This window comes from Ipomoea nil, unplaced genomic scaffold, assembly GCF_001879475.1.
Source record: "Ipomoea nil cultivar Tokyo-kokei standard unplaced genomic scaffold, Asagao_1.1 scaffold1043, whole genome shotgun sequence".
In the NCBI taxonomy this organism is placed as follows: Eukaryota; Viridiplantae; Streptophyta; class Magnoliopsida; order Solanales; family Convolvulaceae; genus Ipomoea; species Ipomoea nil.
In genome coordinates this window covers 10,114,265-10,185,834 of record NW_017617471.1, presented here as the reverse complement: position 1 = coordinate 10,185,834, position 71,570 = coordinate 10,114,265, and the positions used below count along the sequence as shown (strand labels likewise).

At 34.8% G+C, this 71,570-nt stretch overlaps 5 protein-coding genes across 18 annotated transcripts in view; 4 read left to right on the top strand and 1 right to left on the bottom strand.

The window, feature by feature from the left end:
- The window catches only part of LOC109182095 (probable serine/threonine-protein kinase At1g54610), a 5,951-nt gene extending 794 nt beyond the window's left edge, over positions 1-5,157 (top strand). For all 3 annotated transcript variants that reach the window (XM_019332144.1, XM_019332143.1, XM_019332142.1), the window contains exons 2-8: positions 1-263; positions 361-645; positions 762-1,079; positions 1,692-1,919; positions 2,674-2,774; positions 3,082-3,199; positions 4,505-5,157. The exon at positions 1-263 is cut by the window's left edge. In XM_019332144.1, coding sequence (XP_019187689.1) covers positions 1-263; positions 361-645; positions 762-1,079; positions 1,692-1,919; positions 2,674-2,774; positions 3,082-3,199; positions 4,505-4,798 — 1,607 coding nt within the window. In that variant the 3' untranslated portion in view covers positions 4,799-5,157. The remainder of the gene's footprint in view (positions 264-360; positions 646-761; positions 1,080-1,691; positions 1,920-2,673; positions 2,775-3,081; positions 3,200-4,504) is intronic.
- A 1,421-nt stretch (positions 5,158-6,578) lies between these two features.
- On the bottom strand, positions 6,579-14,998 carry LOC109181869 (DEAD-box ATP-dependent RNA helicase 42). Of its 11 annotated transcripts, none has more exons than XM_019331818.1 (5): positions 14,802-14,998; positions 10,877-14,467; positions 10,558-10,688; positions 7,545-7,644; positions 6,579-6,973 (listed from the first exon to the last, which is right to left on the bottom strand). In XM_019331818.1, exon 2 carries the CDS (start codon positions 14,394-14,396, stop codon positions 10,878-10,880), a length of 3,519 nt encoding a protein of 1,172 aa, XP_019187363.1. In that variant the 5' UTR covers positions 14,397-14,467; positions 14,802-14,998; the 3' UTR covers positions 6,579-6,973; positions 7,545-7,644; positions 10,558-10,688; position 10,877. The 11 variants fall into 11 exon arrangements, with proteins under 11 accessions (XP_019187363.1, XP_019187365.1, XP_019187366.1 ...); XM_019331820.1 differs by having other exon boundaries at positions 6,579-6,924; XM_019331815.1 differs by having other exon boundaries at positions 6,605-7,391.
- A 13,162-nt stretch (positions 14,999-28,160) lies between these two features.
- Positions 28,161-33,593, top strand: LOC109180969 (sodium/hydrogen exchanger 2-like). Of its 2 annotated transcripts, none has more exons than XM_019330699.1 (15): positions 28,161-28,346; positions 28,565-28,873; positions 29,891-30,009; positions 30,564-30,661; positions 30,777-30,836; positions 30,935-30,981; positions 31,075-31,269; positions 31,391-31,437; positions 31,557-31,623; positions 31,739-31,839; positions 31,939-32,040; positions 32,380-32,518; positions 32,596-32,658; positions 32,786-32,869; positions 32,972-33,593. In XM_019330699.1, exons 2-15 carry the CDS (start codon positions 28,703-28,705, stop codon positions 33,305-33,307), a joined length of 1,629 nt encoding a protein of 542 aa, XP_019186244.1. In that variant the 5' UTR covers positions 28,161-28,346; positions 28,565-28,702; the 3' UTR covers positions 33,308-33,593. The 2 variants fall into 2 exon arrangements, with proteins under 2 accessions (XP_019186244.1, XP_019186245.1); XM_019330700.1 differs by lacking the exon at positions 28,161-28,346 and adding an exon at positions 28,351-28,399.
- Positions 33,594-40,610: 7,017 nt separating this feature from the next.
- On the top strand, positions 40,611-41,790 carry LOC109180970 (sodium/hydrogen exchanger 2-like). Its single transcript, XM_019330701.1, has 4 exons — positions 40,611-40,741; positions 40,819-40,881; positions 40,979-41,062; positions 41,169-41,790. The coding sequence occupies exons 2-4, from the start codon at positions 40,843-40,845 to the stop codon at positions 41,502-41,504; spliced, it is 459 nt and encodes a 152-aa protein (XP_019186246.1). The 5' UTR covers positions 40,611-40,741; positions 40,819-40,842; the 3' UTR covers positions 41,505-41,790.
- Positions 41,791-63,954: 22,164 nt separating this feature from the next.
- On the top strand, positions 63,955-65,134 carry LOC109181061 (sodium/hydrogen exchanger 2-like). Its single transcript, XM_019330818.1, has 4 exons — positions 63,955-64,085; positions 64,163-64,225; positions 64,323-64,406; positions 64,513-65,134. Exons 2-4 carry the CDS (start codon positions 64,187-64,189, stop codon positions 64,846-64,848), a joined length of 459 nt encoding a protein of 152 aa, XP_019186363.1. The 5' UTR covers positions 63,955-64,085; positions 64,163-64,186; the 3' UTR covers positions 64,849-65,134.
- Positions 65,135-71,570: the final 6,436 nt, after the last annotated feature.

Below are 71,570 nucleotides of genomic sequence, written 5' to 3'. Positions count from 1 at the left end.
GGAAGTTGGATGCAGTAAATGATTCTGCTGAAGCTAAAGATGGTGGCGGTGGGACTAGAAAGGAGGAAAAGATAGAAGGTGAGGGAAGATCAAAGGGTGATAGGAGGCGGTCTAAGCCAAATCCAAGATTGAGTAATCCCCCTAAGCACAAACATGGTGAACAGGTTGCTGCTGGATGGCCATCCTGGCTTTCAGCTCATGTTGGGGAAGCAATTGAGGGTTGGCTTCCTAGACGGGCTGACACTTTTGAGAAAATTGATAAGGTACACTGTGATTGGGCTTTCTAATGTGTATATGCCTAATTTATTGTTTCTTTACTTTTTACTTCATTAATATGCTTGATATTTTTTGTGTTCTTAGATTGGTCAAGGAACGTATAGTAATGTATATAAAGCAAGGGACACTATAACAGGGAAGATTGTTGCTTTAAAGAAAGTGCGGTTTGACAATTTGGAACCAGAGAGTGTGAGATTCATGGCAAGAGAAATAATCATTTTGCGACGTCTAGATCATCCCAATGTTATCAAATTGGAAGGTTTGGTTACTTCAAGAATGTCATGTAGTTTATACCTAGTATTTGAGTACATGGAACATGATTTGGCTGGACTTGCTGCAAGTCCAGATATCAAGTTTTCTGAAGCCCAGGTTAGAGAGATGATCTGTAATTCTGTATTTTTTTTGATATACAAGTCATTGTCTTGGTTATATTGCTAAAATTTAGGAAGTGGTGGTGTTACTTTAATGTAGCTTATTTCTTGCAGGTGAAATGTTATATGCATCAGCTTGTGTCTGGTCTTGAGCATTGTCATAATCGTCATGTGCTCCATCGTGACATTAAGGGGTCGAATCTTTTACTTGACAACTCAGGGATACTCAGAATAGCTGATTTTGGATTGGCTACTATTTTTGATCCTAACCATAAACACCCTATGACTAGTAGAGTGGTCACACTTTGGTATAGACCACCTGAGCTTCTTTTGGGTGCAACTGATTATGGTGTGGGTATTGATTTATGGAGTGCAGGATGCATTTTGGCAGAATTATTAGCCGGAAAGCCTATTATGCCTGGTCGTACAGAAGTAATGCTCCAACTTTATCCATATCTTCACAATCTTTTGTCATTTGGTGTTAATAATTTTACTTATGGTTTTCTTGCTCATCCATGTTGATCTAATTTATTTTCCTTTCTTCTTTGAGCCTTCTTTATTTTGCTTAAAGAGTTGACAGTAATTATTTTTTCTTACCTTAGCTCTTTCAATATGTTTTTGTTCCTCAAGTTGTTTAACTATTTGAGGTTGTAAATGAGTATTGCCTTTTTGGAATCCTAAAGTGCCCCCATTATTTTTTTGATAAATCATTCTTTAATCAACATTTACACCCTCATCTTCCTTTCTCTTTATTTTTTGATAAATCAGTAATTGTTAATTTAAGAATCTGCATAGATCTTTACATGTCCCAAAAGAGAAAAACAAGAAAAATAATAATAATAAAATAAAGAGATTAAAGTCCCTCCTTGAAAGGTACAACCATGTCATGGATTTCTTATTCTTGTGCACTATTATTAAACAATTGAAGCCTTGAAGGTTATATACGCTCTTGTTTTGGATTGTATTAAATAAATCTGCATAGGTACAAAGCATGTTGCAGTCTTCTATTTGAGGTTACTGACTTTGATATTTTCCATCATTAAGGTGGAGCAACTACACAAGATATATAAATTATGTGGTTCACCATCTGATGAATATTGGAAAAAGTCTAAGTTACCAAATGCAACATTATTCAAGCCACGAGAGCCATACAAGCGATGCATTAGAGAGACATTTAAAGATTTTCCACCATCATCACTGCCACTGATCGATACACTGCTTGCAATTGACCCAGCAGAACGCAGGACTGCAACCGATGCGTTACGAAGTGAGGTAAGTCCTTTTACATTATAAAGTTACTATTTGCTGCATTACCCTGCCCTCTGTAATGCTTTCCCTCCCTGTCAATCTGCACATGAATCTCCAACCTATCTCCTCCTAACCAACATTAGCCACTCTCAAGTTAGAGACATTTTTTAACTTCTAGTTTTACATAAATTCTAAAGTTTTTAGACCTTTCCTGCAAATTTCCATTTGGTCTTCTTTATACCACAAGGGGAAGGGAGAGGGTGGAGGGGGTGGCTCCCTGCCACCTGCTTTAACCAGCATACAATTGCTGATCACAGATTTATGTACTTGTCACTGTGTGTTTGAGTCCAAATTTCCATGGGTGTATGTTTTCTCATTCTAGTCTTTCGACAAAATGTTGTTAAACATATGGTATGCATCTATGCTCAAATAGAAGTATAGAACTATGGAAATCAAGATTTTTCATACATGATTCATGAAAGTATTCAAATGAACACACTCTCTATTTTCCAACATGATGAATTCTAGGACTAACAGTCTGCTTTCTGAATTAGTGATAATGGCTAAGTAATGTCAAAAATTTCTCGCTGTTATCATTAGTATATTATAACTTCTGATTCCACTATTTTATTTGCTAGTCATGCTTTTACCATTATGAACTCTAGAAGATATATCACTTTTAAGTCAGACTGCAAATCCCCTATTCAAGTTGCAGTTCCCTTGTATTTCTTAAAAGTTGTTCAGGTTCTACAGATTACTGAATTCCTATGTTGTGCAGTTCTTTACAACAGAACCTTATGCTTGCGATCCGTCTAGTCTACCAAAATACCCTCCAACCAAAGAGATGGATGCAAAACGGCGTGATGATGAGGCTCGGAGGTGAGGAGTATATATTTCTGCCATTCTGCAATAAAATTTTGAGCTAATGTGACAGTAGACATTAAGGTTTCTACTAAAGTTGCAGAATTGATTTTATATTAAAACCACTGATCCCTAGCTAAATCAATGAACACTAGCGCCTGTCGAACTTTTCAAATTGGTTAAAGTTTGTAAGATCTGAATGTTTTTTGTTGTTCATAAAAAATAGCACCATGTATCCATTTTAGTGCCTCTTTTCTTTCTAAGGTGCATATGTACTGGTAATGAATTACAGATATTGTCATGTTTGCATTTTCTGCTTGTGTAGGCTAAGGGCAGCTAATAAAGCCCAGGGTGATGGTACTAAAAGAACACGTCACCGCGACCGTGCTGTTCGTGCAATTCCTGCACCAGATGCCAATGCTGAACTTCAAGCTAATATTGATGTATGTCTTTCTTCTATTTTCAAGAATTCTCTACATTTGATGGATAATTGGATATACATATTCTACTTTCACAGGTTTTGCATTATATACATGTCACTCTGTATGTTTATTTACCTTTGTTATCCATTCTATTGATGGATAATTAGTTATACGTATTCTAATTTCTTTATTAATTTGATATACATAATTTGTTACTCCTTTTGGATTATAACCATGTTGCAACTCCACCAGTGTAGTCTTGTTGAGAGTTAAAATTAAAATTTTAAAATGTATGTCACTGTGACACTCTTCCAAGTCAAAGTCCACCTCAAATAAAATGGAGAAAGTAACAATAAATGTTAAATTTCATTTCAAGAGTACAAATATATGAATTAAAGGAAAGTTTTCTCAAGGAAAAACAGTAATTACTCACTAAGAGTAGCCTTCTGATAAATTCAACTGTGAAGCACATGAAATTTATGACAGAGCACTACTTTTATTCGGTGTTTGAGGCAAGAAAGGGGCTAAATTTTTGGCAGACATCACCTTAGCATAATATTGGAAGCTTAATGGTATTTTCAGAACTAACTACAACATGGTTAAAGGAATAATGGAGTACAATTATGGGATCAGAAGATAGGTGAGATGGAAAATGCTCTAAGTTAAGGGTTAAAGGAATAATGGAGTACAATTATGTAGAATACATTTGAAAAAGAAAAGAAAAAGGAGTTTAATTATGGGATAGAAGGATAGGTGAGGATGGAAAATGCTTTAAATTAAGGGGTGAAGTTTTCTGATTTTTGTCATAAAATTGGTAGGTGTCCATAATTCTATCCTCTCAAGCAAATGATATGTGGGATACATTTGGAAACCTTATATTCTTGTTAAACACCTTGATGATTACTTTTCTCCACCATTATAATTGGTTAGTGGTTGTCTGATTGAGTGCTTATGGACGTATTTGTGATCATTGTGACACTTTTTTTTTTTTTTTTTTATTTAGAGAAATACTTGTGCATATATTTCAGGTGGAAGGAGACATTAATATTTGTTTATAATGAAATTGAAACTGTTGAGTTGGTAGTAGAGAATGATGAGAGAGTATTTTACCAATTTGGTAAAAAAGTGCAAAAGATGATTGGAAATGGAACTGAATGGCTTTAGTTTTTTCATTCACTCCAAATTGGACCACAATAAAGTAATACAAATTGTTTTCTTGTAGAAAGAACCACCCCTACCCCCACCCCCTTTTCTCTCCCTCACTCTCACATTGTCACTCTTGTGTATACTGCCTGAATTGTGTTTATAAATTACTGTTGTTTGCAGCGGCGACGCCTCATCACCCATGCAAACGCAAAGAGCAAGAGTGAGAAGTTCCCGCCACCCCATCAGGATGGAGGACTTGGTGTTCCTTTGGGAGCTTCACATCACATCGATCCTTCCCTTGTCCCTCCAGATGTGCCTTTCAGTTCCACCTCGTTCACATATTCAAAGGAACCCGTCCAGAATTGGTCAGGTCCTCTAGTAGAGCCTGCCACAGCTGGTGGTGGAAGGCGGAAGAAGCATACTGCAACTGATATGCGGGATGGGAAAAAAGCATCTGCAGGGAAAAGAAGATAAAATAGTGATTGATACCGCATTTTAAGAGAAGAACTCAGCTTTGCCCCGGTGTTGTTGTTTCCTCGGCTTAATCATGAAAACGAGGCTGGCCACAGCAGTATAGCACCAAATGCCTTGAAAAACTCCTCAGGAAATCACCAAGGGCATTTATGATGGTTATTATGATTATGATTATTATTTAATTTTTGTTCCTTTCACAAGTTGGAGAAATCAATCAATTAAATCTGTTTGGAGTTGTCTGGTCAATTTGTTTGGGAGTCATGCCTGCTTCCATATTTGATGTTTCAATAGCGTTGAAAAATCATATCCTCCTTGTGTGCCTTCAGTTACTTTAAATGTTTAGTAAGTTTTGATCCCAACCACGCTTTACACCTTTACTCAACTCCCTTCTCTTTTATTTCAAGACAACCAACCTTCCTATCTTTTTCGAGTAATACTACACTTTACTGTCACTCTTTTTAAATTACGAAATATTTTATTTTATTTTCTTGTCTTGAACAGCAATAGATATAAAAATATAAATATATAAAAATAAAAGCAGAGGGGGTAGGAGTGGTTCTTTGATTGTTTTTTTTTTTTTTTTTTTTTTTTTTTTTTTTTTTTTTTTTTTTACTTCCAAGCATTTTTTTGTATCTTATGGTTCAGCAGGGGCCCTCAAAATTCGGCCAGACCATTAACTGCCAATTTTGTGTTGTTAAAATTTTAAGTGTTTTAACAATTATATATAATTTTTAAATTTCATTTTAAAAGAATTTGCTCTAGCATGTATTTAATATTTCAGAAGGAATGATATTTTACTCGATTTGGGAATAACACTAAAATATTGTTTGCACATTTTATAAGAAACTCTAAAATATGGAGTGGTCTATAGATTAACTAATTAATCTTTAAATTTAAATTTAATTTTTACTAAATTGATTTAATTTTATGATCAAATTTTGAACAAAGTTAATAGTTAATACCATTTACAATAAAATTAAAAGTAATTCGATGATCAAATTTTGAACAAAATTAATAGTCAGATTAGAAGTCAATAATAAAGATCAAAAGTCAAAGGATCATTTATGATCCAATTAAAAGTCGATATTGATATATGCCAATAGTCATTGTACTATTCCTGAAATCAACTCACAAGAATATAAAGTCATATCTGAGCAATAAACTTTTGAAAGTCAACGCATGCCATTCAACGGTGTACCACTATTCCAATGTTAATGTGTGCAAAAGGACTAGCAGGCCCTCACCTTAATCCATAAATATTTTTGGATGAAAGCATGTGGTAGAAAGGTAGATACAGCCACCTCCAAGGAAGCTTTGAAGGTTTGTTTCTAAACTTTTAAGGAGATCAATTTGATGACTTGAAGATTAATTTTACATTTTTACATAAATGTTAAAATGTCTGAACTTCTAGGAGATAAACCAAATGAAAGACATTTCATCAATTCAAAGGTTATGAAGAAAGGAAATAACCATAATAACTACCCCATGCAACTATCATTTCTAGGATAAGATATATGTGCAAATAACCAGGTGAAATGAAGAAAATGGTCAAAAATCATATTCACTCAATGCTTGCAAAGGAGGTCAATCATGGCCTTAGAGAGAGATGTGACCTAAATAAACTAAGTCAATATTGTAGTGGAAGTAGTTTTCAAAGGGGGAACAGACTTCGCTGCTAACAAATAATGTAACAACTAACATGTGTGCAATGGAATCCCAATTCACCTCAATGATTTTCCTTTCCCTATAAGTTCAATATGCAAGCTTGAAGAATCAAATATGATATGTTAAATGACCTCACAAATCTCTAAATATATACTCATGGAAGTGCTTCAATGAAAGCAAAAACTTCCATAAATATTCATGCAATCATTAAAGAACCCTTCTCTTACGGGGGATATTGCAACTTCAAACAAATTGAGCTTACTTGAAACTAATCTGTTCAGTGGTTTCTGTAGTAGCTTCAAAACATCGCACAAAAACAGGTAAAACAAAAGCCATAACAGCTATATTTTCAAAATTGTTTTAACAGATGACAAACATAAACAAGCTTAAAACAAGTTCTTTCGCAAACAGCTTGAAAAATATTTCGCTTGTGTACACCTCCCCTAGGGTTGAGTAAGGACCTGTTCAAGTGTTCAACACACATTATGGCTCTTGCTTAAGATTAAAACCCTGTACATATAAATAATTCAAGTTTTAGTTTAAACACATAGGCATCTTTATCTTCATAAACAAATCTGGGTTGAATTTGGGGTTATTCTATCACTAAATCATAGGAATATCCATCTTGTCTATATGGAAAGTTGGAAACAAAACAAACCATAAAAGAAAATGTTCGTTAAAGAAACAAGGTGGATCAAAGTAGTGGTTTCCTCAATCAGAGATAATAATTGATGGCTGGATCAGGATCTTAATATCCTCTCTACTCAGTCTTCATTGCTGGAATATATGAACATAGGGATTAAAGCCTTAAAAGGACTGAAATAAAATTATGTAAATGATACGGCAAGAAATCAAACGGAGACTAGTGGACTTCTATACCAGTACTGAGAATTTCAGTCATGGTGTGAGCAAAAATCAAGCTCACTTTCTGCATTCAAAAGATCAGTAATATGGTGAACCAATTACAAAGTAAAAGTGAAGAACATTAACAAGATTAAACTCACCGCTGAAGTAAACATTATGGTTCTTGAAAGCTATATTCAATCTACTAGAGTAAATGTTTGATCAAAGAATTGCTTACCACAAGGATATTAAGACAACTCCGAATCTTCTTCACACCCTTCTCACCCTCTTACCAGTGACCAAAAAACCTGCCTTGCATCATTAGGCCATCAGGTTAACTGAAATAAAAGCAATTGCAAATTAAAAAGTACTCATCTCACAATAGACCATATGAATGAAATTTCTTGGAAAGTCCAGCAGAACCTAATAATAGACAAGTTTCATGGGAGAAAACAGGTCAAACTGAAATTCTAAGTATATTTGTATATCAATCTGTTATGATTCAGAAAATTAGGAGATTGATTAAATGATTCTAAAATATCTTTACTATTTGAATTGATTTATTTCCTTTATAGATATTGAATAATAGTGGTAAGGAGCCTTAATGATTCTCCTTTCCGTTTTAGGTTTTATTTAGTCTTTGTAACTCCTATATAGAGGGGATTTTCATTCTAATAAAAGGCAAGCAAGAAGTTAATATAAAATTAGAGGTGGGAAAACTCTCAAAACATTGTAAGTATCTTATTCTCCCAATTAAAGTCAAGTTTTGCCCTTCAGCCCTCGTTCCTTTAATTCATCTCTCAACATAGGCAACCCTTAGACAACCTACAAATCTCCAATAACCCTAATCGCCCTGTGACACGTGTGTTCGCCCAAGTACATAACATTTTGGTTCTGTTGCCGAGAATCGACATGGTCACATGGGTGATTTTAAAAAGCTCCAAGATGATATGAGGGATCTCCAATCCTCCATGCAAAAACAGGAGCACCTGCCCATAACAGTAAATGTGTTGTTTGAAACAGTAGCGAACCTTACAAAGATGATGGACACGTTCCTTGCAACACAAAACACCCACCAAACCACTACCACAAGTCCACAAGAGCCCTTGCAGCTTCTTATGGAGGCCTGGACTCTCATGTGGCTTCATTGTTGTGAACTTTTTTTTGACAGGTTCACGCACTTCAATCAAGAAAAAGTCACCAATGCAGCCTATTATATGTTTGGTGTTGCTCAACTATGGTACAAAAAGCGTCTCCAAGATGGCCACCAATTTTCGTGGATGCAATTCAAAGAGGCTTGCACTCTCCACCTTGGTCCACCTCGTAGCATCAATCCCCTTGTTGAGCTTGCAAATCTCAAACAAAGCGGCCGAGATCTAGAGGATTTCGTAGATGATTCCCAAACACTTCTAGCCTGCAGTGTTGTAAAAATCAGCCTAGGCGACTAGGCGCCCCTATGCCAAGGGGATTTAAGCCTTAGGCCGCCTTTAGTCGGCTTGCTGACTAGGCGGCCTCGACGCCCAACTCAAGGCCAACTTGGCAAGTGTTTTTTTCTTAAATTGATTTGTTTCGCTCAAAACAACATCGTTTTGTGTGAAACAAACCAATTTCCAAAATCCCCCAAATTGCTAAATCCCTAAATGGCTAAAAAAAAACTGCCAACATCGCAAATCTCCCTCGCCCTCTCCACAGCCACTTGGTTGTTTTAACTTTTAAGACTTCAGAGTGTTTTTAGCACTTGCTTGAAAAGGTGCAAAATGGCTTGTACACTTGTTTTTTCTTAGTCGCCCGCCTAGGCACGACCTAGACGCTAGGTGCCCAACTAGCGCCTAGCGACTTCTAAAACACTGCTAGCCCGTGTCGATAATGCCCTCTATTCATAAGTGAATCACTTCACAACCGATTTGGATGAAATCCTTCGTATAGATGTTGAAGGAAGTAGACCCGCTTCTTTGGATGAGGCCATCAATGTAGCTCGGGAGTCGGGACTACACTAGCAAAACGCAGTTGCTTGGCAATTCAGCTCCACCATCACAACAACAATCTCCAATGGGCCAGTATCCATCTAGTAATGCTATTGTGGTACAACAACCATATTTAATCCCCCACTCATTAAGCATCTCTCACCGGAACAAAGGATGGAATAGAAGAAAATGGGCAAATGTTATAATTGTGATGACCCATGGGTAAAGGGCCATTGTTGCAAACAACTATACATACTTGGCTTTATTGACAAGGGGGAAGACGAGGCAATTGAACCAACGGCTTCAAATAAACCATTCCCCCTTTGTTTTCAAGCTTGAGGATAAGCTTGATGTCCTAGACGGGAGTGATGTTATGATTCAGAGAATCATGAGATTGATTCTAAAATATCTTTACTATTTGAAATTGATTTATTTCCTTTATCGATATCGAATAACTGTGGTAAGGAGCCTTAATGATTCACCTTCCTTTTTAGGTTTTATTTAGTCTTTGTAACCCTCCTATATAAAGGGGACAAATGGACAATGATAAGGCACTAGGTCAAAATACAAATGCAAATGGAAAGTAACCAATCAATCAAGCATCAAATTTGCAGGTCAATGGGATTGGAGCAGAAAATCAGGGGAAGACAAATCACATAATTTATGATATTTACTTAATTTATTCATTGTATTAGATTATAAATACAGAGCCTCCCCTAGTGTTGAGGCATTGAATATTGATTAGAAAATAATAGCTATTGTAGTTGGGCAAGAACCCATTCTTGTTGGATGATACTTTACAGCATCCATGTTTGCTCCTTTTCATTTTAATCCCATTAATTCTGTATTGCTTCTTCCTCATTTGCTCTTTACTCTTAACAGATTTTCATTCTAATAAAAGAGACAAGCAAGAAGTTAAGAACTTAAGATAAAATTAGAGGTGGAAAAACTCTCAAAATATTTCAAATATCTTGTTCTCCCAATTAAAGTCATGTTTTGCCTTTTCGCCCTCATTCCTTTAATTCATCTCTCAACATTGGCAACTAATCCTAATCACATTGTGACATGTGCGTTCATCCGAGTACATAACACAATCCAACAAGATGTGATAAACAAAAGAAACCACAATTTGCCTCTGAGTAATTTAAGGGAATAAGGGGAGATAATCAACTCAACAAAACACAGAAAAAGTCATCATGCAAAGTTGGATGACAAGTTAATCCTAAAGAGATCATTACCCGAAGCATGAATAAATTCTAAATTATGTGATCTATATAAAATTCCTACCTTGAAAATCCACAGCATCCAGGTCATAGCACAATAGCACATACATTGTGTTTTCTTCTCTCCCTTTAATGTAAACTAACTAAATGTGTAAATAAGGAGCAGCAACCAATAGAAGTCCACCAAAGGGAAATCTAATACATCAAAATAGGAATAATAGTTTAATTTTTGGAAATAAACAAATGACCAAATCAACAAATTTTAAAAAGTACCAAATTTTAACAGATCAAAAGAGAAGGATATAAATTCAATAAATTGCAATGCATAAGCATATGATGCTTTAGAACCTCCCTACTAAATATTGGTCATTTATGGAAAGTACCTTAAACAACCGAGTATCGTCCTGGCTGGGCTGAACCCGGAAGTGAGGTTGCTTGCATTGCTATGTCCTCCAAAACGCGTTTTAGCTCAGCTTTTGCCCTCTTGACAGATTGTTCTGTAGGACCCTCAATGAACAAGTATAATTTTCTTTCCCCTGGTCCAGGTACCTTTCCAGGTGGGATATAATAGCCCCTAGTAGTGATGGCAGCTCCAGTCCATTCTGAAATAGGACCTAGTGTCTCTTTGTGTGTCACCTTCCAACGAGCATTTTGGGGAAAATCATTTATTTCCAATTCTGCTTCATAATGCTCAGGCATGACCTCATTCTGAAGCCTAGCCAAGTTCTGCTGCAAATTCTTGGCAGCAAGAAATGCTGCTGCAGTAGCTGACATATCATTAGGGGCCATTAGCATTCCATTTCCTGGAAGAATATTGGCAAGAGGACCAGGTACTCCACCATGAGGTGGTAGCTGAGGAAATTGGCCTGAACCTGGAAGTTGAGCGACATTTGCTTTGGTAGCAGCAGCAAGAGCAGCTGCCTGAGCAAGGGCAGCCACCTGCTGAGAGACGTCAGCACCTGCTTTTCTTATTCCTTCATCTTCATCCTCTGAATCTGATTTGTCTTCCTCAAAACCATATTCTTTTGCTTGGGCTTTCTTTGCAGCTCTCCTCACTTCATCTTCCTCTTCGTTAAACTTAAAGCCACTACCTCCATAACCAGTTCCATGAGCTTGTTCAAGTCCCTGATTAACTTTTGCCATGAAACTATCAGCAATTGCTTTCAGGTCATCAGGAACAACTTGTTCAGACAGTTCCAAAGCTTTTACAAGATCAGGTGCATATCTTGCATCCTCCTCAGATATAAAAGTGATAGCACAGCCTTTTCTACCAGCTCGCCCAGTTCGTCCAACACGATGAACATAGTCCTCATAATGGTTTGGAACATCAAAGTTGATCACCAGCTCAAGTTCCTTTACATCTAAACCTCTAGCAGCAATACTGGTTGCAATCAACAAGTTACATACATTACTTTTAAAATCCATAATGGTGGACTCACGATCAGTCTGATCTTTTGCCCCGTGAAGTGAGAGGCAAGGATAACCATGCTTTAGCAATTCCTTAAATAAAGCATCACATTTCTCCTGTGTATGGACAAATATCAAAATTTTCCCCTTTTCATACCATTCTCCAAGTATTTCCAATAATCTAAGGAACCTTTCACTCTCTGGCCTCACCTCAACTAATTGGGCAATATCTTTGTTCACAACACTCCTTCCACCTACCTGAACTTCAACAGGTTTGTTCAACACTTTGCGTGCCAATGTCTCAACCTGGCGAGGAAAAGTGGCGGAAAACAGTACAGTTTGGCGGTCCGGACGTGTATTTTGAACAATTCTAGTGATCTGAGGTTCAAAGCCCATATCAAACATCCGATCAGCTTCATCCATAACCAAATAAGTGACTCTTCGCAGATTTGTAATTTTTCCTCCACTAGTACAAAGTATGTCAATCATCCTACCCGGAGTGCAAACAACAATCTCTGCTCCTCGTTTCAACTCGCTAATTTGTTGAGCAACACCTGAACCTCCATACACCGGCACACAACTAAGGCCCATAACCTTTGAAAACTTTCTTATATCACTATGTATTTGCTGCACAAGCTCTCTTGTAGGGGCCATTACAAGCCCAATAGGACCATCTCCAGGAACAAGTGGAGGCTGATCCTTAATATGTCTCAACATTGGCAACACAAAAGCTAGAGTTTTTCCAGAACCCGTCTTTGCAATACCAATACAATCTCGACCACTCATAATTATTGGCAAAGCCTGAGCCTGGATTGACATCGGCTTTTCATAATTCAGTTTCTTTATTGTGTCCAAAATCTTAGTGGACAATCCAGTCTGATGCCATGTTTTAACTGGCTTTGGAACATCCTTTCCGTGTATCTTCAACTCCAATTGCTTTCTGTAAGCAGCAACCTCTTCAGGAGTCATTCTTGAAATTTCCCTAACTTCAATATAAAAATTCTTTCGGAAAGAAGGATAATCAATTTTTGAGTGGTCAACTATGGATAGTTTCTCAGCCTTGGTCTTCTTCACCCGTTTCATAAATTCTTCATCGTCTTCATCCTCCAAAGGATCTTCATCATTTTCAACTTCACCATAATCTGAATCAGAATCTTCACCAGGTATGATTCTTCCCATAGCTTTTTTAACTCTTTTTTTAGGCTTCTCTTCATTGTAAATAACAGTATTATCTTTCAAACCAGACTTAATATCTTCAGAAGGAGCCTCAGCATTCTTAAGCTTCTCAACTTCAGGCAACACCATAGAATTCATGAATGCATCCAGTGGATCAATTTCATCATCATCCATAGAAGCATCATTACCACCATTCTGTGAAATTTTTAAATCAGGTACATCATTGGAACTTACAGAGCCAACTCCATCCACATCCAAAGGCTTAGCAAGTCCATCCACATCCACATCCATATCCATATCCATATCCATGCCTTGTTTTTCCTCAAGAGCAGCATCTTCATCATCAGATTCCCCTTCCAAAGTCCAAGTCTTGCCTGACTTGGGTTCATCAGTAATTGCTGCAACTCCAAGCTTTTCTCTCTCTGACTCCTCCTTCTTTCTTCTCAACTCCTGCCATTCCTGAACTCTCCTTCTTCGCTTCTCCATCTCTTCTTCCAGTTTCCTTTGTTCCTCAGCTTGTTCTTCTTCTAGATTCTTCTGTTTCTTTTCTGATGATTCTTCATCACTTCTTCTCAGTGGGCTACCATCTTCACTGTCATCTCTGAGCTTAATAGGTTTCTTGCTTCGCTCATGATCCCTGCTCTTGTGATCATTCTCTCTCTTTCGCCTCTTTCTTTCACGATCTCTTACATCAACATCATCATCATCATCATCACTGCTATAATCACGCCTGCGCTCTTTCTCACGACCCCTCTTCTCCCTACTCCTTTCCTTCTCCTCCTTATCTTTTTCCCTCCTATCTCTCTCTCTTCTCTCCCTTTCCTTATCCCTCTCCTTTTCTTTCTCTCTCTCCTTTTCTCTTTCACGTTCCCTCTCCTTCTCTTTCTCTCGGTCTCGATCCCTCTCCTTCTCTTTCTCTCTTTCGCGATCCTTCTCCTTCTCCTTCTCTTTCTCTCTCTCCCTCTCTCTGTCTTCCTTCTCCCTAGCACTCTCTCTGTCAGACCTATCCTTTTCTCTGTCTTTAGAGACCTTATCTCTGCTGCTCTTTTCCCTCTCTTTCTCTTTATGCCTATCCTTGTGTTTTTCCTTTTCCCTATCTCTATTTCTCTCCCTATACTTATCATCAGTACTCTTCTCCCTATCATGGCGGTCTTTCTTGTCACGGTAGTGTTCCCTGTCTCTTTCCCTGTGCCTCTCTCCATTCTTCTCCTTATCACGGTCTCGGTGCTCATCTCTGTCACGGTGGCTCCTCCTCCTTGGCTCTTCTACTTCCTTTTCAGAGTCCTCCCTCTTAGAAGACTTCTGCTTTGGTTCTTCCATACTAAATCAACAAGAGAAACCAACTGACAAAACCAAGTAACCCAAGTTTCACTACGAAACAACTGCAAAACCTGTCAGAAAAAAAGCAAGTACAATTAACTTGAATTCATTCTGTATGCATGTATGAAAGTGTATCTCAATCAGAATCTAGAAAAAAAAAAGTATACTACAGTGAGCAAAAACAAACGGGAGAGATCGTTAAATAGCTTTTTTCCCCGACAGGCGAACGTATTTGTACCTGTCTTACCGATCTGCAGAGCAAGCTTTTACACAAGAGCCTCAACCATTTACAAGCAACCTAAGAATTCAAACTTCACCAGAGAGTTTTTGCATTAAAAATAAAAAATAAAAATCAAAGCAGTAAAAGATTTATCACGCAAAGCAAGAGAAAAAAATAAGTGATACCGTGAACGGAGACAACGAAGCGGCTCGGCGAGGAGAAATTTGTGCTACTTGAAACCTTCCTGGCCTTCTCCAGAAGCTTTCCAATAAGAGATTCGTCGAGAGCTTAGGTGAATCTGAATTCTTCGCTCAATGAATTAGGGCTTAGCCAAGAGGCGTTTTACGGGAGTGAGAACCTCATGGGGCTGGGAGGAGAAAGATTTCTATTACTCATATTAATATACATTGAAACGGTGTCGTTTTATCCCGACAAAATTACACTTACCGTTTGTTTGGAAACCCGGAAAATGACGTTTGGAAAATGTTTTTTGAGTTTTCCGTGTTTGAATGCAACAGGAAAATCCAGTCAACGAAAAATATTTTCTGTTGGCTAGAGAAAATAAAGTCATTTTTGAGAAAAATGACTTCCGCCAAAATTGGGGGAAGTCATTTTCCGTCAAAAAGTTTAAACATATAATTCTACTTATTTTTCTAGAAAATAAATTAAAAACACCAAGTTTTTCAAAATGCAACCAACACTGGAAATGAAAATGTTTTCTGAAAAATGATTCATTTTCCAGAAAACATTTTTCAGAAGTCATTTTCATATTTTCCAAACAGACCCTTATTTAGTTACTAGTCGAGGGCACGCGCTTTGCGACACATTGTCCGAAACGTCATGCTCAACAATTAATTATTATGTTCTAATTTTTTATTTTTTATTTTTAAAACAAGTATGTTTTAATTTTTAAATAATAATATATATAATTTTTAATAATTTTTATGTGACAAAATAAATAAGAATACATAAATAAGTTATTTAGATACCAACATGATATATAAGAATTGAATTATGAACATGCGGGAGGACATTAGATTTGGTTTTGAGGGAGAGAATGGAGATGTTAGTTAGAATAATGCAATGATTTTCTTAAAAAAATGTTTTTTTTTTTTTTAAAAAAAGAATGGAGTGTTGGAATGATACAGAAAAAAGAAGACTAAGATTACATCAAAGGCAAAAAGGAAGAAGACAAAAAAAGTAATGGTAAAGTTGTTATTTTTAAAAAATTGAGGGCAATTAAAATGAAAAAAATAAATCAAAAATTAGATCAAAAAATTTCATCCGTTAAATTTGAAATCAATGGTCAGTAAAGGTGTCATTTTTGAGGGGTAAATGACAACTCCTAAATTTAAGTATAGGGGAGATTCAGCATTTTGGGGTAAGTATAAGGGAGATTTCCTCTCCAATTTCCTCCCCTTATTTCCTGGAAATCCAATATTTTTTATTCATCAGCTACTATATTTCATTTTCAAGTTTTAAAATTAATGAGATATTTCTCTTCAAAGAATAAAAATAAAAATTGATGAGATATTTAGTTTTGTCGAGGGGACTAAAACAAAAATTATTAGAAATTTAAATTTTATTGTTTGATCGATAATAATAGAATAATTAAAAAATTTAATTTTAGTATTTGATTTGTATAGGAATTGAAAAAGTACCCGTATAAAGATCAAAATGGTCATATAATAATAGTTTAACTATTATAATAAAATTAGTTTTTTACGCGTATTGCGCAATTGAAAAAATGTTCAATATTTTTTTTAAAATAAATACTTTAAAATATATCGATGCAAAATTATATGAGAATTGTTCATGCATAGATAATTGAATGTTGAATTTGCGTATTTAAATATGTAATTCTAAGTTTACAAATGTAAGATAATATAGTCAAGATTGATTATAATTGTCAATAAAATAATTGTATAGATATGGCTGAAACCAAAGACGAGACATAAGAGGGAGCAAATAAAAATTAGGGCATAAAATATTAAATATATACTAATATTGAAGAGTTAACAGTTGATTGCCAACAAGGACTTTGCGAGGTAGTTTCTCACTTCAATTTGTTGTGTGATTTGAATACTCTTTTGCCAATAAATTCGACAAGTAATTAATATGATTGACTTAATTATATATATATTTTAAAACTATTATTATTATTATTATTATTATTATTATTATTATTATTATTATTATTATTATTATTATTATTTTCCCCTTAGGTCATTTTACATGTTAATCTAAACAGTTAATTTTTTCAAATATCTTTTTACCAACCGTTGATATAATTCGCTGGTCAAATCCGCTAATATAATCTGAGCGCTAACCGCTAACTCCTGATTGTTAAACAAGGACATTGCGAGGTAGTTCTTACTTCAATTTGTTGTGTGATTTAAATACTCTCTTTGTCAACTAACCACTCAAGTAGTTAATATTTTTTGGATCAAAAGGAGGGGGTTACCCAAAACAGACAAGAAGAAACAACGAGGTCTCACTATCCCTCAAGTAGTTAATATGATTGACTTTATTAATTAATTATTATTTTAATAATTTAATAAGAGTAAAATAGAATACTAATTATGTCAACTTTGATTGGATGAGATTTGAACCTAAGACCTTTCTAATTGCAATCAATGAGTAAGTTAATGGTGAACAGACATAAATTAACGGAAAAGTTAATGGAAAATCATATTCATTAGGGATAAATTAAGAAATTTTAAGGAAAAATTAAAATCTGATCAATCTGAGCCATTCATTTGATTAAAAAATTTGACCGCCATTTTTTCTACCCATTATAGGTCTAACTATCTTGGGATCTTATTAGTATAGTAGATATATAGGCCTATCTCTCTTGGGCTCTTATTAGTATAGTAGATATAATAAATTATAAGTATAATAGTATAATTGGGACTTGGGAGGGTATTTTTATTTGACAATTTTAATTTTCTTTCCTTTTTGAATGCTACTGACTCTATTGTTTGAAATAATTATTTCCTAACAATGATTTATATAATAAAGGTTGTAATTCCATAAGGTACTCACGTTGATGATTAGTGATGTGTAAAGGCGGAATTACTGGGTGAAATTCCCTCCCTCTCATTCTGTTAAAATTTAAGTTTATAAGGGTTAAAAGATGTATAATGGATAAGGTTATGGGTTTTACAATCCTAAAGAGATTTCTATTCCTAAAGGAGGTCACATTCCTAAAGGGATTTCTATTCCTAAAGGAGGTTCCCATTCCTCTTGAAAGAGGGTTTCTCATCACATCTATAAATACCCAGGAAAACTCTAGGGATCTCAACAGTTTCAAATCTGTAAGTTTTCTAGTCTCCGTATCATCAGGAGGTGAATAAGGTATACGGATCAGAGAGGTGAAGCATTATATTCTTGATTCATTCAATTGAGAGATTACATCTTAAATGGAACCAAGTAAGTCCTATCTTTCATATTTAATTAAAAGTCCATGATCATGAACATTGTTTAGTTGATTGATTTGATTTACATGCGATCATTATTGTTAATTGTGCTTCCGCATTTAAGTTATAGCGCATAAAGGATAATTTAACATTTGGTATCAGAGCCTGCTTGTAAATTGATTAATCACTAAAATTAGGGTTCATGATATTTGGGGATTTTTAATTGTAAGGTTTAATTTAATTGTGGGATTGATTACGGATTTATCATTTATTGTCCAACGTAATCGGATTGCTGTATATAAATTGATTTGCATGTTGTTTTGAATTGAATTAAATGGAAGTATACTCGTACTGCAACATACATGTATATTTCTTGTTTCTTGCGCAAATCAATTTACATACATGTCACAATGGAATCAACATTGACATCTGGGAATTTGGGATCAATATAATCTACTATATATATATATATACTAATAAGAGCCCAAGAGAGTTAGGCCTATAATGGGTAGAAAAAATGGCGGTCACAGATTTTAATCAAATGAATGGCTCAGATTGATTAAAAGATTGATCAGATTTAAATTTTACAATAAAATTTCCTAAAATACCCACACACCGTTACTAATTCCGTTAAAATTTTAAGAATTGCCGTTAGTTCACCGTTAACTTACTCATTGATTTCAATTAAAAAAAGGTCTTAGGTTCGAACCTCATCCTAATCAAAGTTGGCATAATTAGTACTCTATTTTACTCTTATTAAATTATATATATATATAAATAATAATTTAGTAGTTACAACAAAAAATAATACATATGCATTTCTTTAATTTAGAATTATGTGTCCACAATGCCTTTATTCAAAACAAAAAGTTATTCATTATCAATAAATTAAATAAGAGAAATAATTTTATTAGTTATATTGTCTTTATTTTTCTTCAATATAAAAATTCTTTATATTCAAATTTATTAATTGATTATATTCGCTACATTATCCTTACAATGTCTTTATTCAGTGAAAAAAAAATTATTAATTATCAATAAATTAATTAAAAGAAATATTTTTATTAGTTATATTGTCTTTATTTTTCTCAAATGTAAAAATTTTTACATTCAATTTCATCAATTGATTATATTCACTACATTATCTATTATCTTTTTTGTGCACTATTTTTCTAATTAAATATCAAAGTTATAATACAAAATAATGCTATATATTTATTTACCAAGTATTTTATTAATACTATGAAAAAATTAAAAAAATATAATTAATAAAGTCAACCATATTAATTACTTGAGAGATTTTGTGACAAAGGGAGTATTCAAATCACACAACAAATTAAAGTGAGAACTAGCTCGCAATGTCCTTGTTTGACAATCAGCAGTTAGCGGTTGGCGTTAGCGGATTATACTAACGGATTTGACCAGCGAATTTATTTAATTATTAACATTGGGTAGAAAAAATGACCGCCAAATTATTAAATCAATGAATGGTTCATATTGTTCAGGTTTTAATTTTTTTCTTTTAAGATTTTCTAATTTATCCTTAATTATATGATTATCCATTTAACTTTTCCGTTAATTCACCGTTAGTCTAATTCTAATATTAAAGTCTAATATAGAATTATAACTACACCATTAATCTAATTCTAATATTAAAGTCTTAATAGAACTTAACCACAAATCCTAATGTCGGAATCTCCTCAAACAATATTAGTATATATTTAATATTTTATGCCCTAATTTTTATTTGTTCTCCCTTATGTCCCATATTTGGTTTCAACCATACCTATACAATTATTTTATTGACAATTATAATCAATCTTGACTATATTATCTTGCATTTGTAAACTTAGAATTACCTATTTAACCCGCACGGGCTTAGCTCAATGGTTTAGTGGGTAGTATTTGGGAGAAGAGACCAAGGTTTAAATCTCGGCGACGGCAGTGCGGGAATTATGTCCAAAGTGGGCAGATTCCTTGTGTGTATCAGCATTTGGCCCTGTCTGCTGAACCATTGAGTCACCGTGATTTACAACTTCTCACAATGCTCTGTCGGGTCGGAGTGTGGGGAGCCCTTGGGGTTGGGGACTCAACCTTTTGGAGAAGAATTACCTATTTAAATATGCAAATTCAACCTTCAATTATCTATGCATGAACAATTTCAATATAATCCTGCATTAATATACTTTAAAGTACTTATTTAAAAAAAAAAAACATTGGGCATTATCCCAATCGCGCAATGCGCGTAAAAAACTAGTTACTATATACGTACTGTGTATACGGCTATTTATGTATTCATTCAACATTAACATATATAATTTATATATGTTGTATATGTACGCACTGTACCTTATTATTACATGATTTATATTGTATATGGTTTGACACTATTAATCATGCATTATATGTTATAAGAGAACGACATATAAATTAAGGTTTATTTTGTTTGGACAATTAAATTGAGTCTATTTGGATTATTTAAAGTTTATGGACTCACTTTAAATTTAATTTTAGGCTCATTTAATTTGTGTTTATATTTGAGTCTATTTGAGCTATTTAAAGTATTATGGATTTGCTTTAAATTCTAGGTTCATTTAATTTGAGTTTATAGTTGAGCTGTTTGGTTTATTTAAGGCATTAAGGACTTGCTTTAAATTAAAGGCTCATTTGGGATCAATTATGGTTGGAGGTTGTATCCATTATTAATTTATATATATGTTTATAAATGAATTATTAGCATAAAGGCGAGTGTGTTAGTCGCCAAAGCGGCCCATTCATGGTAATAGCTAATTAATCATTTATGTTTATGTTTACAACTTATATATATAAATTAAGGTTTATTCACATAAATGATTCATTAGCATAAGGCGAGTGTGTTAGTCGCCAAAGCGGCCTACTCATAGTAATAGCTAAATGATCTTTTATGTTTATGTTTGCAACATAAATTAAAGTTTATTCACATAAATAAATTATTAGCATAAGGCGAGTGCGTTAGTCACCAAAGTGGCCCACTCAAGGAAATAGCTAAATAATTATTTATGTTTACAAATGTTTATCGTACACAAGTATTTTGCATCGTTGAATGACACTAAAGGATTGATAAACATTTGTGATCATTAACACATGGTTCTAGCGGTTGCCCAAAGGTAGATCAAACATGTGATTAATGACAATTTAGGAGATTATGATTCTTGTTTTGTTAATATGTAGTGCATGTCCAAAGATGGCCTATATATTAAATTGAAACCTGATGAATACTCTCATTCAAGTATGTGTGAATGATGCATGTCGGTAAATTGACATTGTATTTAAATTTGACCCAAAGGCGGATTTAAATGCAAACTTAAGGTCTACAAATTATAGTCTGAATAAAGGTTTGTTACTCAAAGCAATTGATATGTGAGATAAATGTTTGCAGTGAACACTATCGTATCACGCTATAATGGTGACAATTTTAATGTCAGTGGTAATAGCAGCAAGTTTTAAAAAAAAAAAAAAAGGGTCAAGCATCCTATGAAGGTGCAAGGTAATGTTCAGAAAGTGCAGAAATACTATTCTGTAACAAACCTGGGCACAAGAAGGCTGAATGCCTGAAGAGGAAAGCTTGGATGGAAATAAAAGTATACATTCAGTTTCAGTATGCTTTGAATCCAATCTTGTTAAGGTTCCTTCTAATACTTGTGGTTAGACACTGGTGTTATAACACATGTTTATAACATTAAGCAAGATTTTTGATGTTTTAACCTCACATGGAAAATGAAAAGTGTCTTTTAATGGGAAACATGATGAAAGCTAGAATTGAAGGTATTGGAACTTACAGAATTAAGCTGGATACAGGTTTTTGCCTTGATCTTGAGAATTGTCTGTATGTTCCAAATTGTTCTAGAAATCTTGTTTCAACAGCTAAGTTGGAAACATTGGGTTTAAGATTGGAGACAAATGTTTGTATCAACAAAACCCTTTATGGTTCTGGTGTTTTGTTGGATACACTATACTGTTTCAATCTTAATGATGTCTTTGTTAATTCCTTGTTTAATGTGATGTTTGTGTTAAAAGGAGTTCACCAAAAGAATCTTCAGCTGACTTGTGGCATAAAAGGCTTTATCATATATCCAAATAAAGGATATTGAGACTTATTAAAATTGAAATTTTGTCTCAATTGGATTTTAATGACTGGAATGATGCATGTGTCGATTGCATAAAGGTAAAGCAAGTCAGACATGTATCAGTACACTCAGCCACAAGAAGCTCATGATTACTTGATTTAATACATACAGATATATGTGGTCTCTTTTGATGATCCGTCTTGGAGCGGTGATAAATACTTTATTACCTTTATTGATGATCATTCTCGGTACTGTTACATCTATTTACTGCGTGGAAGATCTCAGTCTGTGGATGTCCTAGAGACATTCATATTTGAAGTTGAGAGTTAGCTAAATAGAAAGGTAAAGACAATTGGATCATATAAAGGTGATGAGTATTATGGGAAACCATCAAAAGTTGGGCAAATTCCCGTCCCATTTAAGAAATTCCTCGAATCTAAAGGCATTTGTGCATAATACACAATGTCAGGCACACCACAACAAAATGGTGTGGAAGAAAGGTGAAATCGTACTCTAAGGGAAATGGTTAGGAGTTAGGTAAATAATTGTACATTGCTTGTTTCATTGTGGATATATGCATTAAAAACAACAGCATACTTACTCAATAGGGTTCCTAGTAAGGTTGTTTTTTAAAACACCTTATGAACTGTGGACAAGAAGGAAACCTAGTTTGAGACATCTTCACATTTAGGGTTGTCAAGCTGGAGTGATGATATATAATCCACATGAAAATAAATTATGGATATCCAGAACCATTAATGGTTATTTCATTGGATATCCAGAAAGGTCTAAAGGTACATGTTTATTGTCCTAATCATAAGTACGAGGATTGTTGAGTCTGGTAATGCTCGCTTCATTTAAAATGGCGAAGTCAGTAGGAGTGTGGGAGCTCGTAATGTTAAAATTAAGGAGTCATTGATGGTTCTAGATTCATCAAGTGATCCTTTTTTCCTGTTGTTGTTCCTATTGCTGCAGTGCAGTGTAGCCTTATGGAAATACTTTGGAACAACAGCAACTAGATGCTCAAATTCCACATGAGGAAGCTATTGTAAATGAAGATGAGGTTGAAACTCAAGATGATGATCAAGTGAAATCTCAGCAGGAAGTGACATTAAGGAGGTCTACTATAGATAGAAAAGATCAACCATTCTTGATGACTATATTGTTTATACACTTGAGCATTGATAATTATCCAGTCTCATTTAACCAAGCCATACAGGATAATAATTCTCCTTGAGGATTATTTTGGTTTTGGTGGCTCATTCTGTTCTTGAGCTCCACCAAATGGTTGTTAAAATTACCTTTCTGAATGGTAAATTAAAAGAGGAAGTATACATGGATTAGCCGTAAGGCTTCATGGCCACAGGAAAGGAAAATCTGGTATGTAGATTGAAGATGTCGATCTATGGATTAAAACATGCTTCTAGACAATGGTACTTGAGATTGTCATTTGGTTTTGTAGAGATCACTGTTGATCGGTGTATCCACATAAAGGTTTAATGGAAGCAAGTTTGTAATCCTAGTATTACATGTTAACGACATTCTTCTTGCTGCTAATAATAAAAGGGATGTTGCGTGATGTTAAGGAATAGCTTTCTAAGAACTTTGAAATGAAGGATATGGGTGAGACTTCATATGTGATTGGAATAAGAAATATTCCGTAATAGATCACATGGGATTTTAGGTTCATCCTAGAAGACTCACATTAACAAAGTTTTAGAAAGATACAAACTGGAAATCTGCAAAGAGGGTCCTGTGATACTTACAAGGCACTAAGGACCACATGCTCACCTATAAAATGAACGAATAACCTAGAGGTTATAGGTTATTCGGATTCAGACTATGCCGGATGTTTGGATACCCGAAAATCCACATTCGAATATATTTTTCCACTTGCTCGTGGAGCAATATCTTGGATGAGTGTGAAGGAGCCTGTCATTGCTACTTCCACTATAAGGGCAGAATTTGTAGCATGCTTTGAGGCTAGTAGACACTATAAAAATTGGCTGCCTTGTGCCAACATCATTTGCATCCAGCTATAAGCATCTCCATTTTCGAACATCATTCGATTCTTATAGCTGGATGAAGATGATTCACTGCACTTTGGTTGCATATTGAAGCTGCGATTGCTATCGAAAACAAATAACCTATCTATATAAAACAAACGACTTAGATTTAGGGAATAAGAAGGAAGATACTTTTTTTAAAATCCCAAAATTACCTTTTAGGTTTGACCTGCAAATAACACTTTAAGATCAAATCAGATAAAATGTCATAATCAATGATCAAATTGAATAATTTTAGTAGTCGAGGATCAAATTGGTAAAATCCCCATAGTCGAGGGACTAAACCAGTAATTTTCTCGCGTTTGAACGTTTGTCCGAAAATTGGCATTAGCGATAGCTTAATTGAGTTTTTCAATTCTCTAATTTTTTAAAATTTGTTTCTTCATAAAATCCTTCACTTTTTCACTTTGCTAATATTTTGCCGAATTTATAATATTTCCAATTTCTAAAGTAGCAGAACCCCAGACGTTGAACTGCCAATTTTTTTTTTTTTGTTTTTGTTTTTTGTTTTTTTTTTTATTTCCTTATCCCTCCACCTCATTTTGAAGTTAATTATTATTATTAATTCATTAATTTTTAAAATAGAGAGACTGCATTAACACAAAATTAGCCAATTAGGTAGCAGAATTAAATTTAAACAAACAAGTTGGTTTAATGTAATTTTTGTCAATTTAATTTCTCTATTTTTGGACAAAAATTAGGTAGACTTATTAAATTAAATAAACATGTTTGTTTAATTTTACTTCTTCTACCTAAGTTTGTGTCAATTCAGTCTCTCTATTTTATAAATTAATGAATGGTTAAATATAACTTATAAGTGCATTGTGTCCAAATGATCACAAGAGTTAGGCCAACTTCTTTTTTCATATAGGTGATTCTTTTTTCGAGTATTACGTACACTTCAGTCTTGTCAACTAACACTTAGAATTTAGTTGTCATTTTCGAACATAGGTGTCAACTAAGTTTGGTATCCACTATATAGCACATGTATTCCAAGAGATTTAATCTCATTCATCATGACAACTTCTCTACCAATTCTTTGCTCAATCTTTTAGTTAGCGAATTCGCTATATTATCCTATAACTTTCAGTATAGTCAACAAAAATAAAATGTATTGCAAGAAACTATTTAATAGTGTATGTTATGTATATGTCCTATATGTCTAGACTTACCGTTATACATATTACTAATTTACTATATGTCCTTCCAATTGCGAATTGACTATCGTAATGCATACATATTGGAGATATATATTTTTTCTAGGGGTAAATGCAGGTTGGATCGACCCATTAGGCCTGCCCCAACGCAAACTTTTTTTGTCGGGCTTTTGCGGACCGGCTTGCGGGTTAGAAAATACACAGCCCAAGCCCGTCCATGCGGGCTCGCGGGCCTTATTTCAAAAAAAAAAAAAAATACTACGTATTATTCTATTATTTTATATTCAAATAGTCTAATATAAATAAATAAAAAAATCGTGTTTGAAAATTACTTTTTTTTATATATATATTTTTTAAAATTTTAATGTTATATACGAAGTGTGTGTAATATATATATATATATATATATATATATATATATATATATATATATATATATTATTTATATTATTTATATTTATGTTTATATTTAAATACGGCATGGCTCGTCGGCTGGTCCGTTAGGTCCGCTCTTTTGTAGGCCATTTTTTTGTGTGACCCTAAATCGTCTCACCGCGGGACAAGTATAGGGCAGCTTGCGGACTTCGGTCCATTTTGACATATATATATATATATATATATATATATATATATATATATATATATATATATATATAACATTAAAATTTAAAAAATATAGATTTTTTTTAAACATGAAAAAAATTAATATTATTTATATTAAATTATTTGAATATAAAATAAATAATACTTTTTTATAGCTTGCGGGCTGGTCCATAAAAGCCCGTAAAAAGAATACGTTGGGGTTGGCCTAATGGACCGATCCAACCCGCATTGACACCCATAGGAAAAACATCTATCTCCAATTTGTATGCATTACAATAGTCAATTTGCAATTGGAAGAGCATATAGTAATTAGTAATATGTATAACGGTAAGTCTAGACATATTGAACATGTACATAATACTATTAAATAGCTTCTTGCAATAGGTTTTATTTTTGTTGACTATACATGAAGTTATAGGATAATATAGCGAATTCACAAACTAAAAGATTGAGCAATGAGTTAGTAGAAAAGTTGTCATGATGGATGAGATTAAATCTCTTGGAATACATGTGCTAGTGGATACCAAACTTAGCTGACACCTATGTTCGAAAATGACAACTAAATTCTACTACGTAAGTGTTAGTTGACAAAGTAGAGTGTACTGAATACTCGAAAAAAGAATCAGTTATGTGAAAAAAAAAAGTTGGCCTAACTCTTGTGATCATTTTAGACACAATGCACTTATAAGTTATACTAGTATTTTTTATGCGCGATGCACAAAAAATAGTTGCACAATATTAATACATTATATTAAAATTTTAAATTTATTTAGATTTTAGATATTTAAATTGTTCTAACTAATAATACTAATAATAATAATGTAAATAATTTTTATAAATTTCAGATTTATATTTAGGTAATAATTAACATATAACTCAAATATATAATGTGTATATATTATTATTAAGGGAAAATGACACTTTTTTTCCCTGAGTTATATAACACTTTTTTTCCCTGAGTTATTTAAGTGGCTCTTTTCCCCCTAAAATGTTAAATGGACATATTAACCCTTAAAATAAATATTTCAAATAAATATTTCATTTATTTTTCTTCTCTAACAAATTATTACTATAATTTGGTTCAAACCAAACAGATACTATAGCAACCAAACCAAAATATTCCAATTACAATTTAGAATCAAAACGCGATATTTAAAGTTTATTAAAATTGCAAATCGGAATGGTCGGTTCATGTTCCGAACTGAAAAAATAAAATACATTTATTGTTGAATTTAGACTATTTTAAAATAAAAAATAAAACAAAATTTTAAAATAAAGACGGTTCAAAATCGCGAACCGAATCCGGAACCGCCGGTTCACGGTTCATGATCCAGTTTTTTTGGTTCATAAAATTTAATAAATTGAAATCTAAATATTGGATTCTAGATCTGAATCATAACCGAAAACTTTTAATTCGATTACTATAGTGTCCGGTTCAGTTCGAACCGAACCGTGGTCATTGCTACATATACACAATAATTTGTTGGAGAAATTAAATAAATAAAATGTTTACTTTAAGGGTAGAAATGTCAATTTAATATTTCGGGGGGAAAACCACCACTTTTAAATTAATTGAGGGGGCTAATGTGCTTATATAAATATAATTGAGGGGAAAAAGTGGTATAAGTATATAACTTAGGGGGAAAAAATGTCATTTTCCCTATTATTAATGAAGAAGATAAGAAAATATATGGTGAATGCATGTGCCTTTATAGCATAATGTACAAAAAAAACTTAACGAAAAAAACAAACATAAATAAGGGGTATAACTTTCATTCACACTTATTATGTTTTTAGATTAGATTTAACCATACATGCATTAATTTGTAAAATAGCGAGAGTGAATTAACACAAAATTAGGTAGAAGAAGTAAAATTAAACAAACATGTTTATTTAATTTAACAAGTCCACCTAATTTTTGTCCAAAAATAGAGAAATTAAATTGACAAAAATTACATTAAACAAACTTGTTTGTTTAAATTGAATTCTTCTACCTAATTGGCTAATTTTGTGTTAATGCAGTCTCTCTATTTTAAAAATTAATGAATTAATAATAATAATTAACTTCAAAATGAGGTGGAGGGATAAGGAAATAAAAAAACAAAAAACAAAAACAAAAAAAAAAAATTGGCAGTTCAACGTCTGGGGTTCTGCTACTTTAAATACTGATAGGAGAGTTGTCGTTCATTTTACAAGTATTAAGGATGTACACGTATTGAGAATGTAGGCTACAGAAATTTTCAGACAGATAGATACATAAATCCGTATAATAGAGACAGAGAAACAGAAAAAGAGAGAGTCACGTTAATCCTGAGATTTTCCTCCATTTGTCTGAAGCTCTTCATCCTTCAACACTACCCCCACATCTCACCTTTCAAGGTCCAATCTTTATCATTCATCTTTAATTTCCAGCTCTATCTTGGGATTTGCATGTAAATTTTATTTATTTTTCGGGTTTCTGTTTCCGATCTTATGCTTTTGTTCCAAAGGGTATTTGATTTCATATATTATGAGTTTTGCATGCATTTTCTCTTTTGTAAAATGAAAGAAAATTTGAGATATTGGTGGGTTTGATCTGAAAGTTTGTTTGTTTGCAGTGATTTGTATGTTTTCGGGAGGGATTGGAATGGGCAACCCGGATATGTGAACAGAAACCACGACATTGGGAAAAGATTTATTGCAAAAATTGTTTTGATTGTTTTGGATTTTGTGGTAGAAAAAGGGGAAGAACAAAAATGGCGTTCGGGTTGTCTTCTTTGCTCCAAAATTCGGATTTGTTCACGTCTGATCATGCTTCCGTTGTGTCGATGAACCTCTTTGTGGCGTTGCTTTGCGCATGCATTGTTCTTGGCCATCTACTCGAGGAGAATCGCTGGGTGAACGAATCCATTACTGCCCTTATAATTGTGAGATTTCAAGCTTACTATTCTTCATATTGGTTGTATGTTCCCATCTTTAATCCAAAACAATGTTGTGTGTGTGAATGTTTTTTTTTTTTTTTTTTTTTTTTTTGGGAAAGAAAGTAAAATATACATCCTTTTTCTGTCCCTATTGGAGTTCAAACCTATGACCTCCCAATTAAGAGAGTTACAATGATGCCGATCGGCTCAATACCACAAGGTCTTTGACAAATATAAATCTGTTAGATCATAGCCGGGCCCGACATGAGGGTGGGCGATATGGGCACCTGGCCACCAACGTTGGGAGGGGCCCTAGCTTGGTTGTTTTTTTTTTTTTTTTTTTATTTATTTATTTTATATTTTTGATGAAGCTTAAAAAAATGTTTCCAATGCAAAGATTTGAATTCATGATTTCAAAATTGTTTATTAATTTTAAATCCACTTAACAATTACAACAATGTGATATACTTATCTCATTTAATACATACAGAGTATATATTAGTGAACGTTGAATTAATTTATAATTAAACTTCATATAGGGCCTAAAGTTTGAATGGGCACTACTCCAAGATTAATCTAAAAAATATATATTTTTTAAAATAAATTATATGTATACAAAAATTCAAAATTATCATTTAATTATTTATAATTAACACATACAATCCTTTAACTTCATATATTAAGAGCCCTTGATTTTTTTTTTTTGAAAGTAAAGACCCTTGTTTTTATTTTGCCCCGAATCTATAAAATGATAGGATCGGCCCTGGATCATAGAGTAACCTCCAAAAGCCTTCTAGCATGTGAGTCTGGTTAGGAAATCATTGGTTTAATATTCATTCTTCTCAAATATACCAAAAAAGTCAGTGTTGTGAGTGACATGTAAAGATAAAGGTATATGGTTAGCTGATTAAATAGCATTTTTAGAATTTAATTATAATATAGTTTGTTATTTTCATCATTATTGTTATTATTTTAATCTTTATGTTCCTTCACAATTGTATTTTATTTATGCATTGATGGCAGGGTTTGTGCACCGGAGTTGTAATTTTGCTCCTTAGCGGAGGAAAGAGTTCACATCTTCTCGTCTTTAGCGAAGATCTTTTCTTTATATATCTCCTGCCACCTATAATATTCAATGCGGGGTAAATCTTATGATTTTTTTTTTTTTTTTTTTTTTTTTTTTTTTTTTTTTTTTTTTTTTTTTACCTCTATATTGTTTGTTTACTGGTGTGAATTTATATCTTCCTTGTATAAAATGCTTGTGTGGGGGAAATTAACAGTTATTACCTTCATTCCTTCTTCTTTTGACATTGAATTAGTCTTGTCTCATATAATTAAAAAATCCAATCATTATTGGTCCACACAACGGTATAGACCATAGTATCAAATAATCTATACACTACACAAATAATGTACTTTTAGTATATTAAAAATGTACATTGTATTAGTAACTATAGTTTTGTGAAGCATTTTTCGTGAAAAATTCCATATGTTTTATGGGTGGTATCTTTGTTCACAATCAATAACTAATTCAGGAAATACTATGAATATGAGCATTCCATTCTTTATTGAGGTTGTTAGAGTAGTTATTTGATTCCTAACTTGAAATTTTGTTTGGTAATCTCGTGGTTCAGTGTGTAATTCTGCCAAATAAGTGTTTTTTTTTTTTTTTTTTAAATGTATTACCCTATACCAGGTTTCAAGTGAAAAAGAAGCAGTTTTTCGTGAACTTCATGACAATTATGCTGTTTGGAGCTATTGGCACACTTATTAGCTGTTCTATTATATCATTTGGTACTAATCAAAACCTCGACATTCTTATTACCAGCTAATGCCTTCTTTGTCCCAAAATAATTTATGCTGCGATTGATGTATTATCAACTCATATTGCCGTATCTATATGATTTAGGTGCGGTCAAAATTTTCAAGCACTTAGACATTGACTTTCTGGATTTTGGAGATTATTTAGGTATCATGTATATTCGTCTTCTTTACATACACACACAGTATCTTCATGCTTCTTGATTCTAACAACTTTTTTTTTTCTTCTTTTTATTCACAATTCAGCAATTGGTGCGATATTTGCTGCAACCGATTCTGTTTGCACATTGCAGGTACTGAATATTATGATTTATGAACTGACGTATTCAATTCGGTGAAGGCACATTATAATTATAGCTAAAAATAAATTTTATTTTATGCGACAGGTGCTCAGTCAGGATGAGACGCCCCTACTTTACAGTCTCGTGTTTGGAGAAGGGGTCGTCAATGATGCTACATCTGTGGTCCTTTTTAATGCTATTCAAAGTTTTGACATGACTAGTTTTGATCCAAAAATTGGGCTTCATTTCATTGGAAACTTCTTGTATTTATTTCTCTCGAGCACTTTTTTGGGCGTGGGAGTAAGTTCTTCTCCCGACTAGCTATCTCTCACCCCCGTGTGTTTGTCTCTATCCCGCTTGTTTTCTTGTCTTCACATTTGTCTTTCAGCTGCAATTTGACTTCTTATTCATGCTGTCGCAGATTGGACTGCTTTGTGCTTATATTATCAAAAAGCTATACTTTGGCAGGTAAATCAGTGTATAAAATCTCTATGAGAGTCGGGTTTCCTTCCAACTCTTTGGTGTTTTTAACTTGTCGTTTTGACCTCTTAGTTAATTTCATTTATTTAATATGTGATGGATGACAGGCACTCAACCGATCGTGAGGTTGCCCTTATGATGCTCATGTCTTACTTGTCTTATATAATGGCCGAGGTATGATCCTAGTTAAGTTGTGACGCTAATAATGTTGTCGTAGTGTTGAACTACTTGCTTTCTGTTTAAACAAATTCTCGTGTTGCAATTTAGTAAACTTTTTCGCGTTTTGCAGTTATTCTATCTAAGCGGCATACTTACTGTATTCTTCTGTGGAATTGTCATGTCTCATTATACCTGGCACAATGTTACCGAGAGCTCAAGGGTCACTACTAGGTATGCTTCTACAAACCTCTCTTCGAGTCTTTGCAAGTTCTCGTTATTGTAACACACGTTTGCGAATTGGGTTTAATCCTACTCCCGTTTTGGTTGCAGGCATTCCTTTGCAACTCTGTCATTTGTCGCAGAGACATTTATCTTCCTCTATGTTGGTATGGATGCCTTGGATATCGAGAAATGGAAATTTGTGAAAAATAGGTATGTTGAATACGGGTTACACCTATAGTCCTTGTATGCTTGAATGCAGCAAGAAATAATATTTCGTTGTCAATCAGAAGTATTCACTATTCCCCCTCCAAAATAAGTTATAAACTATTGGTCAACGCCCAGTTAACTTCAAGAAATTTAGTTCTTGTTAAGAGAGAGAAAAAACAAAAAACATATGAGTTTATAAGGTCATGAGTTAGACTAACTAATTGATTGGATGCAGTCTTTTAGTGTGGTTTATTATAAGTTATAACAATTTTAAAAGATAAAACAATAAACTATGGTTCACGGAACTTATAAATCTTCTTGTATTTATTTATTTTCTTTCAGTCAGGGACTATCAGTTGCAGTGAGCTCAATATTGGTAGGCCTAATCTTAGTAGGCAGAGCTGCGTTCGTATTCCCCTTGTCGTTTTTATCCAACTTAGCAAAGAAAAACTCTTCGGACAAGATATCCTTTAGGCAACAAGTAAGGAGTTCTCTACAAAATTCTCATTTTATATTATCTTTTACGAGTAATATACATCTCTTACTCCTGTCTCTTAGATAATAATTTGGTGGGCTGGCCTAATGAGAGGCGCCGTCTCAATAGCACTTGCGTATAATAAGGTAAAGTATAATAATAGTGCACAAAATGTTACAATGTCACTTAGAATTGAAAGAAGCCGGTTGGGTGGTCTTTCCATTTCCCGATTTCCTTGTATTGCTTGATTAAGATGTTTATGCACGGGTGCAGTTTACAACCTCGGGGCATACGTCATTGCACGAGAACGCAATAATGATTACAAGTACTGTTACGGTTGTTCTGTTCAGCACAGTTGTAAGGACCTACATACACATTTTCGAGGCTTTTTTTCTTTGATTCTCGCCAAATGAAATCTTACGGTTGGTTGGTTGGTTGTGTGTTTGGTGATGGTTTTAGGTATTCGGGTTGATGACGAAGCCTCTGATAAACCTTCTGCTACCCCCGCACAAGCAGATGCCAAGCGGTCATTCGTCAATGACAACATCCGAACCCAGTAGTCCGAAGCACTTCACGGTGCCACTCCTGGACAACCAACCTGACTCAGAAAGCGATATGATAACCGGACCTGAGGTTGCTCGACCAACTGCCTTGCGCATGCTGCTAAGGACGCCAACCCACACCGTGCACCGCTACTGGCGTAAGTTTGATGATTCGTTTATGCGTCCCGTGTTTGGCGGGCGGGGATTCGTTCCGTTTGTCGCGGGCTCACCAGTTGAGCAGAGCCCTAGATGAGGTACAAAGTACAAACAAGACACTGTTGCTGGGTGAAATAGTGTAAGTTGTATCATAGTTGATTCTGGTTGCCCCTCTTATGAAATGGGCTGGGTGAAAGTCTTCTCACTAGCTAGGTTGCATTGCATTGCTACTTCATAAATGTTTTATTTTATTTTGTAAATGTTGGTGCATTTTAGGTACTTGTATTAACACCTCATTTGTAGCATATTATTTGGTACAGAGTATTTTTTTTATGAAACAATAATGGCTGAATTATCAATTTGGCTCTATGTTTTGATGCTTAGTAATTTGTTTTTATTTTTTAAAAAATTTATTATTATCATCATTATTATTATAGTTTTTATTTTTAAATGGTCAAATATGCTCTCGAACTTTAGTTAAAAAGTCAATTAGCCACCTCAATTTTTTAAAGATACAATTATACCCATCAACAATTATTTTGATGCAATGAAGCTAAAAAAAACAGTAAATGACCTGCTATCACAGGTTATTTGGGATCCGGCCACCCTTCGGCGAAAAGTTCAAGCAAAAAAGTGACCAGTAAATGGTCGTCGGTCACGGAGAAGGAGAACGAGACCAAGGGGTCACCTTCTCTGTAGAGAAGGCGACCTTGGTCACCTTCTCCGTGACTGGCGACCGTTTGCCTGTCACTTTTTTGCTTGAAATTTTCGTCAGAGGGTGACCGGATCTCTAATGACCGGCTATATTTATCAATTTTTGAGCTTCATTGCATCAAAATGAATTGTTGATGGGTGTAATTGTACCATTAAAAAGTTGATGGAATTAATTGACTCTTTTTTTTTTTTTTTTTTTTTTTTTTTTTTTTTTTTCGGGCCTATATTAATGACGACCTAAGGAAATATCCTTCAATTTACCATTCAACTATTATAACGGCTTCCTACTACTACTATTATTATTATTATTATTATTATTATTATTATTATTATTAAGCCCCTTTTTAATGGCTAGATTAAAAATAAGAATAATTAAGATTAAAAAAAAAAAAAAAAAGAGTAATTGACAAGACCAGGAACTAAGCAGAGATAGAAGAGAATGAAGAATCAGAACATAGTTAACAACAAACAACTTAATAAAGAGAACAGTCATAGAAGTAATGGGAACATTTAGACATCAAAGGATATTAATAGACACAGCAAACACAATACTTTATTTATACTTGAAAGCATAGAAGGTACATTAGTATATATTAAAGTAACTAAAATTTATATTCCAAATCAAAACTTAGCTTGTTTATAGTATCCATCATTCATTATTACAAGTTTCATGAATTAGAAATACGGGGAAGTTTAGTCCAGATACATTTAACTAATCCTCTTGTATTATAATAGTTTTTACTTGAAAAACTCTGTGGAAAATTGCGCCACTTCTTTGTTGCAAGACAATAAAATACCCCTTTGCCATCATAAAACCTTGGAAAATATATCTTGTTACTAGCTCCTCTGTCAGTTGCTTCTTGAGACAAAGATATCTTGGGAGAAACGTAGAAGGCTTTTCCTTTCAAATTATCAATCTTTTGCCAAACCATTTTAGAATCAAGCTTCAAAACCCGAACTTCCCCTTCCTCAAGAGTTGCCACACACATGAGATCTCCATCACTCTCTAGAAAGAATCGATCTCGGAATTTCATAAATTGTTTTCGGTGTGACTTACCGATGATATTCCAATTAATGTTGTCTCCATGCTCTCCTTTTGGAATACAGAGCTTCCCTAGATTTCCAGATTCTCCTAGAATATAAATTTCTCCATTGCGAATAACTGGGGTGCAAGTCGAAGCTATAAAGTCTTTATCATTTACTAATTCTACGTAGATCGACCATGAATTCTCACCAAAATTCAATATTCCTACAGTAATAAACTCTGGTAAAATACTAGCTATACCAACAATTTGACAATTGGAAGAAGTTGGTGATTCGGAAAAACAAACCAATGGAAATGCTATACCTGGTGTGTCCGGTATGTCTATTCTAACCTTAGTTGAAGGGTTGAAAAAGAAATAAGATTCAGCGCCTTTACCAAGAAGCAACCAACCCTGATTTTCATAATAAAGTTCAACTTCGAGAATATCATCCTCCAACAATTGAAGAATGTCAAGTGAATAGTTGATATTGCGAGTTGGATCATAAAAATTGAACAAACTAGTTTTTTTGTTCAAGTACATCAGATGCAGGTCACAATACGAATATATATCACGTGAGGATGCATGTTCAAGTGAGATTGGCAACAATAGACGAGGAAGTGGTATTATTGACTTCCAGGATCTACATACAGATTGAAAAGTATAATAATCTCCAATAGATAAACCTGTGATAATATGTGATAAGAGTTCATCGTTTAGATCTGACCATGGCCTTTGTGTACCAGAGTCATCGATACTACTCATCTTGATCACGTGCATTACCTGTAGGGGGACTAATTATTTATGCGCTTCACTCTTTGAGTAAACTTCAGTTCGCAATATCTCTCAATGTACTTCCTCTATATATAACAACTGATGAGATAATTGTTTCCCTGCAGGATTAAGATTATATTCTTTAAATTTGCCCTGATTAAGGATTATAAAACTCAATCTACACTCCAAATACTAATGCATTTAGGATTAGAAAACTAAAATTATACTCTTAATATATCTGAATATCGTAATCCTAATCCTAATCCCATTAGTTAAAAGGTAATCTTGAAGGCTATTAAAGAAGCTGTAGAGTCATCTGTCATCAGCATGCAACACAAAACACAAAGTCAGGCCAGAACCTTGAATTTCTTAAATCGAATTTTCTTGCTGGTAATATTCTTTCCCTTAATTTTAACTGAGAGCTATGGAGTTGGTTGCTGATCATGATGCCAAAACCATGCTGCTGCCCAGTTTCCCCCCACCGCAATCGCACCCTTACCTCTTGTTTTATCAAAATAAACGAGTTACACTATATAGTTTCACACAACAGTATTATTATAATATTGACTATTCTTTCATGTACAACAAGTATGAGAGTGCGCAGGCATGTAAGGACGGATGGATGGTGTTACAAGATTGCCACAATCTCGATATCTCACTTTATAATGTCTATTCACACGAAAGGGTGCAACTTCCAAAACTGGAACCATTCACGCATTTTGCTTATCTTTCATCTAGTCCTCATGATCCTTCTTGTTATGTTGTATTGGTTAAAGATGATCCCTACAATGGTATTTCTAATATCAATTTTTGCAAGATTGGTGAACAAGCATTTGTGACGCAAATGTTAAGGGATGATACTTTAATCCAATCATTCACAAGTTTTGGTGGAAATTTGTATGGATTGAGGAAAAATCGTACCACTTTAGTACGTGTTGAATTTGATGGTCAAAGTGTACAATTTCAAGAGGTGATTGGTGATAATTTATTTGAGGAGCCATTTTCAAGAAGACCTGAACGCGACAGTTTATCTACAGATGGTTACATTACAGAAAGTTGTGGTGAAATTTTATTAGTTTTAAAAATTTACTTTGCAAAAAGGCGTTGTCAGGTAGAAGACATACGAGTCTTTAGAGCGGATTTGTGCACAAGAAAATGGATGGAGATGGAGACTATAGGAGAGCGTACCATATTCTTAGGATATGTTGGAGGCATATTTTGCATTAATAGCAAAAATGCAAATGTGAAAACTAACTGCATATACTTCATTGAAGAAAATGACAGAAGCATTTATGTTTTTGATTTGGAAGATATGAGTGTTTCCATTGACATTCCTTGCCCTCATGTTGGCAAGAAAAATTGTACATCACGATGGGTACTATGATTTTGTAAGTTATATATTGAATATTAATTCAATTTATATATATATATATATATATATATTTTTGTATGTATTTTATTAATGATATTGAGGCGAAATATTTATCTTTTTGTTGTTGTTTTTTTTTTTTTTGTTTTTTTTTCTTCTGTTTTTGAAAAAGTTACACTTTTGTAAGTGTTTGTTTTATTTAGTAATTGTGAACAAAGTATATATATGCACTGTTTGATAAAATAGTTAGCCTATATGTCAATTTTGACTTATTTAACCACTATTAGTTCTTTGATTTGATTAAAAAATTAATATAAGTGTTTGGTTAATAGCTTTTTGTAACTCCAATATGCTAAAATTAAAAAAGTTACTCAAAACAACTTTTTCAATATGCAAATAACAATAATTCGGACAAAGTAGATTTGGATCATATTGTTTTTTTGGCCCGAGATTTGGCCAGTCAAAATACTGGCTAAATAATGTTAATATACATGCACATACACATTAATGTTTTTGTTAAAAATAAAATTTTAATTATTAGTCTCAAAATCTAAAATTAATATGATTTTCTACTAAATTAAAATTTATAAATGACGTTAAATAGATTTAAACTTGTAGTCTTGTACTATTAAAACTTTATATAAGACTTAATATTATTTGATAACTTATAAATATTATTTTTTTTACTCACTAAATTATGTTAGAGTGATAAATTAAAAATTGAGTTAATTACCAAAATGGTCCCTTGACTATAGTGAAATTACCAATTTGGTCCTTGACTATTTTTTTTTAACCAATTAAGTCCCTCAACTTTAAAAACTTTAACCAATTTGGTCCTCCGTTTGTTTGACCGTTAGTCAACCGTTAACTTGGGACCAAATTGGTAATTTTGCTATAGTCAAGGGACTATTTTGGTAATTAACTTTAGGGGTGGGCAACTCGGTTTAGTTTTCTTGAATTGAACCGTACCGAACCGAACAGAACTAGTTTGGTTCGGTAATATACCGAACAACCGAACGGTATTGGATTCTTGTATACCGAACGGTTCGATAAAAAACTGATCCGAACTGTTCGGTAAAAAATTGAACTGAACCGAATACCGTAATAGATAAATAAAAAGGAAATCCAAGTCCCTTGCTACTTGCTCTATCGTTCGGTTCGAGTTTTTACCGAATCGTTCGATATACAAGAATCTATTAACGTTCAGTTGTTCGGTATATTACTGAATCTAACTAGTTTGGTACGGTTCGGTTCGATAAAACTTAACCGAATTTCCCACCCTTAAAGTTAATTACCAAAATGGTCTCTTGACTATAGCGAATTACCAATTTGATCCCAAGTTAACGGTTGACTAACAGTCAAACAAACGGAGGACCAAATTGGTTAAGATTTTTAAAGTTGAGGAACTTAATTGGTCAACTGAATAAATAGCCTTATCAGAATTTAATTATAATATAATTTGTTATTTTCATCATTATTGTTATTATTTTAATCTTAATGTTCCTTCACAATTGTATTTTATCTATGCATTGATGTCAGGGTTTGTGCACCGGAGTTGTAATTTTGCTCCTTAGCGGAGGAAAGAGTTCACATCTTCTCGTCTTTAGCGAAGATCTTTTCTTTATATATCTCTTGCCACCTATAATATTCAATGCTGGGTAAATCTTAAGATTTTTAATGACCTCTATATTGTTTGTTTATTCCTGTGAATTTATATCTTCCTTGTATAAAATGCTTTTGTGGGGGAAATTAACAGTTATTACCTGCATTCCTTCTTCTTTAGACATTAAATTAGTCTTCTCTCATATAATTAAAATCCAATCATTATTGTGTGGACCATGGTCCACATAACTGTATGGACCATGCTATTAAATAATGTACATTCAGTACACAAATAATGTACTTTAAGTATATTAAAAATGTACATTGGATTCAGGGAAAGTACATTATTTGAGTACTGAAAGTATATTATTTTGTATAATGTACATTCAGTACACGAATAATGTACTTTTAATATATTAAAAATGTACTTTTTGTTATGGTCTACACAACACTGTGTGGATCAATTTGCCATATCCGACCAGCATATAGTCCTAGAATATTTATCATGGTTAGACAGTTAAATATTTGACATTTCTGTTGTGATATGATAAAAAACTGAGGAATCCATTAGAATTTCCATATCATTATAATAATTTGTTAAGCTGTTGCTTAAAATTATAACTGAAAGTTATTGGTATTTGTATTGAAAAGCATGAATGGTATTGTGCAGAAAAGCTGTCCTTTTTTGTCGGTAGCAATTAAAATTTGAGCAAGGTAATTTAAAAGGGTGAAAATCTAGCAAGACTATAGTAACTATAGTTTTGTGAAGCATTTTACGTGAAAAAATTCCATATGTTTTATGGGTGGTATCTTTGTTCGCAATCAATAACTAATTCAGGAAATACTATGAATATGAGCATTCCATTCTTTATTGAGGTTGTTAGAGTAGTTATTTGATTCCTAACTTGAAATTTTGTTTGGTAATCTCGTGATTCAGTGTGTAATTCTGCCAAATAATTGTTTTTTTTTTTTTTTTTTTTTTTTTAAATGTATTACTCTATACCAGGTTTCAGGTGAAAAAGAAGTAATTTTTCGTGAAATTCATGACAATTATGTTGTTTGGAGCTATTGGCACACTTATTAGCTGTTCTATTATATCATTTGGTACTAATCAAAACCTCGACATTCTTATTACCGGCCAATGCCTTCTTTGTCCCAAAGTAATTTATGCTGCGATTGATATATTATCAACTCATATTGCCGTATCTATATGATTTAGGTGCCGTCAAAATTTTCAAGCACTTAGACATTGACTTTCTGGATTTTGGAGATTATTTAGGTATCATGTATATTCGTTTTCTTTACATACACACACACATGTATCTTCATGCTTCTTGATTCTAACAACTTTTTTTACTTGTCGTTTTGACCTCTTAGTTAATTTCATTTATTTAATATGTGATGGATGACAGACACTCAACCGATCGTGAGGTTGCTCTTATGATGCTCATGTCTTACTTGTCTTATATAATGGCCGAGGTATGATCCTAGTTAAGTTGTGACGCTAATGTTGTCGAAGTGCTGATGAACTGCTTGCTTTCTGTTTAAACAAATTCTCGTGTTGCAATTTAGTAAATTTTTCGCGTCTTGCAGTTATTCTATCTAAGCGGCATACTTACTGTATTCTTCTGTAGGTGGAATTGTCATGTCTCATTATACATGGCACAATGTTACCGAGAGCTCAAGGGTCACTACTAGGTATGCTTCTACAAACCTCTCTTCGAGTCTTTGCAAGTTCTCGTTATTGTAACACACGTTTGCGAATTGGGTTTAATCCTACTCCCGTTTTGGTTGCAGGCATTCCTTTGCAACTCTGTCTTTTTGTGTGGTTTATTATAACAAATCTAAAAGATAAACAATAAACTATGGTTCACGAAACTCATAAATCTTCTTGTATTTATTTTTTTTCTTTCAGGGACTATCAGTTGCAGTGAGCTCAATATTGGTAGGCCTAATCTTAGTAGGCAGAGCTGCGTTCGTATTCCCCTTGTCGTTTTAATCCAACTTAGCAAAGAAAAACTCTTCCGACAAGATATCCTTCAGGCAACAAGTAAGGAGTTCTCTACAAAATTCTCGTTTTATATAATCTTTTACAAGTAATATACATCTCTTACTCCTGTCTCTTAGATAATAATTTGGTGGGCTGGTCGAATGAGAGGCGCCGTCTCAATAGCACTTGCGTATAATACGGTAAAGTATAATAGTGCACAAAATGTTACAATGTCACTTAGAATAGAAAGAAGCCGGTTGGGTGGTCTTTCCATTTCCAGATTATGCACTGGTGCAGTTTACAACCTCGGGGCATATGTCATTGCACGAGAATGCAATAATGATTACAAGTACTGTTACGGTTGTTCTGTTCAGCACAGTTGTAAGGACCTACATACACATTTTTGAGGCTTTTTTTCTATGATTCTCGCCAAATAAAATCTTACGGTTGGTTGGTTGGTTGGTTGTGTGTTTGGTGATGGTTTTAGGTATTCGGGTTGATGACGAAGCCTCTGATAAACCTTCTGCTACCCCCGCACAAGCAGATACCAAGCGGTCATTCGTCAATGACAACATCCGAACCCAGTAGTCCAAAGCACTTCACGGTGCCACTCCTGGACAACCAACCTGACTCAGAAAGCGATATGATAACCGGACCTGAGGTTGCTCGACCAACTGCCTTGCGCATGCTGCTAAGGACGCCAACCCACACCGTGCACCGCTACTGGCGTAAGTTTGATGATTCGTTTATGCGTCCCGTGTTTGGCGGGCGGGGATTCGTTCCGTTTGTCGCGGGCTCACCAGTTGAGCAGAGCCCTAGATGAGGTACAAAGTACAAACAAGACACTGTTGCTGGGTGAAATAGTGTAAGTTGTATCATAGTTGATTCTGGTTGCCCCTCTTATGAAATGGGCTGGGTGAAAGTCTTCTCACTAGCTAGGTTGCATTGCATTGCTACTTCATAAATGTTTTATTTTATTTTGTAAATGTTGGTGCATTTTAGGTACTTGTATTAACACCTCATTTGTAGCATATTATTTGGTACAGAGTATTTTTTTTATGAAACAATAATGGCTGAATTATCAATTTGGCTCTATGTTTTGATGCTTAGTAATTTGTTTTTATTTTTTAAAAAATTTATTATTATCATCATTATTATTATAGTTTTTATTTTTAAATGGTCAAATATGCTCTCGAACTTTAGTTAAAAAGTCAATTAGCCACCTCAATTTTTTAAAGATACAATTATACCCATCAACAATTATTTTGATGCAATGAAGCTAAAAAAAACAGTAAATGACCTGCTATCACAGGTTATTTGGGATCTGGCCACCCTTCGGCGAAAAGTTCAAGCAAAAAAGTGACCAGTAAATGGTCGTCGGTCACGGAGAAGGAGAACGAGACCAAGGGGTCACCTTCTCTGTAGAGAAGGCGACCTTGGTCACCTTCTCCGTGACTGGCGACCGTTTGCCTGTCACTTTTTTGCTTGAAATTTTCGTCAGAGGGTGACCGGATCTCTAATGACCGGCTATATTTATCAATTTTTGAGCTTCATTGCATCAAAATGAATTGTTGATGGGTGTAATTGTACCATTAAAAAGTTGATGGAATTAATTGACTCTTTTTTTTTTTTTTTTTTTTTTTTTTTTTTTTTTTCGGGCCTATATTAATGACGACCTAAGGAAATATCCTTCAATTTACCATTCAACTATTATAACGGCTTCCTACTACTACTATTATTATTATTATTATTATTATTATTATTATTATTATTAAGCCCCTTTTTAATGGCTAGATTAAAAATAAGAATAATTAAGATTAAAAAAAAAAAAAAAAGAGTAATTGACAAGACCAGGAACTAAGCAGAGATAGAAGAGAATGAAGAATCAGAACATAGTTAACAACAAACAACTTAATAAAGAGAACAGTCATAGAAGTAATGGGAACATTTAGACATCAAAGGATATTAATAGACACAGCAAACACAATACTTTATTTATACTTGAAAGCATAGAAGGTACATTAGTATATATTAAAGTAACTAAAATTTATATTCCAAATCAAAACTTAGCTTGTTTATAGTATCCATCATTCATTATTACAAGTTTCATGAATTAGAAATACGGGGAAGTTTAGTCCAGATACATTTAACTAATCCTCTTGTATTATAATAGTTTTTACTTGAAAAACTCTGTGGAAAATTGCGCCACTTCTTTGTTGCAAGACAATAAAATACCCCTTTGCCATCATAAAACCTTGGAAAATATATCTTGTTACTAGCTCCTCTGTCAGTTGCTTCTTGAGACAAAGATATCTTGGGAGAAACGTAGAAGGCTTTTCCTTTCAAATTATCAATCTTTTGCCAAACCATTTTAGAATCAAGCTTCAAAACCCGAACTTCCCCTTCCTCAAGAGTTGCCACACACATGAGATCTCCATCACTCTCTAGAAAGAATCGATCTCGGAATTTCATAAATTGTTTTCGGTGTGACTTACCGATGATATTCCAATTAATGTTGTCTCCATGCTCTCCTTTTGGAATACAGAGCTTCCCTAGATTTCCAGATTCTCCTAGAATATAAATTTCTCCATTGCGAATAACTGGGGTGCAAGTCGAAGCTATAAAGTCTTTATCATTTACTAATTCTACGTAGATCGACCATGAATTCTCACCAAAATTCAATATTCCTACAGTAATAAACTCTGGTAAAATACTAGCTATACCAACAATTTGACAATTGGAAGAAGTTGGTGATTCGGAAAAACAAACCAATGGAAATGCTATACCTGGTGTGTCCGGTATGTCTATTCTAACCTTAGTTGAAGGGTTGAAAAAGAAATAAGATTCAGCGCCTTTACCAAGAAGCAACCAACCCTGATTTTCATAATAAAGTTCAACTTCGAGAATATCATCCTCCAACAATTGAAGAATGTCAAGTGAATAGTTGATATTGCGAGTTGGATCATAAAAATTGAACAAACTAGTTTTTTTGTTCAAGTACATCAGATGCAGGTCACAATACGAATATATATCACGTGAGGATGCATGTTCAAGTGAGATTGGCAACAATAGACGAGGAAGTGGTATTATTGACTTCCAGGATCTACATACAGATTGAAAAGTATAATAATCTCCAATAGATAAACCTGTGATAATATGTGATAAGAGTTCATCGTTTAGATCTGACCATGGCCTTTGTGTACCAGAGTCATCGATACTACTCATCTTGATCACGTGCATTACCTGTAGGGGGACTAATTATTTATGCGCTTCACTCTTTGAGTAAACTTCAGTTCGCAATATCTCTCAATGTACTTCCTCTATATATAACAACTGATGAGATAATTGTTTCCCTGCAGGATTAAGATTATATTCTTTAAATTTGCCCTGATTAAGGATTATAAAACTCAATCTACACTCCAAATACTAATGCATTTAGGATTAGAAAACTAAAATTATACTCTTAATATATCTGAATATCGTAATCCTAATCCTAATCCCATTAGTTAAAAGGTAATCTTGAAGGCTATTAAAGAAGCTGTAGAGTCATCTGTCATCAGCATGCAACACAAAACACAAAGTCAGGCCAGAACCTTGAATTTCTTAAATCGAATTTTCTTGCTGGTAATATTCTTTCCCTTATTTTATTGTATACTTTTTTTTTTTTTTTTTTTTTTTTTTTTTTTTTTTTTTTATTTTTATATTTTTTTATTGATTTATAAGTATATAATCGAATTAATTATTGTTCTATTTTATTCAACTTATGAATTTTTATTATTTCATTTTTTTATTGTTTGTTTTTTGATTAACTATCAGATATGATCGTACAATTATTTTAGAATTCATTATATTGTTTACTTTTTGTTTAATTATTCATATTCGACGTATTTTTAACTGAGAGCTATGGAGTTGGTTGCTGATCATGATGCCAAAACCATGCTGCTGCCCAGTTTCCCCCCACCGCAATCGCACCCTTACCTCTTGTTTTATCAAAATAAACGAGTTACACTATATAGTTTCACACAACAGTATTATTATAATATTGACTATTCTTTCATGTACAACAAGTATGAGAGTGCGCAGGCATGTAAGGACGGATGGATGGTGTTACAAGATTGCCACAATCTCGATATCTCACTTTATAATGTCTATTCACACGAAAGGGTGCAACTTCCAAAACTGGAACCATTCACGCATTTTGCTTATCTTTCATCTAGTCCTCATGATCCTTCTTGTTATGTTGTATTGGTTAAAGATGATCCCTACAATGGTATTTCTAATATCAATTTTTGCAAGATTGGTGAACAAGCATTTGTGACGCAAATGTTAAGGGATGATACTTTAATCCAATCATTCACAAGTTTTGGTGGAAATTTGTATGGATTGAGGAAAAATCGTACCACTTTAGTACGTGTTGAATTTGATGGTCAAAGTGTACAATTTCAAGAGGTGATTGGTGATAATTTATTTGAGGAGCCATTTTCAAGAAGACCTGAACGCGACAGTTTATCTACAGATGGTTACATTACAGAAAGTTGTGGTGAAATTTTATTAGTTTTAAAAATTTACTTTGCAAAAAGGCGTTGTCAGGTAGAAGACATACGAGTCTTTAGAGCGGATTTGTGCACAAGAAAATGGATGGAGATGGAGACTATAGGAGAGCGTACCATATTCTTAGGATATGTTGGAGGCATATTTTGCATTAATAGCAAAAATGCAAATGTGAAAACTAACTGCATATACTTCATTGAAGAAAATGACAGAAGCATTTATGTTTTTGATTTGGAAGATATGAGTGTTTCCATTGACATTCCTTGCCCTCATGTTGGCAAGAAAAATTGTACATCACGATGGGTACTATGATTTTGTAAGTTATATATTGAATATTAATTCAATTTATATATATATATATATATATATATATTTTTGTATGTATTTTATTAATGATATTGAGGCGAAATATTTATCTTTTTGTTGTTGTTGTTTTTTTTTTTTGTTTTTTTTTTTCTTCTGTTTTTGAAAAAGTTACACTTTTGTAAGTGTTTGTTTTATTTAGTAATTGTGAACAAAGTATATATATGCACTGTTTGATAAAATAGTTAGCCTATATGTCAATTTTGACTTATTTAACCACTATTAGTTCTTTGATTTGGTTAAAAAATTAATATAAGTGTTTGGTTAATAGCTTTTTGTAACTCCTGTTGGTCCCGATAAGATAAGTGGTGAGTCTAGAGGGGGGGGGGGGGGTGAATAGACTCTCGTTTTTCGTTTCTTTGTTGAAAGAAAAACCCAGAAAATACTTAGATAAAAATAAGCACAGCGGAAATAAAGTAAGGTTGAGGTTGCACGAGTTTGACAAAGTATTAGGTAGAGTGATGAGAAGATATGCAAGCAGTGAAAAATGACGGTAAGTAAAGAGAGAAGAGTAGACGAGATTTTATAGTGGTTCGGCCAAACGATGCCTACTTCCACTCTACTTCCACAACCAATGGAAGGATTGCACTATCACTCTTTAAGTACAATTTACACAAAGACTTCCTTGATCACTAAGCCAGACAGTCTTTGTAGGTTTTTCAACTCCGAGAGTTTACTCCGCCTCTATCAACTTCTTCTTCTAAGTTGAGGTTGGTGAGAAAGTATTTCTTGATTTCTCCAACTGTAAAGTCTTGATACCGTTGAAAGGTTGCTCCTTGATTACAAGACTTCTTCTAAGGTGTAGGACAGTAATAAATGAACTTCTTCAAATGCCTTAACACCTTGAGTAACTGGTTCGCAAAAAGCTTTAAGAGAACGTGCTTTGTAAATGCTTTTTGCAAGATAGAGTTTTTGAGTGATAATGAACCAGCACCTTCTTAGTTGATGAAGGTTGGTTTATATAGGTAGTGAAAATTCATCCGTTGGAGGGAGATGGAATTTTCGAACCTTTTATCCGTTGGACAAGGACCATGGAGCCTCATGCATTTAATGCTCCATTAATGAGTTTGTACTGTGTAGCCGTTGAAGGTATGGAGGACTTGATGTCTTTTGTCCTTTAGTTACAGAGATAGTACAGGTTCATTGAATGCTTATTGAGAAGAGCGTCCCATGAGTTGAGGTCCTTATTGTCCTAGGATGTTGTCAATTTAGACAGATAAAACATTCTTCTTGTTGAGATTGTCTTGAAAAGAACTGTCTACTCAATGACACATCCTGCTTTCGGTTGCTGTGATGTCTTCTTTCGTCTTCATCAGCCTACCTATTAATCATAACTCCTTTCGTGTGTTTGTTCTAGCTTAACACGAATTACAAATGAGTTATGGCAACTTTCGTCTAAAACGAAAGTAGCTATACAAGAAAAACGTAGGAGTTAGGGGTCTACTTTCTACATTACATTGGTATCATCAAAATCCTAATACACGGTTCCTAACAATTTCCCCCTTTTTGATGATGCCAAAACCTATACTCTTCTCATAAGGCTTGATAAGATATTCCTTAAGGATATTTCTATTAATAAAACAGCCATTACCGAGAGTTTACAAGTTTCTTCTATGTGAAAGCATTAGAAATAAAGACAAGGACATTTTTAACTCAGACAAGTGACACGAGATGTGTAACAACGAGAGTTTTATAGATATACAAAAAAGATCATTACAAAAACTCTGTCAAAAGAAGTTAGAATAAGGAACAACTTACATTTCTAGAAGATTCGTCTTTTGTTGAGCTTCCTTCTTCCTTTCTTGATCTTCTTTCACCTTCTGTCTTCTTTGAGTTCTCTCAAAGTCTATCTTTTCATTGATTTTTGCTCTGAAGGTCCTGATCGGATTGGTTCTGACGAGCTCTTCATATCCTCCTTTGACGTTTAGGCTCGTATAGTTGTTGTAGGCTTCCCGAATGTTTCTGCCTTCCACTATTCCAGATGTCCACCAGGAGATTAATTCAAACGAATTCATCCCTTCTTGATAGCTCTTGTCTGACTCCTTATGCACTTTAAAAGCTGCATTGTGCATGACATTTTGAGGAGAGTCCTTAGTCACATTTGATAGATCTTCAATGAGATTCTTAATTCTCTCTCTTTCTCTTGCTTCATTGTCTCTTGTCCTGATTTCTTCTTCATGTTTCTCCCATAGTTCCTTGTTCTGTCTTTTTATTCTCTCATTCTGAGTGCTCATGTAATTTTGCCTTGTGTGATTATCTTTCTTCTTCAACCAGGTGGGATTGTTGCATCCTTCAAATCTTTTGCCACTTCCTTCTTCGTATGGGACATAGTCCACGAAGTTTCCAATGCCATCCATGGTGACTGAAGAATTCTTCATTAGCTTTTGTCTCTGTCTCTCTTGCTCTCTTCTTGAAAGTCCTGTGAAGATGTACTTGGCTTCGGAGCCGAAGGATTGTCGAGTTTTAAGAGATTTGCCTTGAGTTCGACCATGGTGTCTTTGATCGTGAGGCTGTCGATAAGAAGAATTCTTGTGACCTGAAGATCGCCGAGGAGAGATTCGCTTTTCAGGAGATCTTTCTTTCGTGTTGTCCCTTCTTGGTTGATAGTCATCATCCCTGTCTCTGTCATTATTCCTGTTTTCCCCCTTTTTGGCATCATCAGCACAGGTAGTAGGAGGGACAGAAGGAATTTTGCTGATTGCAAGTAAAATGTCTTGTGCATAACCAAGAATTTGAAGAGCATATTCACCAAGTTGATAAGAGTTATCTTGGTAGGTGTCAATTTTGGTGCAAGCGAGGTCCACACGTTCCTTGAGACCATAATGGGAATGTTTGATCTCATGTTGCTGCTTGGCCACTCTTTTCGAGTTGTCTTCAAGATCAGAGATTCTTTACATTAGCTTCGTGAGGGTGTTGTCAAGAGAAAGATTCAGTGGTTGCGGTTGAGATTGAGCATCGAGGAGCAGATTAACTTTCTGATTGAGATCATCCAGAACTTTCGAGTCCTTTTCCCTGAGGGCAAGATAATGCTTATGGATCATTTCGGCTGAATGAACAGTTTCCCTCATCAGGTTCATGATAGTTCGTGGGGACTCAGGAATGGAATCCTCTTCAATGTGAGTGGGAGAAGAGTTTCTGGGATCAGCAAGGTGTGGTGCTTCTAGATTTTCACCAAGCATCGAGTGATCTTTTTCAGATGAGGCTTCCCTTCTTTCCTCATCATCAGCTAAAGAAGTAGGCTTATGTTGAATGGACTCGAGTGGACACGAGATTAGGGCACAAGATGAGTGAACTGGATTTTTGCTTGAAGCTTCATCCGAGTTTTCATCTTCAGATGGTATCTTCAAAAGAGGTGGTTTTTGTGGACAATTGGCATAGTCCGTTTCAACCAAGATAGTATGACTATCTTCTGGTTCATCCTCTTCATTGCCTCTATTACCTTGATGATTGTTATTGTTGCCATCATCATCATCATCTGAGCTACTATCATCACTTTCGGATTCATCATCTTCGGGTTCATCATTCTCATCCTCATCTTCAGCTTCTTCTTCATCCTCGTCTTCTATTTCGGTTCCATGAATATCTTTCGTTCCACTAGCGCTTCCCTTGGGATCTCGTGGATGATCTTCAGCCATTTTTGCTTTGATTTTTGAGAGAAGCATGGTGTAACGAAGCTGTTTCAATTCTTCTTCTGTTATCGGATCCATGGGTGGTTTGTGAAGAGGGATAACCAAGGGGGATTTTTCTTTTCCAAGAGATCGATGAGTGATTCTATAAGAATACACTCGGTGGATTTCTTCAACTCGCACAGCTTTTGCAACGTTTTTAGTTTCAAGCCATTGAAGTGCAAAATCTTCTTCATCAATCATACTTCCGTCAAAGGTTTCGAGAAAGGTTCGAATAGGTGCTGTGCGCCATGCATGCCATTTCAGAACTCGATTGTAGTCTCGTTCAATCGAATCTCTAAGTGCTTTGTCAAGATCAGATGAAGATTGTTGATCAGAAGCTTTCGGTTCAAGGGATGGCTGAGCAGCTGTATTCTTGTCTACTATTGCAGGTTCTTGTGTCAGAAAGTCCTGTTCTGCAATGGTAGGTTCTTGTGGAAGAGGGACAGTTGCATTAGGAGCATCAGCAACTGTTTTCGGGTGAACCTTCGGTGAGCCAGGTTCTTGTGGAAGATTTTTACATCTCTCCTTCATTTCTTCAGTAGCAGGTTCTTGTGTCAATTCCCTTAGGAGTTGCTCTGCCAAAGAAGGTTCTTGTGTATGAGAGGTAGAGGATACCTTCGGAACAACGGATTTTGGAGCAGAAAAGGTTCTTTCGGGTAGAAAGGTCTGTTGTTCCCCCTTAGTGGTAGCTTCTTTCGGGAGAACTTCCCCCTGTGATGTTGCTTGTGAGGGTTTCTGAGATTGAGTGGTTCTCATCCGACTTCGTTGACTTAAACGGGTAAGAGGTTGATCATCTTCCTCAGAAGAATTCTGAGCGATCAAGATTGCAAGAGTCGAATTATCTTTCGTCGATGGTGGAAGAGAGACTGGCTTCTGAGTCTTAACCCGAGAGGAGGGTTTTTCCTTTTTCTGCCTTTTAGGTTTCGGTTGACTTTCCTCATCAGCTTTGGGAGTCTTCAATTTTCGTTTGGATTTCTTTTTGGGTAGACTGGGTTCCAAAGGAACACCCAACTCAAGTGCTTTCTGTCTGTCATACCCAGAGGGCTTTTGCTTCATATGGCACACTTTTTGACCAGGTGGAGTGCCTGCACGAAGAATTACTCCTTTTGTGGCTAAGAGATGGCTTATTATAAATCCAAAACCCATCTTCCTTGTTATGTCACCGGGATTCCTGCGATGAAAGGTGATGGTGTGGGCAATATTGTTGAACACAACCTTGGACCAGTCAACTCTATGCTCATGAAGGAAGGCATGCAGCATTTTCAGTTTATCTCTTGTAACATCATCCGTTCCAGAGGTTTTGTGGTCCACTATCTTGTTGAAGATGTCCACTGTAAACTCGTGATCCAATTTGAACCATTTTTTCTTTAGGGGCCAGAAGATTTTATCCCTGGAGGGTGCTTCCGTGTTCCTTATAGATTCGTAGAAATCTTCTGGATCAAAGTGATAATAAATAAGATCCGACCTGTAAGATTCATCTCTTTTGGGAAAACCAAAAGTTGTTCGAACATCCTCGGCAGTGAATACAATATGATGTTTATTGACCCTCGAAGTTATCTGTGAAAAATCAGATGCTACAAATGCATTGAGGTAGAACTGAGTAACATCAATCGGATGCCATTCGTCGTAGTGATGGGTGATCAGGCCATATAAACCTGTTTCCAGTAAAAGAGCAATAATCCTTTCTCCAAAGTCTTTGTCCAAAACGTATTTGCGAAAACCTTCTTCATCCCACATACTTCCGCCCACAATAAGCGGAACCCTTGACTGAATGAACTCTAGATTTTCAGTTGGAAAGCTCGGGATAGCTAGAGATGATGAGGGTTCAGGGTTCTTTGGGCTCTTTGGGTTTTTCTCAATACGGTCTGCCATTGATAGATAGAGATTTCGAGAAAAGGTTGTGCTTTGGAAGGTGTAGAAGATGAAACAAACGGAATGAAGACTTTAGCAGGGTTTATAATCTCCCGGGTAGGTAAGATTACGAGGCCCAATAAGAGAGATTGTTCAAATTTCGAAAGAGAGAGTATCGATTCCTCTTCTTCTAGAGGTAACTGGTCATCATGAAAGGGTGATAAGAATGTGTGCAGATCTTAAATGATCATTCCCTCATTTAATGAGGGGAGAGAAAAACACTCAAGTGCTTATGTGTGCATTAAATGCACGTCTCCGTCTTGTCAGAGAAAAAGGGATAGTGGCGATTTTTACGGTCGCATGATCCCAAGGATGCTTTATAAACGGTTTAGATCAAGACGAGTAGCGTGTTGAATACGAGTCAAAACCCGAATGTAATGTGAAATTTCACAAGACACGCAGTTTTGTTGCCCGAGAGTTTTATAACAACCATTCGTCTTTGTTACCCGAAGGTTTGTGAGATATTCCGTTTGCATAAAATCATTTTATGAAACTTTTGCCTCATTATCTGATTCAAGGTGATCAAATCCTTGATCCAGATTAGTTTTTGAGAACTTTTAAGCATCTAGAGCAGATAGAATTGAAAAAACAATTCTTACAAAATTTAACAGAAGCACACGAATGAACATGATATTTTATTAGCACATAGGTAGGCGAGCCTACCATTATTCAAACACACGAAGAGACAGGAAACACAAGCATAGATGATGATTTTTCAGACAATCACTTCTTCTTCCTCTCGACCTTCTTGGATGAAGAGCATTCAGGCTTCTCTTTCTTCATCCTTCCAAACATTTCCCGATACCATCTCTTGTATCGAGGAAAGTTGGAGCCAGTAGAGGATTCAGTTTCATCATCCTTACCATATTTTTCTTCGAGATTGTCTTGTGCTAAAAAGGCCATGTAATCTTTGTCAATTCTTTCTTTCGGGGTTTCCTTTGGTGGATCTTTGGGGGACTTGTCTTCGTGTTCTGACTCAACAATGAAACCAGCCATATCATCGCTTTGAGTGTCTGAATCAGATACGAGGTCGACAGGCACATGTGGACTATTTCCCGGGTAAAGATCACCTTGCTCTTCCCGAAGACGCCTTGCGTCTTCTAGGAGCTTTCGAGAGTCACTCCTTGTGAATCTTTTCTTAGAAGGTACCATTGAGAAGAGAGATAGTGAGAAATAAGAGTAACTTACTCCCCTTTTTATAGCCAAGAAATAGGGTTCATCAGAGAGATTATCAATATTGCAATCAATGCTTATCAATACAGTCAAGAGAGCGTTGATTTTAGTGAAGACTAAAATTTTGATTCTCTGAAAACTTCAAGTTCCAACGCTTAGCATTCAACGAGATCATAATGGATTTTTGTTCAGTTTTGACCATATTAAATGCCTTTAACTGATATCCTTCCTGAAAACCGAAATCATAAAGATAAAAACAACATATGCATTGCATTTATTTGGGTGAAACAACCATTTGGACATACAGGAAAGAGAGAAAAGAACTTAAACACATCAGACCAACCTACTACATTTCACAGGAAACGATAGGGCACGTGAAGTTCCAGACGGGTCATCTCATCAGTCATATCAGCAACTTTTGTCTCGTTCGCATACTCATCCAACTCTTCGAGAGAGAGAGTGGGTTCGGGTGGCTGATTCGTGGACCGAGAGTGGACCCTGGAGAAATCCTCATAGGATTGTTCAGAGGGTGTAGGAACTTCTGGAATGGGATACCATCGAAAGGTTGGTGGAGTCACAGAGTTTTTGTTGGCATTTTTTAACACCATAATCCTCTCGTGAGCCAGCCGTCTGGCTTGTTCCAGATGATATTCCTTCTTAGCCCTAGATTCAATGACAAGATTGTCAAGAATCTCTTTCTCCTTCTTGTAGGCAGTGTTGGGCATGGAGTAGGTTACATTGATCATGTCTCCTTCTTCTCTTAAGCTTATGATTGTGGCATTAGGAAGCTTGTTTGCTTCCTGCAGGTGGTGTTTCAGACGATTAGCCCTTATTTCAGCTTCTTCCATTTTTCCTTTGCCCTTGTCCATTCCTGCAATTCTTTTTCTCAGAGAGAAGTGAGTGTGTCTTATACAAGATGAACCAATTTATAGGCAGGTAAGTGTCGTGAAGATTTAGGTAAAATATTTTGAGTGCTGACATTATTTTGCGTGAAAGACACGAAAATAAGAAGCGTAAAAACAGATAGGTTGATTCACTCAAAAAGATTGTCAAATAACATCACATAAAAACAGATAACACCACAAGATTATTTAAATCTTCCTTTTCTTGCTGCTGGCGGTGGACTTAAGTGGTGAGGGCATCTTAGGAGGAGTGCTGGAGGGTGAATAGTCGAAACTGTCACTATGTTCCAACACGCTGTTGTCTTTAGCAAATCCAATGGAGTTGCCTACTGAGGGAAACAGCTCCTTGGATTCTTTGTCTGATGGGGCCCTAAGCAGACTCTGAATGTATCGAGAGTGTTCCATGAAATTGTTTACGTCCTCCTGAGTGACGAGTTTTTCATTCAAAATCTCACTTTTATCAACTCTTCCATCTCGACTTGCAGAGTTGGTTCTTTCACTGTTGGCACTCATATCTGCAAGAACAAAAACTTGAACTTTTGTTAGCAATATTTGTTCAAACAATTAGTATTGCCTTATTTATAGGAAAACGTGCGTGTGAAAAGGAACCAAATCTTGCGAGAATCAAGAATGCGAATCTTCTCAGATTTGATTCTCTGAATTTCTTTAGGTCATTTCAATCATTCCGATCTCATGCCTTAAAAGAGAGAATCTCGTCTCACTTAGAGGTTTAGTGAGAATGTCCGCCAGTTGATCGTCAGTGTTAACATATTCAAGAGAAATTTCCTTCTTCTCAACATGATCTCGTATAAAATGATATTTAATATCAATGTGCTTAGTCCGAGAGTGAAGAACTGGATTGTGCGTAATAGCTATAGCACTTGTGTTGTCACATTTAATGCTCACTTCTTGGGCATTTATCCCATAGTCTCTTAGTTGGTGTCTCATCCATAGTATTTGAGCACAACAACTTCCAGCTGCTATGTATTCGGCCTCAGCCGTACTAGTAGCAATAGAATGTTGTTTCTTGCTGAACCAAGACACAATCCTTCCTCCTAGGAACTGACATGTTCCTGAGGTGCTTTTTCGATCAATTTTACAGCCTGCAAAGTCTGCATCTGAATACCCGATTAGATCAAACGATCCTTCTTTCGGATACCAGAGGCCAACGCTTTGTGTACCCTTAAGATATCTTAATATCTTCTTGGTTGCACTTAAGTGACTTTCTTTTGGTTTGGCCTGAAATCGAGCACATACACCTACAGCAAACGAAATGTCAGGTCTGCCTGCTGTTAGGTAAAGAAGAGAGCCAATAATTCCACGAAAATTTTTCTGGTCAACTTCTTTTCCTTCATTATCGATGTCCATTCTAAGGGATGTGCTCATAGGAATTTTGACAGAACTTTTTCCATCAATGCCAAACTTTCGGATTAGGTCTTTTGTATATTTGGCTTGGTTAATGAATATCCCATCATGACATTGTTTGACTTGTAGACCCAGAAAATAATTTAATTCTCCCATCATGCTCATTTCAAACTTTCCTTTCATGAGATTGGAAAACTTTTCACACAAATCTGGATTCGTGCTTCCAAAGATGATGTCGTCAACATATATTTGCACTAGCAGAATATGATCATTATCTTTGATACGAAAGAGTGTTTTATCAACTACTCCCTTCGTGAATCCTCGATTGATTAAGAAACACGAAAGAGTATCATACCAGGCTCGTGGAGCTTGTTTCAGCCCATATAAGGCTTTCTTAAGATGATACACTTTTTCAAGGTCATTGTTGATAGCAAAACCCGGAGGTTGTTCAACGTATACTTCTTCTTCAAGAAGTCCATTTAGAAAGGCACTTTTGACATCCATTTGATAGACTTTGAAATTTTTGAAGGCTGCAAAGGCTAAGAATATACGTATTGCCTCCAATCTGGCCACTGGAGCGAAGGTTTCATCAAAATCAATACCTTCTTCCTGACAGTAACCTTTTGCCACAAGACGAGCTTTGTTCCTAACAATGAGCCCATCTTCACTCATTTTGTTTCTGAAAACCCATTTGGTTCCAATGACGTTTTGATGAGTTGGTCTAGGTACGAGTTCCCAGACTTCATTCCGTTCAAACTGATGAAGTTCTTCTTGCATGGCTATAACCCAATCAGGATCACTTAGAGCTTCTTCTATGGATTTTGGCTCTATTTGAGATAGAAAGCATGCCATCATACTTTCGTGTAAGGAAGCTCTAGTTTTTACACCTTCCTGAACGTTTCCAATAACTTGATTGGGTGGATGATCTTTTAACCATCTAAGATCTGGCTCAAAGACATCTTGTTGATGATGATTATCCATTTCTGGAATGTAAGGTAGGTCTATGTAAATCATTGGTTCAGATGGAGTGTTACTGGGAGGAATGTTCAATTGATCTCCAGTTTCTTGTTGAGGTGAGCTTTCGGTCTCAGGTACTTTCGGCTGATAATTCATATAGGACGAAAGTAGGTCTTCACCATCCGAAATTTCTTCATTTTCAGAATGCTGAGATTGTTGGGGTGGGATAGAAGACGTTGTTTGCCCATAAGGATTCTTCTCAGATTGTTCATCAAATTTGACATGAATGGATTCTTCGATAACCATTGTTCGTTTGTTCAGAATTCTGAAAGCTTTACTTGAGGATGAATATCCCATGAATAATCCTTCGTCAGCTTTTTCGTCGAAGGCTTTAAGATAGCTTTTGCCGTTGTTGTGAATAAAGCACCTGCATCCAAAAATATGAAAATATCCGATATTTGGTTTCTTACCTTTCCATAGCTCATATGGTGTTTTGTTGTGAGCCTTGTTGATTAGGGATCTGTTCTGAGTATAGCAAGCGGTGTTTACAGCTTCAGCCCAAAATCTTTTTGGTAGTCCTGAGTGTGAGATCATTGTTCGTGCGGCTTCTTTAAGAGTTCTATTTCTTCTTTCGGCCACTCCATTTTGTTGAGGAGTTCGTGCAGTCGATAATTGATGAAATATTCCATTTTGAGCACAGAATTCTCTTATCACTTTGTTGACAAATTCGGTTCCCTGATCTGACCTGATCCTTATAATTTTGGCTTCCTTTTCCGTCTGAAGTTGCCTCAAGAGGTTTGGTAAAACCGTCTCTGTCTCATTCTTCTTTTTCAGAAAGAGAACCCATGTAAATCTTGAGAAGTCATCTACTATCACGAGAGCGTACTTTCTCCCACTTAGACTTGCGGGATCTATAGGTCCAAAGAGATCCATATGCAGAAGGCTTAGAGAGCGAGAATTTGTGTCCGTATCTTTCGACTTAAAAGATGATTTGAGCTGTTTTCCCTTTTGACAGGCATCGCATATCCTTTCTTTCGTGAATGATCTTTCGGGTAAGCCTCTTACAAGGTTCCTTTTTGCAAGTTTGTTTATAGTCTTCATGTTCAAGTGGCTCAGCTTGTTGTGCCATTCTTGGTTGAGATCTGCATTACTTTTTGCTACAAAACAAACATTAGTAATAGAAGAATTTAATGAGATCACGTACATGTTCTTCTTTCGTTGGCCTGTGAGTGCTATCTTGCCATCCTTCGTGTTTATGATCTTGCACTCATTTTTGGAGAATTCTACTTTGTATCCCTTATCGCAGAACTGACTCGTGCTTAGAAGATTGAACTTGAGTCCTTCTACATAAGAAACATCTTGTATGATTATTCCTTTCTTTATGATATCTCCTTTCCCTCGTGTTTGACCGCTTGTTTCTCCTCCAAAGATAACTTTGGGTCCATCAATTTCTAAGAAGTTGCTCAAGATTGTTTTGTCACCAGTCATATGTCTTGAGCATCCACTGTCGACATACCATATGACTTGTTTCTCCTGCATCAAAGATTATGCATCTTTAGGTACCCACTTAGTTTCGGGTCCTTGGGGGTTAGCAGACAACTTTGGAATCCACATTAACCTAGAGTTCATATGACTCATCCTCGGTCCTTTGTAGCCATTAGAGGTGCGATAATCATAGTAAATACTAGCAAAGACTTTGTCCTTATACTTCCTTTGCTGTTCTTTTGGTGAAGGGTTTTCATAGTGCCATCGACGATTGGTTTGTTTACGCAGATGTGTTACCTCGAGAACTTTCCTCGAAAGGAGTTCCGGGTAATCAAACCAATCTTCTTCAGAAGGCCCAGTCCTTCCATTTCCGTACCCATACCTTCTGACAACCCTTTCGGGTTGTCTGAACTTTGTGTTTTTGTGAGTGGAATTCTTTGGAAGATATTGCCTCTGGTTAACATTCGTCTTTTTATAGGATCGAGAATTCCAGTTAGGCTGACTCAATTTTTGGTGTGATCTCTTTTCACTACCAATTGGTCCATTTCTTTTGACATATACTTGTCTAGAGTTGCCTTTGCTTGGTTTTCTTTTTCCTGTTTCCACAATTCGTTGTACAGCCTTTCCTTTCGGTTGGCTTGTTGATTGTGGTGTTAAGACATTGTTATGTACCATCATAGGCTCGGACAGCTGAGTTGGTCCTTGAACAAATATAGTTGCAAGATTCTCGTGTGAATATGCATTCATTGATTTGTTCTTTTCGGCTTGTGAAGAGGAGCTGGGGTCAAAGCCAATTCCTGTCTTTTCCCCGGGCAGTCTGGATTCGTTCAGCATTCTGTCCATTAGATTGGACGAATTGTTGAACTTATCCAAGACTTCAAGCAATTCTTGCTCTCTCTTCTCTTTTGTTGTGCACTGCTCCTTAAGAGTAAGAACATCTTTCTCGAGCTTCTCCATTAGCAATGATTAGCTTTTTGTTCTCAAGACGAACTAGCTCTAATTCATTGTGGCTAGTCATGAGCCGAGAGTTCTCCTCTTTTAGTTTGGAGTATGTACTGTTTATCAGTTTGAACCTCCTCATCATTTCAGTGATAGATTCACTGGAGGTTTGACTCGCTAAGGAACTGGATTCGGCTGAATAACAAGAAGAGGAGTGAGAAGTTACCTCTTCTTCATCTGCAATCAGGCATAGATCTTCAGATTCCTGGCTGTAGAGGCATAGTAATCCTTTCTCCTCATCACTGCTTTCTTCTTCCGAACTTGAACTTGAGGAGCTACTTTTGGGAGTAGCTTTTTCAGTGCTTTCGGCAACTACCATGGCCTTTCGTCTTCCTTCACCTCTGGATTCCGAAGATTCGGGTTTCTCACTTCTTTTGTGTCTTTCTCCAGATTCCTTTGAAGTTGTGAAGGTGTTGCCATCTTGATATTTGCTGACTATCGGATGAGGACAATTTGCTTTGAAGTGTCCTGGTTTTCGACAGTTGTAGCATAACAGCTGTGAATCAGTGGTTTCGTTCTTTGACGTTTGTGTAAGATTTTCATGCCTTTTCGGATGACTTGATCGTTGAGGATCTTGGAAATTGTTCTTTCTCATGAATCTCTTCATTTTCCTAACAAATAAAGCATATTGTTCGTCAGATAAAAAGTCACATGAGTTAGTCTTAGACCTGTTCGAGATTGATGCTGCTTGATTTGCTACAAGAGCAATATTTCTTGTTTCGGGTTCTTCAGCATCTTTCGGTTCATGTTCAAACTCATATGCTTTGAGATCACTGAAAATTTTGGCTGTGGGTGTTGTTTTCATATCACGATTGTCTCTCATGGCGATGACTTTCATCTCCCAGGACTTTGGCAACCCACGAAGAATCTTTAGATTCATTTCCTTTTCAGTGAGATCTTTTCCAAGATCTGATAGGTCTCCCATTAATCTTGTGAATCTGAGTTCCATTTCCATGATTGTCTCGTTTGGCTGCATCTTGAAGTCTTCAAATTTCTTCATGGCCATTGTCAGTTTGTTGTCCTTTTCTTGTTCATCTCCTTCTCCCAGATCCATTAGGACTTTCCAGACTTCCATGGCATTGGTACATTTTCTGACTCTGGGAAAGAGTGAATCATCCAGCGAGTTATACAGAATGTTCCTTGCCACGTTGTCCAAGTTTGCTCTTGTTCTTTCGTCCGTTGAATACTGTTCTTTTGGCTTTGGTATCATTTGAGGGGCATCTGGACCCTGAGCAGCAGCTTGTGCATTAGCCATCATTACTGTGATAGGTCCAGTAGTTATGACATCCCACATCTCGTCATGAATGGAGCATAGAAGTGCCTGCATTCTTAACTTCCAATCATCAAACTTGGCAAGACTAAAAGCAAGCTGTTTAGAACGATGATGTGCATGTTCTTTTTCCATTTTTTAAAAAAATTTCGTGCAACGAAAAATATGCAAGATAGATCTACCAGGCAGTAAACGTATGATATCTTTACCGATCAAGGTAACTTGCTCTGATACCACTTGTTGGTCCCGATAAGATAAGTGGTGAGTCTAGAGGGGGGGGGGGGGGGGGTGAATAGACTCTCGTTTTTCGTTTCTTTGTTGAAAGAAAAACCCAGAAAATACTTAGATAAAAATAAGCACAGCGGAAATAAAGTAAGGTTGAGGTTGCACGAGTTTGACAAAGTATTAGGTAGAGTGATGAGAAGATATGCAAGCAGTGAAAAATGACGGTAAGTAAAGAGAGAAGAGTAGACGAGATTTTATAGTGGTTCGGCCAAACGATGCCTACTTCCACTCTACTTCCACAACCAATGGAAGGATTGCACTATCACTCTTTAAGTACAATTTACACAAAGACTTCCTTGATCACTAAGCCAGACAGTCTTTGTAGGTTTTTCAACTCCGAGAGTTTACTCCGCCTCTATCAACTTCTTCTTCTAATTTGAGGTTGGTGAGAAAGTATTTCTTGATTTCTCCAACTGTAAAGTCTTGATACCGTTGAAAGGTTGCTCCTTGATTACAAGACTTCTTCTAAGGTGTAGGACAGTAATAAATGAACTTCTTCAAATGCCTTAACACCTTGAGTAACTGGTTCGCAAAAAGCTTTAAGAGAACGTGCTTTGTAAATGCTTTTTGCAAGATAGAGTTTTTGAGTGATAATGAACCAGCACCTTCTTAGTTGATGAAGGTTGGTTTATATAGGTAGTGAAAATTCATCCGTTGGAGGGAGATGGAATTTTCGAACCTTTTATCCGTTGGACAAGGACCATGGAGCCTCATGCATTTAATGCTCCATTAATGAGTTTGTACTGTGTAGCCGTTGAAGGTATGGAGGACTTGATGTCTTTTGTCCTTTAGTTACAGAGATAGTACAGGTTCATTGAATGCTTATTGAGAAGAGCGTCCCATGAGTTGAGGTCCTTATTGTCCTAGGATGTTGTCAATTTAGACAGATAAAACATTCTTCTTGTTGAGATTGTCTTGAAAAGAACTGTCTACTCAATGACACATCCTGCTTTCGGTTGCTGTGATGTCTTCTTTCGTCTTCATCAGCCTACCTATTAATCATAACTCCTTTCGTGTGTTTGTTCTAGCTTAACACGAATTACAAATGAGTTATGGCAACTTTCGTCTAAAACGAAAGTAGCTATACAAGAAAAACGTAGGAGTTAGGGGTCTACTTTCTACATTACATTGGTATCATCAAAATCCTAATACACGGTTCCTAACAACTCCAATATGCTAAAATTAAAAAAGTTACTCAAAATAACTTTTTCAATATGCAAATAACAATAATTCGGACAAAGTAGATTTGGATCATATTGTTTTTTGGCCCGAGATTTGGCCAGTCAAAATACTAGCTAAATAATGTTAATATACACATACACATTAATGTTTTTGTTAAAAATAAAATTTTAATTATTAGTCTCAAAATCTAAAATTAATATGATTTTCTACTAAATTAAAATTTATAAATGACGTTAAATAGATTTAAACTTGTAGTCTTGTACTATTAAAACTTTATATAAGACTTAATATTATTTGATAACTTATAAATATTATTTTTTTTACTCACTAAATTATGTTAGAGTGATAAATTAAAAATTGAGTTAATTACCAAAATGGTCCCTTGACTATAGTGAAATTACCAATTTGGTCCTTGACTATTTTTTTTAACCAATTAAGTCCCTCAACTTTAAAAACTTTAACCAATTTGGTCCTCCGTTTGTTTGACCGTTAGTCAACCGTTAACTTGGGACCAAATTGGTAATTTTGCTATAGTCAAGGGACTATTTTGGTAATTAACTTTAGGGGTGGGCAACTCGGTTTAGTTTTCTTGAATTGAACCGTACCGAACCGAACAGAACTAGTTTGGTTCGGTAATATACCGAACAACCGAACGGTATTGGATTCTTGTATACCGAACGGTTCGATAAAAAACTGATCCGAACTGTTCGGTAAAAAATTGAACTGAACCGAATACCGTAATAGATAAATAAAAAGGAAATCCAAGTCCCTTGCTACTTGCTCTATCGTTCGGTTCGAGTTTTTACCGAATCGTTCGATATACAAGAATCTATTAACGTTCAGTTGTTCGGTATATTACTGAATCTAACTAGTTTGGTACGGTTCGGTTCGATAAAACTTAACCGAATTTCCCACCCTTAAAGTTAATTACCAAAATGGTCTCTTGACTATAGCGAATTACCAATTTGATCCCAAGTTAACGGTTGACTAACAGTCAAACAAACGGAGGACCAAATTGGTTAAGATTTTTAAAGTTGAGGAACTTAATTGGTCAACTGAATAAATAGCCTTATCAGAATTTAATTATAATATAATTTGTTATTTTCATCATTATTGTTATTATTTTAATCTTAATGTTCCTTCACAATTGTATTTTATCTATGCATTGATGTCAGGGTTTGTGCACCGGAGTTGTAATTTTGCTCCTTAGCGGAGGAAAGAGTTCACATCTTCTCGTCTTTAGCGAAGATCTTTTCTTTATATATCTCTTGCCACCTATAATATTCAATGCTGGGTAAATCTTAAGATTTTTAATGACCTCTATATTGTTTGTTTATTCCTGTGAATTTATATCTTCCTTGTATAAAATGCTTTTGTGGGGGAAATTAACAGTTATTACCTGCATTCCTTCTTCTTTAGACATTAAATTAGTCTTCTCTCATATAATTAAAATCCAATCATTATTGTGTGGACCATGGTCCACATAACTGTATGGACCATGCTATTAAATAATGTACATTCAGTACACAAATAATGTACTTTAAGTATATTAAAAATGTACATTGGATTCAGGGAAAGTACATTATTTGAGTACTGAAAGTATATTATTTTGTATAATGTACATTCAGTACACGAATAATGTACTTTTAATATATTAAAAATGTACTTTTTGTTATGGTCTACACAACACTGTGTGGATCAATTTGCCATATCCGACCAGCATATAGTCCTAGAATATTTATCATGGTTAGACAGTTAAATATTTGACATTTCTGTTGTGATATGATAAAAAACTGAGGAATCCATTAGAATTTCCATATCATTATAATAATTTGTTAAGCTGTTGCTTAAAATTATAACTGAAAGTTATTGGTATTTGTATTGAAAAGCATGAATGGTATTGTGCAGAAAAGCTGTCCTTTTTTGTCGGTAGCAATTAAAATTTGAGCAAGGTAATTTAAAAGGGTGAAAATCTAGCAAGACTATAGTAACTATAGTTTTGTGAAGCATTTTACGTGAAAAAATTCCATATGTTTTATGGGTGGTATCTTTGTTCGCAATCAATAACTAATTCAGGAAATACTATGAATATGAGCATTCCATTCTTTATTGAGGTTGTTAGAGTAGTTATTTGATTCCTAACTTGAAATTTTGTTTGGTAATCTCGTGATTCAGTGTGTAATTCTGCCAAATAATTGTTTTTTTTTTTTTTTTTTTTTTTTTTTTTTAAATGTATTACTCTATACCAGGTTTCAGGTGAAAAAGAAGTAATTTTTCGTGAAATTCATGACAATTATGTTGTTTGGAGCTATTGGCACACTTATTAGCTGTTCTATTATATCATTTGGTACTAATCAAAACCTCGACATTCTTATTACCGGCCAATGCCTTCTTTGTCCCAAAGTAATTTATGCTGCGATTGATATATTATCAACTCATATTGCCGTATCTATATGATTTAGGTGCCGTCAAAATTTTCAAGCACTTAGACATTGACTTTCTGGATTTTGGAGATTATTTAGGTATCATGTATATTCGTTTTCTTTACATACACACACACATGTATCTTCATGCTTCTTGATTCTAACAACTTTTTTTACTTGTCGTTTTGACCTCTTAGTTAATTTCATTTATTTAATATGTGATGGATGACAGACACTCAACCGATCGTGAGGTTGCTCTTATGATGCTCATGTCTTACTTGTCTTATATAATGGCCGAGGTATGATCCTAGTTAAGTTGTGACGCTAATGTTGTCGAAGTGCTGATGAACTGCTTGCTTTCTGTTTAAACAAATTCTCGTGTTGCAATTTAGTAAATTTTTCGCGTCTTGCAGTTATTCTATCTAAGCGGCATACTTACTGTATTCTTCTGTAGGTGGAATTGTCATGTCTCATTATACATGGCACAATGTTACCGAGAGCTCAAGGGTCACTACTAGGTATGCTTCTACAAACCTCTCTTCGAGTCTTTGCAAGTTCTCGTTATTGTAACACACGTTTGCGAATTGGGTTTAATCCTACTCCCGTTTTGGTTGCAGGCATTCCTTTGCAACTCTGTCTTTTTGTGTGGTTTATTATAACAAATCTAAAAGATAAACAATAAACTATGGTTCACGAAACTCATAAATCTTCTTGTATTTATTTTTTTTCTTTCAGGGACTATCAGTTGCAGTGAGCTCAATATTGGTAGGCCTAATCTTAGTAGGCAGAGCTGCGTTCGTATTCCCCTTGTCGTTTTAATCCAACTTAGCAAAGAAAAACTCTTCCGACAAGATATCCTTCAGGCAACAAGTAAGGAGTTCTCTACAAAATTCTCGTTTTATATAATCTTTTACAAGTAATATACATCTCTTACTCCTGTCTCTTAGATAATAATTTGGTGGGCTGGTCGAATGAGAGGCGCCGTCTCAATAGCACTTGCGTATAATACGGTAAAGTATAATAGTGCACAAAATGTTACAATGTCACTTAGAATAGAAAGAAGCCGGTTGGGTGGTCTTTCCATTTCCAGATTATGCACTGGTGCAGTTTACAACCTCGGGGCATATGTCATTGCACGAGAATGCAATAATGATTACAAGTACTGTTACGGTTGTTCTGTTCAGCACAGTTGTAAGGACCTACATACACATTTTTGAGGCTTTTTTTCTATGATTCTCGCCAAATAAAATCTTACGGTTGGTTGGTTGGTTGGTTGTGTGTTTGGTGATGGTTTTAGGTATTCGGGTTGATGACGAAGCCTCTGATAAACCTTCTGCTACCCCCGCACAAGCAGATACCAAGCGGTCATTCGTCAATGACAACATCCGAACCCAGTAGTCCAAAGCACTTCACGGTGCCACTCCTGGACAACCAACCTGACTCAGAAAGCGATATGATAACCGGACCTGAGGTTGCTCGACCAACTGCCTTGCGCATGCTGCTAAGGACGCCAACCCACACCGTGCACCGCTACTGGCGTAAGTTTGATGATTCGTTTATGCGTCCCGTGTTTGGCGGGCGGGGATTCGTTCCGTTTGTCGCGGGCTCACCAGTTGAGCAGAGCCCTAGATGAGGTACAAAGTACAAACAAGACACTGTTGCTGGGTGAAATAGTGTAAGTTGTATCATAGTTGATTCTGGTTGCCCCTCTTATGAAATGGGCTGGGTGAAAGTCTTCTCACTAGCTAGGTTGCATTGCATTGCTACTTCATAAATGTTTTATTTTATTTTGTAAATGTTGGTGCATTTTAGGTACTTGTATTAACACCTCATTTGTAGCATATTATTTGGTACAGAGTATTTTTTTTATGAAACAATAATGGCTGAATTATCAATTTGGCTCTATGTTTTGATGCTTAGTAATTTGTTTTTATTTTTTAAAAAATTTATTATTATCATCATTATTATTATAGTTTTTATTTTTAAATGGTCAAATATGCTCTCGAACTTTAGTTAAAAAGTCAATTAGCCACCTCAATTTTTTAAAGATACAATTATACCCATCAACAATTATTTTGATGCAATGAAGCTAAAAAAAACAGTAAATGACCTGCTATCACAGGTTATTTGGGATCCGGCCACCCTTCGGCGAAAAGTTCAAGCAAAAAAGTGACCAGTAAATGGTCGTCGGTCACGGAGAAGGAGAACGAGACCAAGGGGTCACCTTCTCTGTAGAGAAGGCGACCTTGGTCACCTTCTCCGTGACTGGCGACCGTTTGCCTGTCACTTTTTTGCTTGAAATTTTCGTCAGAGGGTGACCGGATCTCTAATGACCGGCTATATTTATCAATTTTTGAGCTTCATTGCATCAAAATGAATTGTTGATGGGTGTAATTGTACCATTAAAAAGTTGATGGAATTAATTGACTCTTTTTTTTTTTTTTTTTTTTTTTTTTTTTCGGGCCTATATTAATGACGACCTAAGGAAATATCCTTCAATTTACCATTCAACTATTATAACGGCTTCCTACTACTACTACTATTATTATTATTATTATTATTATTATTAAGCCCCTTTTTAATGGCTAGATTAAAAATAAGAATAATTAAGATTAAAAAAAAAAAAAAAAGAGTAATTGACAAGACCAGGAACTAAGCAGAGATAGAAGAGAATGAAGAATCAGAACATAGTTAACAACAAACAACTTAATAAAGAGAACAGTCATAGAAGTAATGGGAACATTTAGACATCAAAGGATATTAATAGACACAGCAAACACAATACTTTATTTATACTTGAAAGCATAGAAGGTACATTAGTATATATTAAAGTAACTAAAATTTATATTCCAAATCAAAACTTAGCTTGTTTATAGTATCCATCATTCATTATTACAAGTTTCATGAATTAGAAATACGGGGAAGTTTAGTCCAGATACATTTAACTAATCCTCTTGTATTATAATAGTTTTTACTTGAAAAACTCTGTGGAAAATTGCGCCACTTCTTTGTTGCAAGACAATAAAATACCCCTTTGCCATCATAAAACCTTGGAAAATATATCTTGTTACTAGCTCCTCTGTCAGTTGCTTCTTGAGACAAAGATATCTTGGGAGAAACGTAGAAGGCTTTTCCTTTCAAATTATCAATCTTTTGCCAAACCATTTTAGAATCAAGCTTCAAAACCCGAACTTCCCCTTCCTCAAGAGTTGCCACACACATGAGATCTCCATCACTCTCTAGAAAGAATCGATCTCGGAATTTCATAAATTGTTTTCGGTGTGACTTACCGATGATATTCCAATTAATGTTGTCTCCATGCTCTCCTTTTGGAATACAGAGCTTCCCTAGATTTCCAGATTCTCCTAGAATATAAATTTCTCCATTGCGAATAACTGGGGTGCAAGTCGAAGCTATAAAGTCTTTATCATTTACTAATTCTACGTAGATCGACCATGAATTCTCACCAAAATTCAATATTCCTACAGTAATAAACTCTGGTAAAATACTAGCTATACCAACAATTTGACAATTGGAAGAAGTTGGTGATTCGGAAAAACAAACCAATGGAAATGCTATACCTGGTGTGTCCGGTATGTCTATTCTAACCTTAGTTGAAGGGTTGAAAAAGAAATAAGATTCAGCGCCTTTACCAAGAAGCAACCAACCCTGATTTTCATAATAAAGTTCAACTTCGAGAATATCATCCTCCAACAATTGAAGAATGTCAAGTGAATAGTTGATATTGCGAGTTGGATCATAAAAATTGAACAAACTAGTTTTTTTGTTCAAGTACATCAGATGCAGGTCACAGTACGAATATATATCACGTGAGGATGCATGTTCAAGTGAGATTGGCAACAATAGAAGAGGAAGTGGTATTATTGACTTCCAGGATCTACATACAGATTGAAAAGTATAATAATCTCCAATAGATAAACCTGTGATAATATGTGATAAGAGTTCATCGTTTAGATCTGACCATGGCCTTTGTGTACCAGAGTCATCGATACTACTCATCTTGATCACGTGCATTACCTGTAGGGGGACTAATTATTTATGCGCTTCACTCTTTGAGTAAACTTCAGTTCGCAATATCTCTCAATGTACTTCCTCTATATATAACAACTGATGAGATAATTGTTTCCCTGCAGGATTAAGATTATATTCTTTAAATTTGCCCTGATTAAGGATTATAAAACTCAATCTACACTCCAAATACTAATGCATTTAGGATTAGAAAACTAAAATTATACTCTTAATATATCTGAATATCGTAATCCTAATCCTAATCCCATTAGTTAAAAGGTAATCTTGAAGGCTATTAAAGAAGCTGTAGAGTCATCTGTCATCAGCATGCAACACAAAACACAAAGTCAGGCCAGAACCTTGAATTTCTTAAATCGAATTTTCTTGCTGGTAATATTCTTTCCCTTAATTTTATTCGTATAACCTTTTTTTTTTTATTGTTTTTTTTTTTGTTTTTGTTTTGTTATTATAAAGAGTTATATATGGACTCGCAAATTTTTATTGAATCTTATAAAAGTATATAAGATCGAAATTAATTAAAAATTGCTTCTAATATTATATTCAACAGGCTTCAATGCAAATATGTTTAATTAATTTCATTGTAATGCCCTTTATCATGTGTATGTGTTGTTTGATTAACCTATCAAGACTAGTGATCCGTACAATTATTTTAGACAATTCATTATATTGTTTACTTTTTGTTTAATTAGTTCATATTGCAGGACGTATTTGAAAAATATAACTGAGAGCTATGGAGTTGGTTGCTGATCATGATGCCAAAACCATGCTGCTGCCCAGTTTCCCCCCACCGCAATCGCACCCTTACCTCTTGTTTTATCAAAATAAACGAGTTACACTATATAGTTTCACACAACAGTATTATTATAATATTGACTATTCTTTCATGTACAACAAGTATGAGAGTGCGCAGGCATGTAAGGACGGATGGATGGTGTTACAAGATTGCCACAATCTCGATATCTCACTTTATAATGTCTATTCACACGAAAGGGTGCAACTTCCAAAACTGGAACCATTCACGCATTTTGCTTATCTTTCATCTAGTCCTCATGATCCTTCTTGTTATGTTGTATTGGTTAAAGATGATCCCTACAATGGTATTTCTAATATCAATTTTTGCAAGATTGGTGAACAAGCATTTGTGACGCAAATGTTAAGGGATGATACTTTAATCCAATCATTCACAAGTTTTGGTGGAAATTTGTATGGATTGAGGAAAAATCGTACCACTTTAGTACGTGTTGAATTTGATGGTCAAAGTGTACAATTTCAAGAGGTGATTGGTGATAATTTATTTGAGGAGCCATTTTCAAGAAGACCTGAACGCGACAGTTTATCTACAGATGGTTACATTACAGAAAGTTGTGGTGAAATTTTATTAGTTTTAAAAATTTACTTTGCAAAAAGGCGTTGTCAGGTAGAAGACATACGAGTCTTTAGAGCGGATTTGTGCACAAGAAAATGGATGGAGATGGAGACTATAGGAGAGCGTACCATATTCTTAGGATATGTTGGAGGCATATTTTGCATTAATAGCAAAAATGCAAATGTGAAAACTAACTGCATATACTTCATTGAAGAAAATGATAGAAGCATTTATGTTTTTGATTTGGAAGATATGAGTGTTTCCATTGACATTCCTTGCCCTCATGTTGGCAAGAAAAATTGTACATCACGATGGGTACTATGATTTTGTAAGTTATATATTGAATATTAATTCAATTTATATATATATATATATATTTTTGTATGTATTTTATTAATGATATTGAGGCGAAATATTTATCTTTTTGTTGTTGTTTTTTTTTTTTGTTTTTTTTTTCTTCTGTTTTTGAAAAAGTTACACTTTTGTAAGTGTTTGTTTTATTTAGTAATTGTGAACAAAGTATATATATGCACTGTTTGATAAAATAGTTAGCCTATATGTCAATTTTGACTTATTTAACCACTATTAGTTCTTTGGTTTGGTTAAAAAATTAATATAAGTGTTTGGTTAATAGCTTTTTGTAACTCCAATATGCTAAAATTAAAAAAGTTACTCAAAACAACTTTTTCAATATGCAAATAACAATAATTCGGACAAAGTAGATTTGGATCATATTGTTTTTTGGCCCGAGATTTGGCCAGTCAAAATACTGGCTAAATAATGTTAATATACATGCACATACACATTAATGTTTTTGTTAAAAATAAAATTTTAATTATTAGTCTCAAAATCTAAAATTAATATGATTTTCTACTAAATTAAAATTTATAAATGACGTTAAATAGATTTAAACTTGTAGTCTTGTACTATTAAAACTTTATATAAGACTTAATATTATTTGATAACTTATAAATATTATTTTTTTTACTCACTAAATTATGTTAGAGTGATAAATTAAAAATTGAGTTAATTACCAAAATGGTCCCTTGACTATAGTGAAATTACCAATTTGGTCCTTGACTATTTTTTTTAACCAATTAAGTCCCTCAACTTTAAAAACTTTAACCAATTTGGTCCTCTGTTTGTTTGACCGTTAGTCAACCGTTAACTTGGGACCAAATTGGTAATTTTGCTATAGTCAAGGGACTATTTTGGTAATTAACTTTAGGGGTGGGCAACTCGGTTTAGTTTTCTTGAATTGAACCGTACCGAACCGAACAGAACTAGTTTGGTTCGGTAATATACCGAACAACCGAACGGTATTGGATTCTTGTATACCGAACGGTTCGATAAAAAACTGATCCGAACTGTTCGGTAAAAAATTGAACTGAACCGAATACCGTAATAGATAAATAAAAAGGAAATCCAAGTCCCTTGCTACTTGCTCTATCGTTCGGTTCGAGTTTTTACCGAATCGTTCGATATACAAGAATCTATTAACGTTCAGTTGTTCGGTATATTACTGAATCTAACTAGTTTGGTACAGTTCGGTTCGAGAAAACTTAACCGAATTTCCCACCCTTAAAGTTAATTACCAAAATGGTCTCTTGACTATAGCGAATTACCAATTTGATCCCAAGTTAACGGTTGACTAACAGTCAAACAAACGGAGGACCAAATTGGTTAAGATTTTTAAAGTTGAGGAACTTAATTGGTCAACTGAATAAATAGCCTTATCAGAATTTAATTATAATATAATTTGTTATTTTCATCATTATTGTTATTATTTTAATCTTAATGTTCCTTCACAATTGTATTTTATCTATGCATTGATGTCAGGGTTTGTGCACCGGAGTTGTAATTTTGCTCCTTAGCGGAGGAAAGAGTTCACATCTTCTCGTCTTTAGCGAAGATCTTTTCTTTATATATCTCTTGCCACCTATAATATTCAATGCTGGGTAAATCTTAAGATTTTTAATGACCTCTATATTGTTTGTTTATTCCTGTGAATTTATATCTTCCTTGTATAAAATGCTTTTGTGGGGGAAATTAACAGTTATTACCTGCATTCCTTCTTCTTTAGACATTAAATTAGTCTTCTCTCATATAATTAAAATCCAATCATTATTGTGTGGACCATGGTCCACATAACTGTATGTTACATTATTTGAGGAGCCATTTTCAAGAAGACCTGAACGCGACAGTTTATCTACAGATGGTTACATTACAGAAAGTTGTGGTGAAATTTGATTAGTTTTAAAAATTTACTTTGCAAAAAGGCGTTGTCAGGTAGAAGACATACGAGTCTTTAGAGCAGATTTGTGCACAAGAAAATGGATGGAAATGGAGACTATAGGAGAGCGTACCATATTCTTAGGATATGTTGGAGGCATATTTTGCATTAATAGCAAAAATGCAAATGTGAAAACTAACTGCATATACTTCATTGTAGAAAATGACAGAAGCATTTATGTTTTTGATTTGGAAGATATGAGTGTTTCCATTGACATTTCTTGCCCTCATGTTGGCAAGAAAAATTGTACATCACGATGGGTACTATGATTTTGTAAGTTATATATTGAATATTAATTCAATTTATATTTTTTTATATGTATTTTATTAATGATATTGAGGCGAAATATTTATCTTTTGTTGTTGTTTTTTTTTTTTTTTTTTGAAAAAGTTACACTTTTGTAAGTGTTTGTTTTATTTAGTAATTGTGAACAAAGTATATATAGGCACTGTTTGATAATATAGTTAGTCTATAGGTCAATTTTGACTTATTTGACTAATATTAGTTTTTTGATTTGGTTAAAAAATTAATATAAGTGTTTGGTTAATTAGCTTTTTGTAACTCCAATATGCTAAAATTAAAAAAGTTACGCAAAACAACTTTTTCAATTAGCTTTTTGAGAAAAAAAAATTATACCAAATAACTA

Bases quoted from the DNA above. Each gene is read 5' to 3' on its own strand.
- LOC109181869 (XM_019331818.1), bottom strand. From the start codon at position 14,396: ATGGAAGAACCAAAGCAGAAGTCTTCTAAGAGGGAGGACTCTGAAAAG.
- LOC109180969 (XM_019330699.1), top strand. From the start codon at position 28,703: ATGGCGTTCGGGTTGTCTTCTTTGCTCCAAAATTCGGATTTGTTCACG. The intron at 31,270-31,390 runs GTAAGTTCTTCT...ATGCTGTCGCAG, and splicing joins GCACTTTTTTGGGCGTGGGA to ATTGGACTGCTTTGTGCTTA. The intron at 31,438-31,556 runs GTAAATCAGTGT...GATGGATGACAG, and splicing joins AAAAAGCTATACTTTGGCAG to GCACTCAACCGATCGTGAGG.
- LOC109180970 (XM_019330701.1), top strand. From the start codon at position 40,843: ATGAGAGGCGCCGTCTCAATAGCACTTGCGTATAATACG. The intron at 40,882-40,978 runs GTAAAGTATAAT...GCACTGGTGCAG, and splicing joins TAGCACTTGCGTATAATACG to TTTACAACCTCGGGGCATAT. The intron at 41,063-41,168 runs GTAAGGACCTAC...TGATGGTTTTAG, and splicing joins TTGTTCTGTTCAGCACAGTT to GTATTCGGGTTGATGACGAA.
- LOC109181061 (XM_019330818.1), top strand. From the start codon at position 64,187: ATGAGAGGCGCCGTCTCAATAGCACTTGCGTATAATACG. The intron at 64,226-64,322 runs GTAAAGTATAAT...GCACTGGTGCAG, and splicing joins TAGCACTTGCGTATAATACG to TTTACAACCTCGGGGCATAT. The intron at 64,407-64,512 runs GTAAGGACCTAC...TGATGGTTTTAG, and splicing joins TTGTTCTGTTCAGCACAGTT to GTATTCGGGTTGATGACGAA.